Raw genomic sequence first — 72,089 nt, 5'->3', positions numbered from 1 at the left:
CATAATATCTTTTTACAAATCTTTGTCTCCTAGTTCTTAGATTTAGTTTTGAATGACCTTACTTTTCTGGGCTATGATGCTATATCCCTGTTTCTTCTCATGTCTGGTGGTGCATAGTGTATGCATTAAATTGTGGACAAGAGATCGTGGGGAGTCTGAATTATGACTTCACCCTTTAGAGGGTGTTGGTTTGTGTTCTGTCAAGCAATCCAATTACTACGGGATGATATTTGGTTGTCTCAAAGTTACTCCTATGATCTGTTGTGGCAGATTTCTTTTGGGTTTGAATTTAGAACTGTAGTATGTTCTTTACCATAGATATGATAATATCCATAAAATATCCAAAATGTGGTCATTTGTGAGGTCTCCAACACTGACAGTTCTGGCTGCCTAGAGAGGCTTCTCCACTCTAACGGGGCTAGAATTCCAAAGTCTTCCAGAACTGGAGAACCTCTAATATCAGCTGACCTCTTTCAAGTCTCAGTCTTTGCAGGAAATCTCTGGTAGCCCTTGTAAATACTCCTCTGCATTGTGTGCAACTCAATCCTTGGCCAATTATATATGACGAACTCCCACATAGATGTCTGGGTTCTTCTCCCTCTGGTCAGCTACCCCTTCTCTAGTATGCTGACCCACAAACTTCAACTATTTAGGCAGCATGGAATTTTGATCCTCTGTTTCCTCAACCCAGAAATTTAGCCCATTCCTCTGCTTGGGCTCCATCTCTCTGTTGTACAATAGCAAGTGCCATAGGTGAAAATCCAGGGAAATCTTGGTAAATCACTGGGCTTATATTGTGTTTGCCCTTTCTCAAGGATCATAGTCCTACTTTGTCTTTTGTTCAATGTTTGAAAAAGTTGTATTGTATATTTTGTTCAATTTCATAGTGTTTTGTTTTGAGAAGGCAAATTACCTAGTGGCCAAAACCCAAAGTCACCTGGGTCTTTTTTTTCTTCATGATCGCTATCAGCCCTTGACATACTATAGTCTTTTATTTGATTTTCTTATTATAAGTCTTCTCCTATCCTACCTTGATTGAAATGTCCAAGAGAGCCAATATTTTGTTTGTTGTTTAATGCTCTAACTACCTCATCTAGACTAGTAACTAATATATATGAGCTTTTTAAAAATGTCATTCATTATTCAAATAATTAGTGAGCAATTTGTATAATCTCACTCCATGACTTCATGTCCATAATCTCACATACTCTCAGTAAGGTGGCTTTTTAAAACAATATTACAGGTTTTCATTTCATTTCTATAATTGTAAAACAAGGATCCCCAAACTGGTATAACTCAGCTAACAATTCTTACCAATATTTAATTGTCAGAGTAGCAGCAGTATCCTTGTAGGGTCTGTTTATATCCATCATTGTTTGCCACATTCCAAATTTATCCTTTTGTTATGAAATGTATCATACCTGTGAATATGGATGTGTGTATACTAGTGTACATAGTGTTTTGAATAGTTTCAGAAATAATAATTAAATAAAATATATGAGCCAACTACCCTAATTATGAAACTATCCATTACTATTAATTTTGAGGATCCTTGATTTTATCACTTTCCCTCTTCAACACTTTCCTTTTTATCATTTTATAGAACAATTGCGCATCCAACATTTGTGGTGCTTCTAGTTTTTTGGCTATACAAAAATCATTCTCAGGATGATCCCAGACATGTCTTCAGGTGTAACATTAAAGTTTCTGTAAGGAATATATACCTAAAAAGGAATTTTAGAGGTCTTTGGTATGGAAGTATTAAATTTAAAAGATAATTTTAAATAGTTTTCCAAAGGGGCTGTTCAAATATACACTCCAAATGCAGCTCATGAGAGTTCCCAATGCTCAGTATACTTATCAATTATTTAGTACGATCAGATTTATAAATTATAGCCATTCTGGTGGGTGAAATGTTATTTCACGATGCTTAATTTGCCTTTTCCTGTTTACAAATAAGGCTTAATATATTTTCATGTTTGCAGACCATGCGTATTTCCCCACTACAAAGTGTCTATACATACCTATTGCTCATTTTTTTCTTTTATGTTGCTTCCCTTTGTTGATTTATAGATATCTTTATATAGTATGGGTACTCATAATCTCTTTATTTTAATGTTTACCAAATAGCTTCTCCGCACTTGTGGCTTTTCTTTTTCTCTTTGAAATGATTGCTTTTGAAGGACAGAAGTTGTTAATGTGAATGTAATCATATTTGTCAGTCTGTACCCAGCTCTTTTGTGATAAGGATTATTTGTGTCTTGTTTAGAAATCTTCTTATATCCCGAGGATAAGCTCCTCCTCTCAAGTTCTTTTCTAAGATGTTTACAATTTCACCTTTCTTGTGGAAATCCTTGTCCCAACAGGATCTGGTTTTTGTATACATGAGGTAGAGATTCATATTCATTTTTTCATATGAATAAGCAGTTTTCCTAATGTCATTTCTGGAATGGTTCTTTCTGTACTCTCTGTCCTGCAACACCAATGTGTTTAATTATCAGATTCCCATATATCAGCATGAGTCAAACCATTTTTAAGCCCAATATTCTGTTCTATTTTACTTGAGCTAATGGATCTTTTTTGGGGGTGCTGCTGTAGGCATAGTGCTTCTACCTACATTTTTGTAGTCTCTTTACCTTTTTATATTTTTCTGGCTTTAACTCTCAGCTTTATATTCACAAGAAAGAGAACCTCATGGGTGCAAGTCAATCAACTATCTATCTACCCCAAGTTCTATAATATATGGTAGGGATCAGGATGTTCCCTAAGCACAGATAGGGCCGCTAGAGGCCCCACCTTTGCCTCCACAGAGGGTGACACGATTGTGGGAAAGGGAGCCAGCCCAGGGCTTTCTGCTCTGACAAATGTCAAAGCAGGATACTGTACCCATATGCAGTTACGAAAGAATTTGACTAAATTCTTTTTAGAAACTGCTCAAAAAATAGCCCCAAATAATTATAACAGTGAAATATCCTTTGTTTATCAATGAGACAAAGATTTATACAAATTATAATTGATAATATTCCAAAGGATGCAATGGAAGGAGCATGCCTTCATGAGGATAGGAACTGAATTCTATACAACTTTTCTACATAGCAAATTTGAAGTATTTGTCAAACACTTTAAAAAGGTATGTATCCCATAAATGAATAATTCTAAGACAGAATCTTATGAGAATAATCATAGGTTTATGAAAGATGTCTTAGGTCAAGTTCTTCATAAGCAGAGCACAAGGCAAAGAATTTTTTCCAAGTGATTTATTAGAAGAAGTGCTCCTAGGGGAAAGCAGTAAGCAAGCAGAAGAAGCAGGAGAGAGAGAAGAGAGGAAGCATAGCAAGGGTGTAGTTGGAGGTAAAGGTTCAGCCAAGCTGCAGCCAATCCCCCAGGGAAACTTTGAAGTTGAAGTCATGCCTCAGAGTTGTCCTACCAGAGGCAAAGTTCCTGTGCAGTCATATCCGGGCACCTGCTAGGCATTATTTAAACACTGAATTTCCCAGGCACGTAATGACAGTGTCACAACAGTTATATTATTTGCAGTTAATTATAATGGCAAAACAAAACAAATTAAAAGAGCCACAATTATATAATAGTAGAAAATGGTAAAAAAAATAATAATGTCATTAAATATCTAGTTTTTTAATAAAATGGCATTATATAGGTGAGATAAAGAAATAGGAATACATATGCAGAAATAGATATATTTCTACCCTATACTCTATATTTTCACTATTATTTACTATTATAAGTTCACAGTACAGTTTTGGAGAAAGTGAAAGCAAGTGAGAAAGCAAAAGAGAGAAAGAGAGTTCTCACATTAATGTATATAAATGTAAATGTGCAAATTGCATCAAGCTTAATGCCAGTCCCTCCTGGACTTGGAAACTATGTGGGAAATGCCTCTCCCACCTCAACTCCACTTCATCCATTCAGCATCTGGCTACTTGTTCCCTGTTGCACAGAGCAAAGGTTATCCTACAGCCTTTGATGTGGACACCCTGATGATTCTAAATTCTGTGTGTGTGTGTGTGTGTGTGTGTGTGTGTGTGTGTGTGTGTGCGCGCGTGTGTGTGTACATGCTTTGATTTCCACAGGATAAATCAACAAAACTGTCCTGTGTGGTACATTGGAAATTGTAACTGAGAACCATTGTCATAGATGAAACTGAAAAATATTGAGCAAACTTTAGAAAGCCCTGAGTGAGCTACAGGGGAAAGAAGTGAGCTGCTTCTGCTTCGGGTGACTGCCTCAGGAAGGAGGTCTGAGCTGCCATCTCTCCAGGATGGTGTCTCACAGTTGCCGGTGCACATCCCCACAGGAGACACACTGGGGAGTCCCCTACCGCAGCTCCACGCGTAAGCCAATGTCCATCCCCGTGATCAAGGCATTTCTTTCAAAAGGCTACACAGTTGTTCTTTTGAATTCAAGTGATTTCAAGTCCAGTAAAAGCATTACTTAAATGAAAGGCCAAACCGTTTTGAATGATCGAAATCTTAAAATTCATTTGTTTCAAAATCTTCCTCTACATAAAAAATGCCCTTTCACATTTGGATATCTCCATATTGGCCCAGTGAATTTTTTGTGTAACCTCACAATATGTGGCTCAAATTAAGATGAAGCATGAGACATTTCAGCAAATGGGACTTAAAAAAATAGAAAGAGAAGGAAAAGGAAATAGGAGTTTTAAATAAAAATGACTTTTCCATCCATAAATATAGGGTTGCCACTTTCACATTATTGTACAATCCATTTAATGTCCTTGGGTAACATAAAAGAACTTTATCATTCATTGCTTATATCTATTTCAAGCAACATTCTTCTGATTTCTAATTTTTAAGTGAATTCTAGATTGGACCAGAATATGCAATAACATACGCATACACAAAACCACCTCACATTCCTTACATTGGGTTATATTTTACTGTAGTTAGAATCCTTATAGTAACGTAGCATCTAAAAATGTATTTGAAACTATAAATTAGTATTAAAAATTACATTTTGTTTTATTTCTTCCAACTAAAACAATATGCTTCATTTTAAAGTTAAAGATGATCATTCCAAACATAGGTACCAAGAGCATTATCCTAACTATTAGTAAGAGATTTACTTTGAAAGATAAACTTCTACTCTTCATCACTGTATCAGTGTTCCAGGGGTACCATAACAAAATAATCACAGGCTGTGAGGTATACACAACAGAAAGGTAGTTTCTTACAATTCTAGAGGCTGGAAGTCAGAGATCAATGTGTTGGCAGGGTTGGTTTCTTTTGAGGCCTCTCCTCTTGCCTTGTAGATGGCCATCTTCCTTTTTTGTCTTCAATCATATTCCCTCTGTTCCTGTCTGTGGCAAAATTTCCTCTTCTTATAAGGACACAAGTCATATTGGATTAAGACCCACCCAAATGATCTCATTTTACCTTAGTCACCTATTTATAGACCCTGTTTCCAAATAGAGTCAACATTCTGAAGTATTGAGGGTAACCACTTCAATATGAATTGGGGGTAGATAAAGAAGTAATTCAGTCCAGTCACCTACTAGCACATGATATTTCTCAAAGAAAAGTAAGTGGACCTTTAGCTGGCTTGTGGCTGTTGACTGCAGAAGGGTTAAACCATAGGATCCTGATTATCTCACAGGACAGAACATAGTGATGCCTCTGTAGAGCTGTAAGAAACATGAACACTCAACCAACCTATCTGTCTATGTCTTCTCAACTAGCACCCAATACTTCACCTCTGAGGAAGAGTGTGCCTTTGTAACAGAGCAGGCTCAGTATGAGGGAGGCATGATGTTGGCCCATAGAATGAATGCAGCCTACACAGAGATCAAAACAAAGACACTGGTTTCATCAGCTCCCCTAACCACCACAAATAAACAAGTTAAAAATTTGGGAGTTTTGGGGTGGTGGGTGGGGAATTTACCAATAAATTCTATCCTGTTTCACTAAGGTAGTTTAAGTTCCCAATCAGGGTTAAATTTTATGTAAGCTTACCGTTATGTTTATTTATCCTAAAAAAAAGTTTGCTTTAATTTTTTTAAATTTTCACACATTATTTCCCTCTTGTGAAATAGATTCTATTCTTCCTTCATGTTCTCCAATTCTACTTATTTTCTAAGACCTAATTCCAACCCCACCTCTGGTGATTCCTCTTCAAATATTTTAGCTTAGATTTCTCTCTCATCTCTTTGCTTAACAGGCAGTGTAACATATTTTGTTTTTGAATATTTTTGTTTAATTTATGCCTTATGAGTTGTGTTGCTCCCAGCCAGACAATAAAATTGGAAAGAGTAGAGATTATAGTTTCCAGTCCTCTGTATACAGCTGAGGGGATATAGTAGGTTTGGGTATATATACATTGACTAGTGCACTGGAATATGTCCATCATGACCATTGTTCACAAGATGATATCTGTCTCTTAACAATCACTTATCGTCTAGTAGGATAAATTCTCAATGAAATGAGCAATAGCAATATGTTTGATATGTATTTTTAGGGTAAAGCATGAGCAGTGAAAATGTGGAACCACTGAAAGGTGTTATCTACAAGAGAGATGTGATTAAGTTTCATTTTTAAAACTCACTGTGGGCACTGTGGCTTGATATGTGGAGGCTACAGCAATAACCTGGCAAGAAATTTTAGGGGCCAGACTTGGCTAATGGCAGGAATAGAAAGAGAAAAGTACAGTGGCTAAACATTTCGGAGGTGCAAGCAGTAGCCACATCTGTGGAGCATAAGAAAAAAATCTTAAGTGGCGTGCACATTTTAGGCTTAAACACCTGAGTGGGTAGATACAATATTTATCAAAAAAAACAAAAACAAGAAAAATGGATATGAGCGGAAGATGATGGCTTCATGTCTGGTCTTGTTGAGCCTGAAGTAGTAAATATCCAAGTAGAAATGTGGATAAATTATGCTAATCTGACTCATGACCTAATGGCCTCCCAAAAAGCCATCTTCTAATACTATCACATTGGGGGTTAGTATTTCAGTAGATGAGTTTAGAGGGACACACATATTCAGTCTCTCACAGTGACCTAAATTATTGTTATAAAATAGTAGAAGAGCCAAATTACTGTTGGAAGAGTGAATGAAAGGTAATAAAGTAGACATTGAAGTAGAGATCATCTTTTAATTGACATCTATACTTTTTCTTCACTGTCTATACCATAGATTCTATTACAGAGTTACTTGTTTCTTTAAGACAATGTAAAACCCAATCAAAGTTAGTAAATAGTAAATGCAGATTTACTATTATTTTTAGTTACCAAAAATATGATTAGAAAAAAATATTTTTAAAAAATCTTTAAGGTGAGTTACAAAGACCTCTTTGCTTTGTCCCTTGTGTGGCTGAATGCCTTTATCTTTAGTTATTCTCACCAGCATCTCATCATATTTTTATCTATTTGCACCCAAATACCAGAACATCTCACATGTCCATATTTTTACATACAGTGCTTTCCTCTCTACTCCTTGCCCTTCACAGCCTCTACAACTGGCAAACTCCTCTGCATTCTTCTCTGCAAAGCCTCTCCTGACACCCTTCTTCTCCAGTCTTTAATACCCACACCATGCTTTATATCTGTCTCTTTTATGGCAACTAAATAGTCTTAATTCAAATACCCTACGTATTTGGTCCTTAAGTGACCTTACTACATTTTCTTTCAATAGTGACAAATTTCTCAGAAAACCATAGTTAACAAAACCTTATTTCTTCATAATTCTCATAGTATCTCTGCAAAATAAAAAACCACTGAAATCCTATATTTTCTGGAGTAAAGAGAAGTCTCATATAGGCATTTTATGTTATAACATCTAAAAACAATTTGTAGGTTATTCCTCATATTAAGCAGAGAAGACTTAATAATGCTATCAGTATTTGAAGTGAACTGTAGAACTCACTTTCTTAATGGAAATAGTTCTCTTGATCAACTGAATCACCTACATAGAGTTTTTCCCATGCCTCCCAAATGCTATCAGCTTTCAGGTAGTAGTGTGTTATCCCCACATGAAATTTAGAAGCATTATGAGCTAGCATGTTGGAAATGTGGAGTTGAGGAAAAAGAAGCCCTATAAGAAAAAGTGTTGGAGCATACAACTTATTTATAGAGTTAAGCAACTCTACTAATGATACTTAACTTTGCAAGAGACATGGGGAATTGAAGAATCAAAACAGATAAACATAGATGAAAGGAACAAAAATAAAATAAGATAAAAACAGAGAGGGAGGCAAACCATAAGAGACAAAGACAGAACAAACTGAGGGTTGCTGGAGTGGAAGGGGTTGGGGAATGGGGTAAATGGATGATGGGCATTAAGGAAGACATTTGTTGGGATGAGCATCTAACTGATGAATCACTAAATTCTACTCCTGAACCAATACCACACTATATGTTAACTAACTTGAATTTAAATAATAAAATAAAAAGTGAAAAAAAAAACATTGGATGAGATTAAAAACAAAAGTAATAATCTCTCAAACTATCAGCTTTTATGGAATGGAAAATAAAAGCAAAAATAAATAAGACAAGTTATATAATCCCCAAATTCAGCTAAATAAAGTATTGACAAACTAAAATGAAGGGATCAACACTAAAAATATATTGTTAATAAAAATTTATGAAAAGGAAATTGTCCTGAATAAATTATAGACACTGAGCCAGATCCAGAATTACAGAGAGAATTATATAAAATATAAAGCCCTGGAAGAGAGCAGCATGATCAAGTTTGTTAAAACCTATTCAGACTTATTTGCAGATTGTTATAAAGTAGAAAAGTTGATTAAATATGTGACACCGTCTCAAAATCCAGTGTTCGAAGCATTAAGCCTAAGAAATATTTGTTTCTTTTTTAAATACATTGAACACAATTAGATTTGGAGAATAATAAGCAGAAGAAAATAAATAATGTATCATATTTAGTTAATAATTTTTCTATTTTATCTCTGAACTGAAATCCCTCTCAGGCATGGAAGCAAATTGCTTCAGAGACTCTGAGAAAGGAAATCAAGTTAGTAATATGGAATTGGACCAAACATAGACTATGATGTCAGAAGGATTTCTTTTTTCATAATCAATAGGTGATGAAAGACTTATAAAAATCATCCAGAGATTTATTTGATCAAAACCATATGCTACCCAACCAAAGCAGCTTTGTAGTGAAACTAGTCAAATTTTGTATGGTCAGTGCTCAAAGCATGCCTTTTTCACCACAGAGGTAATTGCCTTTCAGTTCCCAAAATATGGCATGTTAATGCTATTTTTTAAATATTTGAATTGGTAATACAGTCACATTATTCAATATAAAAGCAGTATAGTGGAAAGTATTACCCTCACCATCCCTCACCCAGGTACAACTTTCATGAGCATCTGGTATATTCTTTCAGAATATCTTCACAGAGATAAAAGTGAATATGAATATATAATCTTGCTTTCTACTATTTTACACACAAAAAGTTATTATATATTTTCCAGTTGCATACCTTATTTCCATTATTAAACACATGTCTTGGTAAGTATTATTTATCAACAGAATTTTCATATATATTTGGAATAGATTTGGAAGGAAAAAGTAGTCTAATGAATTTTCTAATTTCTATAATTTCTCCTTTATTTCTTTCCTTGTGTTTTATATTTGTGCTTTCCCCTTCTTTTTACTTCTTAGTAAAGTTAGATTGTGGTTTATATGATTTGTGATTTGTTGAAATAAATATATGTGTGTATATGTATATATGTATGTATACACATGTGTTGTATGTGTAGTTTCAATGGGAATTGCACTCTAAAATAATTTTTAAAAAATGACTCTAGGGGTGCCTGGGTGGCTCAGTCGGTTAAGCCTCCGACTTCGGCTCAGGTCAGATCTCACGTTCATGGGTTTGAGCCCCATGTCAGGCTCTGTGCTGACAGCTAGCTCAGAGCCTGGAGCCTGCTTCTGGTTCTGTGTCTCCTTCTCTCTCTGCCCCTCCCCTTCCCATGCTCTGTCTCTCTCTGTATCAAAAATAAATAAAACATTAAAAAAATAAAATTAAAAAAAATTAAAAATGACTCTAATTTCAGTCTTCTTATCCAAGAATAAAGTCCCTATCTTTAAATTTGCCAAATCTTTTTATCTCTTAGTAAAGTTTGTTTCATGAATTTTCTTATTTAATCAAAAAAACTGTTTTTCTCTAAATCTTTGAATAGAAGTATAAAAGTTGAATGAATATTCCTTTTTTAAGATTCACAATGATCCAAACCACCATTTTTTCCCCTTTGTTTTTGCAAAACTTAGGTGTTCAGTGAAAGTGTTTTGGGATCTGCCAGTTTGCCTTTAGAGCTATACTTTACCTTTTGCTAGCTGTTTGACTTAGAACAAGATCTTCAATTTCTGTGGGCTTCATTTTCCTTATTTGTCATATGAGAATGATTCTCTTTCATTTTTTTAATGAGAGAGAGAGAGACAGAGCATGAGCAGAGGAGGGGCAGACAGAGAGAGATACAGAATCCAAAGCAGGCTCCAGGTTTCGAGCTATCAGCACAGAGTTCAACGCAGAGCTTGAGCTCATGAACCATGAGATCATGACCTGAGGTGAAGTTGGACGCTTAACCGGCTGAGCCACCCAGGAGCACCTGTTATATGAGAATGATTGTAACAGCAGTACCTACATCATAGTGTTGTTGTGATAATTAACTGAGTAATAGATATAATGGGCTAGTATGGTTGTCTGGGGTAATAAACACACAAAAATGATGATGATGATGATGATGATGATGATGATGACAATGACTAGGAAGATGACAATGATGATGATGCAGCAGCAGCAGTAGATCATTTACTTGAAATTGATAACCCTGGCAAGTGCAAGGTGCTTGTGTTTGTGTGTGTTTCAGTAAACAACTGCTTACATAAATATAATTTGTTTCCCTATAGTTGTCATGAAACTTGCTTTAGATTAGTTATCCCATTGCTCAGGCCAAAGATGAAAAATGCAAACCTGATTCCTCTTTCTCACGTAACCTACAACTCACCAGCAAGTCCTGCAGTTCTTCCTTTAAAATAAAACCCAAATCATGGGACACCTGAATGGCTCAGTATGACTCTTGATATTGATTCAGGTCATGATCTCACAGTTCATGAGTTCAAGTCCCACATCAGGCTTTAGGCTGACAGCACAGAGGCTGCTTGGGATTTTCTGTCTCCTTCTCTCTCTGCACCTACCCCATGTGCGCTCTCTCTCTCTTTCTCTCTTCTCTCAGATAAATAAGTAAACATTTTAAAATAATAAAATAAAATAAAATAGAACCTATTCAAACCTCTGTGCACCATCACCACTACTAACACCATGTTCCAAACCATCATCTCTGGCATGGTCTGTTTCATGCGTTCACCACAAACCATTCCTGCTTCATCTCTTGTCCTTCCATGGTCTGTTAATATAGCAGCCAAAGTGGTCTCTTAAACTTAAATTATATCGCATGGTTCCACAACCAAAACTTTCTAATGACTTTCCATCAAATAAAATCCAAATTATTTACAATGTCTTAAGGACCCCATGATATTCCAAGACAGATTGCCATTTCTCCTCCCTCAACCCAATCCAGCCATGTTGGCTCCCTGCTATTTCTTGAGCAGTCACATTCATCCCTATGGCAAGACTTTACACTTGCTATTTTTTTAATCTTGAAATCTATCTCTCTAGATCCCATATATGTAGATAGTTTTCTCACTATTCAGATCTTGCCAGATTAGGAAATAAAAATGCAAGATACCCAGTTAAATTTAAATTTCAGATTTTATAATAATAAATTTTATACCAAAATTATGTCTAAATTATTTCATGGGACATATTTATACTGAGAGATTATTTGTCATTTATCAACAATTTAAATTTTGTTGATCATCTCATTCAACCACAAATATTTGTTGAGCTCCTAATATGTTTTAGGAGCTGTAAGCAATCAGTCAAGCAAATATATCAAGTTTCTGTTTTAGGGGAGCTTATACCATGGTGGGGAGAAAATAGGTAGTAAACTGCACAAACTTCATGGCTTTGGGAAAATTATTTTATATTTCTGAGACTCAATCTCTCTATGTATAAAATTAGAATGTTGACCTCTAATATCTGTAAGTTAATATTCTGCTTTAGATTTCAATTTCTTTTTATTTATCTAGCAAAGAGTCTGGATGTTGCATAAAAGTAACATAAAAGTGGAAATAAATGACCTCTTCTTGTGGTTTGAGAAGGTATCTTGAGGAGAAGAATCTCACATTGATATTAAATTGTCTGAGACTGTGATGGAAATAGCGTTGTATTTCCCTAGGAATATTCTATGTTTACAAAAATGCAAGAAAGAAATATTTTATGTTTACTTAAAAAAGAACCACATGTCCTTCTTTTAACCATTCAATACATACATTTTAGCATTTGTTATGTGCTGGGCATTGGCAATAAGGTATAATAAAAGACAAATCTTCTGTTGAATGATGAGTCAATGAACTGAAATCTGGCTCCTATGACTTCCAGCCAAGTGGTCTTCCCATAAGATATAGAATATTGTTTTATTTAACTATCAGGGGCATTCACTGAATTATAGCAATTCTTTTATTAAAAAAAAAAAACTAGGGGCACCTGGGTGGCTCAGTCAGTTAAGCATCCAACTTTGGCTCAGGTCATGATCTCACAGTTCATGAGTTCGAGCCCCGCGTCAGGCTCTGTGCTGACAGCTCAGAGTCTGGAGCCTGCTTCTGATTCTGTGTCTTCCTCTCTCTCTGCTCCTCCCCCATTTATGCTTTGTCTCTCTGTGTTTCTCAAAAACAAAATTAAAAAAAAAATTTTTTAAACTAAAGGAAAAACTCTACTTACCATATTATAAATATAAACCAGTTGTCAACCTTTAATTAAGTTACAACATTCACATATAAAAAGAAAACCCTATCTTTGGAAAGTGTTAATTGACTCAAACCTTACAAAATGATACATGAGAAATTTAAAGTTTTAAATTTTCATTAATTTGTATGAGTAGATTTATGAAATAGAGTATTCTAAATTATCCATGCTGAAGAGTTTCCTTGGAGCATATCAAATAATAACCTATCTGTTTGATTTCAGTGGTCATAAAACTTGTTCTCTCTGCCTTGTTGAAAGAACAACTACATTACAAAAGGATTCAATAATAGAAAAGGATTTTATGAAAGAAAAACAGAGCAAATATTATATCTTCAAAGATAAGCCATGGGTCCAGAAGTATAAGTTAAAGGATTTCTGAGTGGACTGCAGACATGTAGGTGACAGAGGAGCATGGACAAAGTGGTTTACCTAAATGCCTATCAGGCCTGACAGATAAATGAATAAAACAGGAAACCAGTAGACTGTATGTTCTATTTAAAATGGACGGTCTCCACTCACCAAGAAAACACATGGCCATAGTATGACCAGATTTTTCTTTCTTCTTTTTTTTCAAAGAGGCCAGAATCACTGATTTTTTAAAAATGTGAAAGCTGGTATTTTGTAAATATCATAGAAGCCAAACCAAATGAAGGCAGACTCATTATGAATGTCAGAGATAAAATCAATAGAAAAAGAAATTGGAAATTACAGATAACAGAGAGGGAAATAATCACTTTAAAAATTTAATTGACATTAGTGGAAAGATTAGAAAAGTTTTACATCCATAATAAATAACAAAGTGCTATTAATTTTTTGAAACATGAAAGAACATTTAAAATGAGGGGCATCTTGGTGGCTCAGTCAGTTAAGTGTCATAGTCTTGATTTTTAACTCAAGTCATGATCTCACAGTGAGATTCAGCCCTGGGTTGGGAGCCTGATTGGGATTCTCTCTCCCTTCTTTCTACCCCTTCCCTTCTCTCTCTCTCTCTCTCTCTCTCTCTCTCTCTCTCTCTCTTTCAAAATAAAATTAACATTTAAAAAATAAAAATAAAATGAGAAATAGTAAAAAATACAAATTAATGATATGGAAAAATCAAATAAATGGAAGATAAAGGGAAAATAATCTTTCAGATCATTATCATTGTGATATTTCAGAAGACAAGAAATAAAGAGACAATCCCAAGACCTTCAAGTGAACTTCAGTAGTACTTTAATGCAGAACCACTGGTTATAAATGGTGAAATAGGTATCAGAATGATATCAGGTTTTTCAGCTGTAATCCCAGATGCTAAAATGCCTTCAATCCTTTAAAATTCTGAGGGACGCTGATTTTCAGTCTATAATTCTAAACCAAGTCAAAATAGCATGGTGTTAAGATCGTCATTTTCTCACAAAGTTTTAAAAAATTACTTTTTACACTGCTTTAAATCAAGAAAGAGAAATATTTATGAGCCAAGAAACAGGAGATACAAGAAGAAAGCAAGTAGAATTACCAAGACCATACATGTCTTAGAGAGCAATCATGTCAGATGGCAGAGGAGAAGAAAAGTTATGGGAAGTGGAAGGTCTAAGGTATGGATATGAAGAATGCAGAAAGTTTAGGTTTTACTAAGGTTAATTTCTACTAGGGTAGAGCCTTTGTTTTTCAGGACAGCTAAAGAGAAAGTGAGGGAAGGCAAGAGAGAGAGAAGAATTCAGGCTTGGGGCTAATTACAAGGAAGTTATGATAATTATGAACCATGGAAAGATGCTAAGAAGAGACTGCAGTGAAGACCAGAAATTGGCATAGAAGAGCAAATTTTTAAATTTTGCATATAGAATCCTTAACTCTCTCCTAGAATTCATATTGATTCTCTCTCATCCCATTAGCATATCTGCTTGGGTACTCTGCAGTTACCTTAAACAGCATTTCCAAAAAAGAAAACATTTCCCCATTCTTCTCTTATAATCCTTCTTTCCAAAAATGGTTTCAAGGTATTGCCTTAGTTAAGGTTTTCACCAATTATTTACTGATCTCTTACAATAGCCTTTGTCCCTTACTCCTAATTTCTCACCCTTTCAATATAAACTCTACATTGATTTTACTATTCCCCAATAAAAACCATTTGGTAGTTTTTTTCTTCCCAAGGAATAATATTCATCCTATTTAGCAGGGTGTTTAAACAATTTCAATTTATCTTTGAAGCTTCATCTCCTATTGTTCCAGTCACCCTAAAAGAATTGACATATCTTAATATATTCTTTCTCAGCACCATTTCTAACAAAAATATCCCAAAACTGAATGGGATTGAGAAAATACTTTGCAAAAGGATTCGTCCACTCTTAGCTACAAAGGGCCAGTTCTCATGATTCATGTATTAAATGATTGATCTAGAGATTATTTAAACAGTGTCAGCATATACATCCTTCACAGCAACTCTGGATTTGGAGATGATTATTATTTTACAGATGAAGAAAATTACCCTCATGAAAGTTAACCAGTTTATCAGGATAAAGCAATAAATGATACAGAGGCCATGTTAACTAAATTCCTATGTAAATTAAAAGCTCACGTTTCACAGATGGCATCATCTTATATACAGAAAATCCTAAGGTATCTACTAACAAAGGAGCTCAGTAATGTTGCAGTATAAGTCAAATCCAAATATCAATGGTATTTCTATACACTAACAATAAACAATTCACAAATAAAATTCAGAAAACAATTCCATTTAAAGTGGTATCAAAAAGAATAAAATATCTAGGAATAAGTTTAACAGAAAATGTACAAAATTTATACACTAAAATCTAAAAAACATTACTGAAATAAATAAGACCTAAATAAATGGGAAGATCCCATATTCATGAGAAGACGACATTATTAAAATGGCAATACTCATCAAGTTTGTCTACAGATTCAGTGTAATCCCTATCAAATACTCAGCTGCTTTATTTGCAGAAACTGAAAAGGTTAGAGTAAAATCCATATGGAAATGCAATGACTCTTAAAAGCCAAAAAAATGTTTGAAAAAGAACAAAGTTGAAAGACTCACACTTCAAGTTTCAAAACTTACTACAAAATTGTCATAATGAAAGCAATGTAGTACTGGTATAAAGCCAAATATAGATCAGGGAAATAGAATTGAGTATCCAAATAAATTGTCACATTTATAGTCAGTTGATTTTCAACAAGGATGCCTAGACTATTCAATGGGGGAAATAATAGTCTTTTCAATAAATGGAACTGGTACACTGTCACATGCAAAAGAATGAATAACTCCCACCTCACATATGTACACAAATTAACTCAAAATGCAACAAAGAGTAAACATAGGAGCTGAAACTATAAAAATCTCAGAATAAAGCATGCATAATCATTATAGTTTCTTAGTATAACACCAAAAACACAAACAACAGAAGAAATTTAAATTGGGTTTCATCAAAATTAAAATCTTTTGTAGTTCAGAGGATACTAGTGAAAAAGTAAAAAGATAATTCACAGAATTCAAGAGAATATTTGCAAACCATATATCTAATTATAGATGTGTATTCAGAATATATAAATAACTCTTACCACTCAATAACAAAAAGACAGATAAATCAATTTAAAAATTAGCAAAAGATTTGAATAGACATTTTCCAAAGATTTATAAATGGCCAATAAGCACATAAAGAGATGTTCAGTGTCATTAATCATTAGAAAAATACAAATAAAAACCATAATGAAGTACCATTTCACATCTGCTAAGATGGCAATAATTTAAAAATAAAGATAGAAAATAACAGGTTTCCATTGGATGTGAAGAAACTGGAACCTGCATATGTTGGTGGGAACGTAAAATAGGATGGTTGCCTTGGAAAAATCGTTTTACAATTCCTCAGAAAGTTAACCATAGTGTGACCATATGGCCCAGCAATTCCACTCCAAGGTATATACCCAATAGAATCAAAAATATATTCACATGAAAACTTGTACATGATGTTTATGGCAACATTTTTCATATGGCAAAAAGATAAAAACAACCCAAATGTCCATCAATAAGTGAATTAATACACAGAATGAGGTATTCTCAAATAGTTGAATTTTATTTGCTCATTAAAGGGAAAAAATATTGATGATGCTACAAATTGGATGACTCATGAAAACATTATGCTAAGTGAAAGAAGTCAGACACACAAAGGCCACCTAAAATATCCAGAATAGCAAATCCATAGAAATAAAAAGAGATTAGTGGCTGCCAGAGGCTTTGAAGATGGGTGATGAAGAATGCAGAATGATTTGCAATGTGAAGGAACTTCCTTTTTAGGGTAATAAAAATGTTCTGGAATTAGATAACGATAATAGTTGCAAATATATGTGAATATACTAAAAATCAGTGAATTTTTCTTTCAATAGAGTTGAATTTTATTATATATAAATTACATCTCAGATTGGAAACATAACTCATTTGCTTTAGGGTATAAACATCATCTTTGTTCTACCAATGAGCCACATAAACTAAGAGTTGTTGGAGATTTTTAAGGGGGTATGAATCTGGAAAAATAAAATAGTTTTTAGCATCTGACTTTAATAAAAACAAACAAAAAACTGACCTCTTCTTTCAGAGCTCAAAAGTACACCCTGTATATCCAGAATGGGGCAGTAGGAAATAGGATAGGTGTTTTTTATAGATGAGCTATTAGATATGTATGGGAAGTGGTAGACAGTGCTTGGGAAAGTACAGACAAGTGAATGAAAGATTAAAGGGTCTTTCATGAAAGGAGGAAGCAATTTAGACTTTTTTTTTAAAGAGAGAGGAAGAGAGAGAGAGAAAGAGTGGGGAGAGAGGCAGAGGGAGAAAGAGAATCTTTTTTTTTTTTAACATTTTATTATTGAGAGACAGAGAGAGACAGAGCATGAGCATGGTAGGAGCAGAGAGAGACACACACAGAATCCAAAGCAGGCTTTAGGTTCTGACCTGTCAGCACAGAGCCGACATGGGGCTTGAACCCATGGACCCTGAGATCATGACCTGAGCCAAAGTCAGATGCTTAAAACGACTGAGCCACCCAGAGGTCCCCTTTCTCCTCTTTTAGAAACACACTACTGACTACCAATCAGCCAGATTGCCTCCCTGCACACGGCCTCCAACCTCACGTCTTCAGCTGGATCCTCCGATACCAGGGGAGATTGGATCATTCCTTCACCATGTCACTAATCTTTACTTGTCTCTGAACATATCATTATAAAACTTCATTCGTTCATTCATTTATTAAATGTGTCTGAAAGTGACTTCTCTGACACCATTGCCACATCTTCCACATTTGTTTTGCTTTCAGGCACGGTTCCTGTTGACCTCAAAAACAACTCACCTGGGTGGCTCAATTATTTAAGCATCAGACTTGATCTCAGTTCAGGGTCCAGTGTGAAGCCTACTTAAAAAGGAAAAAAAAAAAGGGCTCTCCCCTTGAATGAGGGAGGGGTTGACAGTGAAGAGGCAGCATTAGTTGGTTCTTGGATATCTCGGTGGCATTGGCTTTTCCCAGGAGACGAATGTTCCTTCTGATAGTAGCCCCGTCTAACATGGCAAAGTTCTATTTCAGAACATTCCCCAGTTAAGTTCAATTTTTAAGGAGAGTTTTGCAGTAGGTATTCAAAAGTAGTATCTCCTATTGCTGCATATCTTGAGAGTTGGAAGAAAGAAAGGAAGAGAAGAACATTGTGAAGGCAGGCTTGGTATTTAGAGCATGTTTTTGAAAACGTCGCTCCTAGGTCACCTGCATTAGAATCATCAAGGATACTTGTTGAAAATCGCAGATTCACAAAGTTCTAACCTAGACCCTCCATAAAATCTGTTAGCAACAAAATCAGGTGATTCTTATGCAATTGGAAGGTAACTTAGATGTCTGGGAAACTCTGAAGCTAGATTTTGTCATAGTGAGGTACTAAATCATGAGACTCCATATCAGATTGCTAGAGATTGTTCAGTCACACTGATGCTCCCCCTTAACCTCAGCACAACCTTCAGGGCAGAGGAAACGATGCATGTAGGAGGAAGGTGCTGAAGTGGTCCCCCGTTGCCACATGGCCTTCAGAGTCACCAGGTCCCACTTTGAAGCAAAAGACCTCTAACTTGCACTTTCTCACTCTCCTGGTTTCCCTGCACTGGTTTGGCCATATAAGCTTTTCAAACCAGGAGGCTCCATTCAAGTCAATATTATTTCAAGAGTTGACAGAAAAGCAAAAAATAAAAACAAACAATAACCAAAAAAATGGTTTCAGTGGCATAGAGATGAAAGAAAGAACTGTTTGTAAATCCTCCTCCTTGTTCCATTTCAATCCTTGTTACTTACCCAGGACTGAATACAAAAATGAAAGCAAGGAAGAGAAGCAGCTATGAAAACTCAACAATTCTGGTAGTTATGTAACATGGAAATGCCCTCTTCTGTCTTTCCCCAACTGCCAATATTATGCTGATCTCCTTATGTTCTTCTAAATCAGTTTCTTTGGTCCTCTCTCAGACTTAATCTCCTGCTTACTTCCAGTTGCCTTCATATCTTGCTCAACTCTAGAACCACCTGCAATCTCCATTTAAATAACACATCTCAATAAGTACAATTTCCTACAAAGTTAACCCCTAGTTCCTCCAATGCATAGCTGTCTCTGAGTCCTCCTTCTTGACTCTTCTGCAACAGTTAAGGAGGGAATGAAAGGGACATCTTGTAAGGAGAATAGTGCTGATCAGGGGCAAGCAAGATGGAAGAGAGTGCTCACTTTTCTCTAACTTGCTTTAATGGAGCTGCTCCAGAGCTGCATATATTACAGTCACAAGCTTTTTAATAGCAACCAAATAAAAAATAGTTAACTTCTGGGGCACCAGTATAGCCCAGTGGGTTAAGCCATCAGACTCTTGATTTTGGCTCAGGTCATGATCTCACCATTCATGGGATCAAGCCCCACATCAGGCGCCATGCTGATAGTGCGGAGCCTGCTTGGAATTCTCTCTCTCCCTCTCTTTCTGTCCTTTTGCGTGCTCTCTGTCGCTCTCTCTCTCTCTCTCAAAATAAATAAGCTTTTGAAAAAAATAGTTAACTTCTGTATGTTCACTGTGCAGCCAGTATGTAATTGACTGCTCTAAATGCAGTATGCCATTTAATCCTCTCAACAATCCTATGAGTTGGACTTCATTATTATCCCCATTTTAGAGATAAGAAAACTGAGGGTCAGAAGATTTAAGAATGATCTGTAAAGGTGATACAGATATTAATCGATAAAGCATCAATTCAAATTCAGTACTGTTTGATTCCATAGTAAATACACATTAATATAATCAGGTCTATAGCTTTGCCTGCAAATAACAAAAAAACCTTAGATGAGATAACTATTTCAAATAACAAGATGACTGAAGTTACATATTTCCATGGTTAGTTAAGTCATGAGTCCTCCGATGTCAGGGCTCTGGGTTATATTCTCTGAGATATTTTCACCTTTTTCTTCATGAACATAGAATGGCTGCCATGGTGCCAAACAGCATCATCTCTTCATTTGACAACATGCAAAGGCAGAAAGGTATCTCATCCTACTTGTCTGTTTTTATCAGAAAGAAAAATCTTTCCCAGAATTTCCCAGCAAACACTTTCTTCTAAATCATGAGTCAGAACTGGGTCATATGCCCCATTCCCACTCCTTAATCAAGCATGGGCAAAGGACTACCCTGAGTCTAACCATGACTCAGCCCATGGAGCCCAAGAAGGATTCCACCTACCCTGAGCACATTGCCACTCACATGAATTACTGAACAAAATCAGAATCTGTTAATAGGAAAGGGCAGGATAAATGGCTATTGTTTAGATAACCAACAGTGTTTTCTATGCATTACCTTTCAATTTTGTGCTTTATCACTCCTGGATTTGTCAGAGGTTCCTTCACAGGTCCAGGTTGCTACTCTCTGATGCCAATATGAAAATACCCCACAGATTCTGCAATTTTGTAACCAATAAGGAGAAAAAAGTATGAAAAATTTAGTGTATATTAATCAGGTACAAAATATGTGACTCAAGTGATAAACATATAACTATTATTCTCAAATAATTATGATGCAGGGCTAAAAACAAGTCAAATTACCTTCCAATTTATAATATTTTCACTCTATTTCACACCACCCTCTTCTACTGCTCTTTAAAGATGTATCATAGATCTTTATTTTCTCTTAAAAACTTCTTCTCCAAATTTCTTCATGGTCCATCTATTTTTATGTCACAATAGTTATTTATGGATGAGAGAGGTTCCAACTTTTTCCCTGTATTTTCTACTGTTCAAATACTTCCACACACAAAAAAATATGCTATTTTTCTGTTATTTCCCAAATTGGTCAAATATTGTCACAAAATGTAAATCTATCTGCATAATTGGGAGTTGATATAATTGGGTAATTCATCGCATCGAGGCATTCTGATTCTAAAAGTTGGAAAATTGGAACCTTCACAATAAGAAGGCATTTTTTATGGATGTGTATTTCTTTCCTCTTTTGTTTTTGTTTTGTGTGTAACAAATCTCTTGGCTCTGTTGGAAACATTTGGGTACAGAGAAGCCCATCTCTCATTTCTCACAGTCCTGGCCCATACATGTCACTACAGCCACATCGATTTTCTTGCTGCTCCTGGAATTTGGTTATTTCTTAACCCCAAGTTAGGTTGTTCTGACTCCACTAATCCCTTTTCCTCTTTTACTTTAAGGGATAAATTGACATTTATTGTTTATAGAAATTTACCTTTTTTTTTTTTGGCTAGAAATGCTATACTTTATTGATCATACGTAACAAGGTAGAGCTCTCCAAGCCCCTCCCCTCCCCTTCTTCAAGGTGTCTGGGGTGGAAACTGTGGAGGTTAGGAGACTCTCAGGGGGGTGGAGGCTGAGCTACGGTAAGGACTCCCTCGAAGATGAGCGCCTCTCTCTTTCTCTTGCTCTCGGTCTCCAGCTGGTCCAGGGGTCTCGGACTCCTTGGAGGCACTGTTAGCCCATAAGGTCCACAACCTAGTTTCTAGGTATATTCATTGTTATACCAGGAAATGAGCTTTACAAAGTGACCATTGAGAGCAGTGCCAACCCCAGCATCAAAATGGAAGAGTAGGTGTCACTGTTAAAGTCATGGGAGACAAACTAGTTTACACTGTAGCCCAGGATGCCCTTAAGGGGCCCCTCCAATGCCTATTTTACCACCTTCTTGACGTCATCATAATTAGCAGCTTTCTTCAGGCAGTAAGTCAGATCCATGACTGACAGGTTAGAAGTAGGGACACAGAAGACCACGTCAGTGAGCTTCCTATTTAGCTCAGGGATGGCCTTGCCTATAGCCTTGGAGGGACCAGTAGAAGCCAGGATGATGTTCTAGCAGCCCCTTGGCCATCACACCACAGCTTCCCAAAGAGGGCTCCTTGGTCTTCTTAGTGTCAGTGATAGCATGGACTATGGTCATGAGTTTTTCCATGACACCAAAGTTGTCATAAATGACCTTGGCTAAAGGAGCCAAGCAGTTGGTATGCAGAGGCATTACGGACAATCTTGAGGGAGTTGTCATACTTCTCATGGTTTACACCCATCACAAACATGGAGGCAGCAGCAGAAGGTGGAGAAATGATGACCCTCTTGGGTCACCTTTCAGGTGAGCCCCTATCTTCTCCATGGTAGTAACTCCACAACATACTCAGCACCAGCATCACCCCATCTGATGTTGACAGCATCTTGCTCCTGGAAGATGGAGATGGGGTTTCCATTGATGACAAGTCTCCCAATCTCACCCTTGACCGAGCCATGGAATTTGTTGTGGATAAAATCATACTGCAGCACATGACCATGTAGTTGAGGTCAATGAAGGGGTCATTGATGGCAACAATATCCATTTTTCCAGAGTTAAAACCCGACTTGGTAACCATGTGCCCAATATGGCCAAATCCTCTACACCATCATGTCTTAGGGATGTGGCTGACACTGCACCAGAAGATGCAGATGTCTGTTGAGCAAGAAGGAAAAAGGACCAGAAACTTACCTACTTTTTGAAAAGTATCTCTCATTCCAAAGCATTCTTTCTACCTCATGATCCATCAAATCACATTTTCAGGTTAAAAAGAATAGTAGAAATGACCTTGCCAACCTCTTCCATTTTATATACTAGGCAGTTTGGACCTGGGTGGAATAAGGCTGTTTGTTCATGATCATGAAACTCCTTATTGCTTTGAGAGGGATTCTGCTCCCCCAAACCAGATGAGAATGAGGATAGGAAAAGGGCATGGAAAGTTACTGGGGGCAACCATGAGAAAGCGGAGTAACGACCTTAACTAGAGAGTCTGGCAGTGCCAGAATGGGTATCTGGAGTGAAGAGAATTTCTATCTAGGGACTGATGAAATTTGGGTAGCATGTTTACTTTCCCTTGAGTATGGACCATCTCAGCAACCTGTGGATAATTTGCCTCCAGACAGCACTTAGTACTTTAAACCACCACCATCGCAATTCAGTGCTGCTGGGTAATCCATTACTGAACCCTGCAGGGTAAGCAATTTTGTGTCCTGCCAGACTCATCTCAAGAAAAATAAAGCTATGTAGAAGATTCCATTACTTGTATCTCTTTTGGCAGCAAGTGACTGAAACTCCTATTTCAGTTGTACGTTAAGCAGTCAGTTTCAGGTAACAAAAGACGCTGCCAGGATTCTCACTCACCATCTTTTATCTGTTCCCTGCACATCAACTTCATTATCTCATGTTGATGAACTTGGTAAGAACCTCACTGCTTCACCCGCAGAGGAGAACTGATCTATACTTTCTCTAGTTCCTTCTTCAAAAATCCCCAGGCATAGTATTAATCAGATGCACAATTTTCAATGGAAAAAAAAATCCAAAAGAACCCAGGGAGAACCTGAAATATGCCAGACCTCAGCAGCTGCCATTCTGCTTCTGGAGACCATCTCAGTAAGTATAGCAGGTGTGGTGGTGCTGAGCAAATGAAAAGTGAATTGTCCACAACAGGCTTGCATTCGGGAGACAATGAGGACAGGGTCCTATTCAGTAACTATTTCTTTAATCTTATTATGATAGTTTTTCAGGGCCTTAAAAATACATAAGTAGATATTGGATTACATTAATCAAATAACTGATAAATTTGATATAGAGAATCAAATATAACAAATGTAAAATTAGAGCAATAAAGATCAGTTACTTAAAAGGATCTTTTAGGTAAACATATTGTTTTGATTAAAGTTGTTACAGTTAGTGCAAAATGAACTTTGGATTCTTATAGCATGTCAAAAGTAACTTAAATACATTTATATAATTGTTTTTATATTAGTTGCATATAGATACATTTGACATAATCTTCCAATATTTTGAATATGGATATAGATTCAACAATTTATCATTATAAATTTATAGAATTTATTTTTGCAAGTATTAGAAAGCCCAACTCAAAAGAAAATTTAATCATAAATCACAATGAGTTCTTAAAGGTAGTGGCAGCTCCAGCCTTGAGTGGTTTGAAATTTTCCTGACTGGTTTGGACTCTGCTTGATACAGAAATAAATTTCCCTCCCTCTTGCACTCCATGCTGATCCCTATATTTGCCATTTGTTTAATGTTTACTTAGACATATCCAAAATTTTATGTATCTTTATACTGAAATTTAAAATTAAACAGAAATGTCTATTTCTTTTTACAGTAATAGATCATACACTATTGGCTAAGGTTCTCCGTAACTGAAAAGAGTATCAAATATAGCTGGTTTAAGTAGAAAGGGATTTATTAGAGAACATTAAGTACCATACAGAGTTTCTGGCAAAGCCACAGAGACAAATACATATTATAGGCTGTCCAAAATAAAAGGAGCCAGAAGAAAGGCTCATCTACACCACAGCCTGTTCTAGCAGAAAACCTACTCCTGAGACTATACAACAAGACAGCCAGAACGCTGGGTCTCAACACCTAATACTACACCAGAGCTGCCCTAGAAGAGCCAAATGTCCCAGCACCACTTATTAGAGAACTGACCTTTCCACATACAACTGTGCCTCTCCTTGCTCTCACTGTGTCAGCCCAGGAGAACCTTGGCCCCAACGGGAACCCAAGATTCATGTGATCTTGAGAAATACAGTTTCTGCCTTCAGTCTCATAAGTACACAGAGTCATGCTAAAAACAAAACAAAACAAAAGTTAAAGTAGACCTTGAACAAACCAACCCTAAGTATCTGTCTCAAATTCTGTACACTTTGTTGACAATTTTCTCTTTCTACATAACAGCCTCATGTTTTTCTAAGTCAGTCCACATGGAACTATGTTATGGTTAATTTTAGGTGTCAACTTGGATAGGCTATAATACCCAGCTGTTTAATCAAACACTAAACAGGGTGTTGCTGTGAAGGTATTTTGTAGATGTGTTAACATCAACAATCAGTTGACTTTAAGGAAATGCAATTACTCTTGATATTGTGGGTAGGGCTCATCAAATCAGTTGAAGACTTTAGACCAGAAATGACAAAACATCTATCATAACAAATAAAGCTCAGATGCATAACACAATAAATGTTTATTTCTTGAGGACGTAGATCTGGCATGGATGGGGCAGTCTTCCTCCGTAATGTAACTATGCCATCTGGGACACCAGGCCCACATAGCAGAGGAACAGAAAGACGGGAGAAGTCACACCTCTCCCAACCGCATCCACATATCTTTTCTTTTGCTTATATTCATACGCCAGAAATAGTCATGTGGTCTAAGCTACTTGCAGGATGTTCGGGAAATGCAGAGAAGGCTATGAATATTTGAGAACACTAATGAGTTCTGCCATAAAACCTTCTACCGCAGAAGGACATTTAACTAAACCATGTTAAATGCATGTTTCTTTAAAAAACTATATTGTTGAGGTGCCTGGGTTGCTCAGTCGGCTAAGCATCCTACTTTGGCTCAGGTCATGATCTCACGATTCGATTCGTGGGTTCTAGCCCTGAATCAGGCTCTATGCTGATACGTCAGAGCCTAGAGCCTGCTTTGGATTCTGTGTCTCCCTCTTTCTCTGGCCGTCCTCCACTCACAGTCTGTCTGTCTGTCTGTCTCTCTCTCCAAAGACAAATAAACATTTAAAATTTTTTTTAAATATTGTTAACAAGGAAGGGATTAAGGGGAGAGGGGAGGAAGGAAGGAAGGAAAGAAAGGATACTCTATATATTTCTAAATGAAATAATGGGACAAGCTATATTCACATTTTAATTGATACTTAAAAAATAATTTTTGAAAATATGTGACAGATTCACTCCTACCAACAGTAGGAAAGCACTTGTTTTTGCATACCCTCATCATCACTAGATGTTTCTAATATTTTAAAAGTTTTCCATCCTGATGATATTTTCAAGGTATAAATTTTTCTATTAGGTTTAACATGCCTTCATATACTTATTGTTTATTTTTTGTTTATATTTCCCTTTCTGTAATTGCCTGTACATACAATGTGCCTATTTCTCTATTTGATGGTATGATTGTTTCTTACTTTTTGAAAATAGCGTTATTTATTTTATAGGATTTGATCCTCTGCGTATTATTTTGTTGCAGAAGCATTCTTACTATTACGTGCCTTTGTTTCATTTGTTATCTCTTGCAATCTAGACTTTGTTTTTATCTGCTCAAATCCATTACATTTTCCCTTTATGACATATCCTATTTTGTTTAGGAAATGCAATAAACCCAAAGTTAAAACCCATAGTTTTTTTACAGATACATTCCATTTCATTTTTCTAATTAGTTTTTTTATTTACCTTAAATTTAGCTTTAAATTATTTGAGTTAAAAATCAACTTCTTTTTCTTCAAAATTAATTGTCAAATAGCTAAAATCTTTTAGTGAGTAGCCATTTTTCCTCTACATAATGGAATAGAATCTCTCTCTAATGCATATTTAATTCCCATATGTACTTAAGCTTATTTGGGGTCCTCTATTCAACTCTGTTGCTTTGCTTGCTTATTATTTTTCTTAATCCACAGACTTATTTCAAATTTTAAGATCTGAGATGAAACAAGTCCCCTTCTATTACATATAGTTTTCAATGTTTTCTTAGCAATGTTATACTTGAATTCTTTCATATGGTTGTAAACATCTATGTTTGTCTCTCCAGTCCCACTTGCCTCTCCACTACCCTGTTCTATATTTTAGAAGGCTGGCATCTTTGGCCTGCTATATTCTGAATCTCCTGTCTGCTGCCATTCAGGTTTGGTCAAGGAGAGGCATCCACAGGAGACTGAAGGACAGAGGTGGCATTTGTTCACTCAGCTCTTTCCCAGCAGGACTACCAGCCCTCCCAGTCCTCAGTGGTTTCCATCCAGTGGAAGGTGGTCCCTTTCTACAGCTAGAGTTGGAACTCTCTGGTCACCACTCCCTCCCCTTTCCCATTTGTTTAGGACTGATGATTGTAATGTGAGTCCAGGGCTTTACCATCTCCTGCAGATTCCATATCACCTTACCCAAACTTTTGTAAACCATCCCTTTATTAAACTTTCCTCAATTCTCCCATTGTAATTTGGATGTGCCATCTACTTTCTGTCACAAAGTTATTGATATATAAAGAAACTGTGAATGGAACACAAGAGACACCACTGGGACTATTACTGGAACTATGTTACATGCATACACTAATTGGGAAGGATTTGTATATTAGGAAATCTTCCCCATCAGAAACATCATCACTTTTCATTTCACTTGTCATTCAATAAATGTTTTTCTTTAAACAGCTTTTTTTTTAACATTCCTGTTCACATATTCGTACTAAGATTAGAATGTTTTTAAATTTCCATTCTAACAAGTTTTTGTTACTACAAAGGAAAGTCATTAAACTGTATATTTATCCTGTATCCAGGTAACACACCATATCCTTTTATTTATAATGATTCTTTTTCTGACTCTGGAATTATCTTGGTATACTTACAAATCATATGAAAATCATGAAAATTTTATTTATTTTTTCAGAAATGCTTTTATTTATTGTGAGAGAGAGAGAATACAAGCAAAGAAGGGGCAGAGAGACAGGGAGACACAGAATCTGAAGCAGGCTCCAGGCTCTGAGCTGTCAGCACAGAGCCCTATACAGGGCTTGAACCCACGAACTGCGAGATCATGACCTGAGCCGAAGTTGGACTCTTAACCAACTGAGGCACCCAGATGCCTCATGATAATTTCTGGTTTTCAAGTGGTGATACAACTTACTTTATTTTTTGTTATGTTGCATGAACCAGAAATACAAAATAAATTAAAATAATGATTTATAAGGACCATCCTTCTGTTTTATTTGATTTTAACATCAATGACTTTTACTATTTCATCATTTATTAGGATTTTTCTTCTTTTTTTTTCTTGGAAAACAATTTTTACCATTTTTATTCCCAATTTTTTCTTTACTTTAAATTATTTCACAGACTCTTTTGCTATTGAGAAGTTTTTTCCTATAATTTAATATTACAAGTTGCATGGCTAGATCTTAGCTTTAAGACATTCTTGTAGCCCTGTAATAGACTATTTGTGACAGTATATTATTATTATTATTATTATTATTATTATTATTATTTTAAAACACTGCTGTGATTGCATTTGCCAAGATCACAGTTGGGATATTTCTGTCTATATTCACAAGTGACCCAAACTAAATTTTGTGCTACACTTTCAAATTTTTGTGCGAGGTGTTATGTTCACCTTATAAAATGAATTTCTAAAACTTTTTTCCATGCTCTGGGAGTCTGAATACATAGAAAATACCTGTTTTTTGAAGGCTCATTAGAACCTAAGTATACAATTAGCCAAGCCTTATGCGTTTCAGTGGTAGGTTTTTAGTAATATTTTACATACACACAACACAAAAATGCATACAGCTATTGGTGTGTTCAAATACTTTATCTCTTCTTGAGTAAATTTTTTATTTTATAGATTGCTAAAAATCATACATTTCTTCCCCTGCTTTTGCTCTCATTTAGTGTTCCATTCTACTCTTCATTTTGTTGTTTGTTTTGCTTTATAAATTTTATTATTTTATTTGATTCCTTTTACTTTTCTCTTTCCTTAAGTAGAACACTTAACTATGCATGTTCTCTCTCTTTTGCTAAAACATAAGCTTCTAGATTATGCATTTTTAAAATTTAAGCCATATCCCATAGATTTCGATAGTGCTCTTACTCTTGTCAACTTCTAGTGATTTTTAATTTCACTTTTGTATCTCTCATTGATCTGGAAATTACTTTTAAAACATTCCTAATTTAAATTGAAGTTCTTTTAAGACTTGACTAAACTTATTTTAGTTATCTCATTCTTGAAGTGTTATTCTTATTTTTGTTTATCTATTGCTTTGCAGCCAAATAAGACTAATGTGGCTATTTTAGCCACATTTTGAAATTTTTTTTTGGTCAAGTACATGATGTTTTTGTTGTAATTCTTACATGTTCTATGTGAAGTCCTTTTAACAGCATTTTTTTTCAATATAATCTATCAAATTCTGGAAGAGGGATATTGAAGTCTCTCTGTTCTCCTTGAATATTCTGCCCTTACCAAGTTCTTGTCTCTCAGTTCCAAATGTACCCTTCATTGCCCTACTTGTAAAACTGGAGCTGGATGCTATAAACATTTCTCCTTTGACACCTCACACAAGTATTAATTAGCCTTTGTCAGCAGAAGTGGTGGAGGAACACTGCAGGAGTAAGGAACTTCTCATTCTAGTTCCAGCGAGCTTCCCTTTCTACCTTCTCACACACCCCATCCCCCCCGCCCCCCTGCCCCCGCTGGCCAGCGCTACTGGGTTCCATGTAAGTTTTCACAGGCACCTTCTAAGCAATTCAACTGTGCCCCATAGGCCACCTCCGGCAACTTTTGTGGCTATTCCAACAGGCGGTGTTGCCAGCTGCAATCTGTACATGCTGATGAACTTCACCCTCCAAGGACTTTAGTCCCATCCATTCCAATGATCTCTAAATTTTAGGCTAGAGTAAAGGGTGAAGGGAGGGAGGTAGCTCTTCCAAACTTGTACCTTCCTTAGGTGCTCAGTCTCAGTCCTTGGGGTGGTGACTGTTCATTCCCTTTATCTCCCCTCCCTGTATTCTTTACAGCTCACTTTATTTCTTAGTAGCTAATCTCCTGTTACTAGCAAAACCTTCCTTATATTAAACTTTCCCTGTTCAAATTGCAATGTGATTATTATCTCCTGCCTGAACCTTTTCTGATACATATGCCAGGGAGTTTTGCAGCTTTTTAAAAATTCATTTATACATATCTCTCTGATACATTTGCTGTTTTATTTTTATGCAGCATTCCTTATTTTTTTATATCATTATGACCATCCCTTTTTCTTTGCCTTTACTGTTAATGTCATTGGCTCCTTTTATTTTCAACCCTTGAGCGTGTTTTTTAATTTCATTTACATATCTTATTAAAAGCAGACAGCTGCACTTTGTTTTTTAATTGGAGAATTCAACCTATTTACATTTACTGTGAAAAGTGATTTGTTTGTTCTCATTCCCATGTAATGTTATGTTAATTTCTTTATTATACTCTTTCTTATGCTTTTCTACTTCCACTTGCTTGAGCAACTTGTATCTGTATCCCTTATTTATTTTTTGTATTCCAGTTTACCCTAACAATAATTTGGAAATAGTAATGTTTCTCTATTTGCTAGTTCATTAGCATGTACTTTAAACAGTCATATTAAAACCGATATTTCTCTGCAGTTTTATTAAAATTAATAGTACTTTTACCATTCCCCATAATGATGGGACCTTAAGAATATTTTACTTTCATCCATTCACACCACTTTCACATCCTAGATTTTCTGAACTCCTTCAGAAATGTAATTCCATGTTATTCTGCACTTTTCCCTTGGAGTGTGGCTTTTCTCAGTACACTCATTCAACAGTGATATGACAATTTGCAATCATTTTATTCTCATCCACATAGTTTACTAAATTCAATGCTCACTGATCTTTCTCGTATTCTTTATTTTCCACTTGCTTTGGATCTCTATTCAAATTTACTATCATGTATGCTGGAGTACATCCTTGAGTAATTTTGAATAAGAATATGAGTAGAATATTTTGAGTTCCTACAGATCCAAAGAATTCCCTCTTCTGTCACGTGAATGGTAACTTTTCTGAGAGTAGGATTTTATACAACACGTTTCTCTCTCAAAAGTTTATAAACATATTCCACTGGTGTCTAGTGTGGCATATGAGAAGTCAAAGTCAAACATTCTTTTTCCATTATATTCAAACTTTTTTTATCTGTCTGAAAATGTATATTTTTTTCTCTTTCCACAGAGGCCAGAAATTTCACAAAGATATGTCTAGATGTGTGTGGAGGGTTTTTTTTTTTTTCATCACTTCTGCCTGACATTTAGTAAACTCTTTTGATCTTCAGATCAGGGAGTTGAAGATTATTGCTTTGATTACTGATTCCATTTCCATCTGCTCCTTTTTCTCCTATGGATGCTGATTATTTGCATATTACTTCTCCCAGGAGGGTCATCCATATCTCTTATATTTTCAATCATGATTTACATTTCTTAGTATCTCTCTTTTGTGTTGAAATACAGTTTCTCCCCTTACCCTTCTGATCACAAACTTGGCTTTCAGCAGTATCCATTCTGTTTTTCACTTTTAATGATACAATTTCCCCAATGAAAGCCACCTGTTTCCACTTTTCAGCTTTGTCTCTGTCCTGAGCTTTGTTTGGGTACTCCTGTCAAAAAGTGAGAGTCTCTTCTGTGAACTTTCACCCCAGCTCTTCAACAGAAGTGGGTTATCAGGCAATCAAAGATACGGTGAGATTTTTCTCCACCAGAAGGCAGGAAGTGACAGAGCTAAATCAAGTCCTCTCCACTGAGGTGTAGGCGGGAGTCTCTTCCAGTGGAGAGAACCATCACCTCTCAGCTATATGGAATAGAAGTAATTCTATCCTTTCCCGACATTTTTCTCAGACAATTAGTATCAGCAGGAAAGGTATTTCTTCTGGGGAATGCATGGCATAGGAAGATAGGTCCATCCTCTCTGTGTTAGTTCAAGTGCTCCACCTCAGTTGGCTATGAGGCAGAGATTCTCACTATGGGCTTTGCCACAGATGTAGAGCCACACTGAAATGACTGGGTCCTTGGTCATCTCAGTATTGACAACAGTGGTGCCCTGAACTTGCATCTAGTCATCAGTGAATCTCAGCCTCAGATGTCACAGTTGGGATCTCTTCTACCTTTTCCAGTTCTAGTCAAGGCTTAGCTTAGTAATTCAGTGCCCCAACAGAAGGGAAGTTATGGTGATACATGCTCAGGGTATTTCCTCACGTTGATGTTAACATTTCTTGCTTAGGGAAGGGTTTATTCTTGCTACAAGAAACTTATTCGTTTTGTACAAAAGTCAAACATTTGAGAAAAGTGCAGTGCACTAAGGGAAAATTGTTATAATCTCAGATCCTGTTCCATTCCACCCCACCCCAGCCCCAACTCACTGTGACCAATTGAGTATGATTTTTCTTCAGGTTCTTTTTTCTGTGTTTATATGAGTATGGTAAGTATACAGTTGATAGTTAAAATGCTAAGCAAATTTTTTTCATTTTTATAATCCATTCATACCTGGTTCTGAAATCTCATTTACCTAAGGTGACCATATTACTCAGATCAATTTCAGGATTTCTCACATCCAATACAGTGATTTCTTGATGGTTCAGGTTTATGGATCCATTACACCCTAGCTTCGTCTTCATTTCCAGAATTTTCTCTACATCTACCTGTTCTCTGACTTGTCAACATTCTTAGGGTCTCCTGCCCAATAGGGTTAGTAAGTAGTCAGGGTTCTCTAGCAAAACAAAGCCAGTTGAATATATATAGATATATATATATAGGAGGATATTTATTATAGGAATGCACTCATGCCATTATGGAGGCAAAGAAGGTGCATGATCTGACATGTGCAAGCTAGAGAACCTGAAAAACTGGTAGTGTAATTTGGTCCATGTCTGAAGGCCTAAGAAGGCCAGGTCTGATGGTGGAAGTCCTAGGCTGTGTCAAAAGCCTAAGAAGTAGGAGAGCTGGTGTCTAAGGGCAGGAGAAGATGGATGTCTCAGCTCAACCGAGAGAGTAAATTTGCCTTTCCTTCGTCTTTTTGTTCTATTCAGGCCCCCAACAGATTGAATGACGACCACCCACACTGGGGAGGACCATCTGCTTTACTTAGTTCACCAACTGAAACATTACTCTCTTCCAGAAACATCTTCACAGACACACTCAGAAATAATGTTTTACCAGCTACTTGGCCATCCTGTAGCCCATGAAGCTGACACAGAAAATTAACCATCCTAAGAAAAAAGGGATAATTTTTTGGCCTTCGGCCATTGTTAGGACTCTATAGATATGCCCCTTCAATCCATGCCCACACTTGCTAGAGCCTCCTCAAGCTTTCAGCCCACTGTACTTCCTAGAGTATGGCTTCTTGGAGATATCTACCACATGTGCCAACTATCTATGACCTGGGATGTCTTCTCCTCCCCACCACTATGTGGTTGTAATTTCCCCCTCACCTTACATTTCTTCAAATATATGCAGTCTCTTGGCCCTCCCCCCACCCCCCGCTACTTCTCCATTCCCTTTTGTGGAGAAATAGGTTCTACTTACATAACTGAGTTAGAGGAAAGCTTAAAGCAGAAAACTGCCACCACGGGGCAAAAACGCCTGGGTTACCTAGCGAGATGTTGTAATGGGATCACAAGTAGCTTGTTATATCACCTGCAGAAGCTACTTTCCATCTGACACCAATATACTATCATACTTTGGTCCTGAACTCCACTTGCCCCCCAGACCCTTTGCTTCTTACACACACAAGTTAATGATTACTATCTGAGTGTTTTCTCCACGTTCAGGTGTGGAGGATCTTGTTTTCTTCACATTCACCACGTGGGTAATATCTTGTGAGCTCTATAAATACGAAGGCGAAGGCCCTGTTTCGGGCTCTTGTCTCTTCCCGGCCCTTAGCCTCTTTATATCCAATTCTGTGTCTGTCTTCTTGTTGGCCGGGAGAGAACTCCAGACTCAAAGTCTGTGACACATTTGACTATAGATTCCTTTTAGAAGCCAGAGGAAATGTTCTCTTATCTCCTACTTCTCCTGTCTCCACGTGCCACACAGTCATTTCTTCTGCTCTTTCATGCCTTTTGGTCTGGAGTACTTCAACTAACTTCCCACCCAAAGAATTATACAGCTTTTCCTAATCTTAGATCTTCAAGTCTTCTCAAGCAACAAGGGAAAATCTGGTTTTCTTCTCTCTTTCCTTCTATTGTATATATGGCGGGGGGTTAGGGGGTGTTGAAAGGCAGAAAAAAGAAACCCACTTACTTCATTTTATCCCAATTTTTACTCCTTTTCCTGCCAAATTCAGCAAAGCTTTGCAAATGTCTTCACTTTCACACTAGGAAAGAAGAACAAAACTAGCAGTTGTCCTAACAAATTATTGTTATCACAGTATTAGCCTACCACAAATTAAAACCTTACATAGCAATAAACAGCTCCATATCAGCATTTTATTGTTGAACACCCAGATGTGCTAGCCAATATCCCGGGGATATTAGCTTTTTCCTCCTCTCACCTTAAACTAAACCATGCAGGGGACATACTTATACTGAAAATTTGTTCATCATTTATCTGAAATTCAAATTCACCTGAGTGTCCCGTATTTTATCTTGCATTTCTACATCAATCCCTTTCAAGTCAGCCTCTTGGCCTGTCTGCCTTCTCAATAATCATGTTACTCCATAACCTAAAATGTCTCTGAATATCCAATTTTCTTCCCTATGCCGCTGCCCTCCTCAGGATTCTGGTTTAGTAATTCACAGTAGTTTGTTAGTTTATCAGTACCTTAAAGAAGATTTTTAAAGTTGGCTGTATCTGTGGCTTGGCTGAGTTCAGTGACAGAGTCGACATGAATTGCCTACCATATCTGAAAACAAAAGTCCCCATGTCTGTTTCTGAACCTATCAACTATCATGGTCCCCAAGATCTTAAAGGGTTTAGTTTCTACTCAGGTGATATCAGGAGATTTGCAACTTACCTAAACGACCAACCTGGAAGCAATGTAAGGTAGTGGGCCCCACCCAAAGGCCCTGTGCTGGCTATTAAGCCCTTTTCATTGAGGGGAGTTGCCTCCTAGGACCTAGTTTGCAATCTCAAAGGGATGATTGCCTCTGGACTGCTTCCAGCAACTCAAGTGAGCACTGAAGCTTCAAAGACCTAGCATAGAACACAGTTTTGATGCCCAGAGTAACTTATAAAACCTCCCTCTCTCCTCCTCCTACAATGTTTCACTAACAATTTGGGGACTCCTCCATTTCTGGCAAAGTACGAATTTTTCCAGTAAGGCTCTGACCTGCTCTAGCCAGAACTAAATCTCCAAGCTCCACCCATATACTTTGTCAAATGGCTCCATACAGAGTCCTGTTGACATATGATATAGTTAGTGGGCAGTCTCCCACCTTCTATATCCTTCAACAAAGGTTAAGCATTTAGCTGCAGAAACAAAGGAACATGGTGTTATAAAGCCATGTTCAATTTTCAAAGCTGCACCCTGCAAACTTCTATCTGATGCCTACAAACTGGTAACCTTCCAGGGGTATGTTCTAACCGCAGCTTATTTACAACATGGAGATCATATTATACACACTGCATTGCATTTGATTTAATATCTCTGTGAAATTCCTTTGTGCAAGCATTTGTAGTAATATCTTCTTTTAATATGTGTAGTGTTCAATTGCATTGATATGCCATGGTTTATTTGACATTGTTTTAAAATTCAAAATTAACAGAGCTTTGTTTATAGTCTTAGGAGGGAAATAGCCTCACTGCATATGTTTAATTTAATAGAGTAATGTAAGGGAGAGAGTAGAGCTTTTTTTAGCCCCATCCTCCCAAAATTAATATCTGGGTAGATTTAAGTATTGGCAGTCCAGAGGTGGCTTCATCAACATTCATTCTAAAATTACATCCTGGTCATATAGCAAATCTAAACTGGCTTCATGGGTCTAGGAACTTGACAATTGCTCATTATTCTTACTTTCTGCCTCATCATCCGCCTACACATTCCCCATGGCAGCTAAGATGTTATAATCCCTTTTAAGCTTGCTTTCCCAGCTCTTCACCGTAAGTCAGAATATTGCTGTGTGCTCCACTGAGAAAATGGAGGTATCTGAGCAGAATCTTTCTTCCTTACCTACTGCAACCTCTGACTGACCTAAAACATCCTCATCTTTTCTCCTAACTTCTCATCTCACAAAAGATATTTCTCTTCTCCACCTAGACTCCAGGAGATGGTCAGATGTCATGTGAGTGCCCAAATAAGAATACATTTGGTACCCAGGAGATTACACCCCATGAAAGTTTAACATGTGTGCCTGACCTCCAAGTCATGAAATAGAGGGAAAGTGTGCATTGAAAGGAGAAGGGGGGAGTGTGCAATATATTAATAATACACAATGAAAATACTGAGCTTCATGACATTGCAGATTGACAAAGTTACAGAATAATATTTTGAGTGGAAATTCAATCATCGCTCCCTCAGTGTCTATTCCTAGTTAACATTTCTGACAATGTTGTGGGATATTAGCAGCGAGTTTACAAGATGGAGAAAATAGGGGACTTCACAGACTGCAGAAAACCCGTTTTCATTCTCAAGCCTGAGTCAGATTAATAAACATAGATTTTATATTATTGAAGATTAAAATAATTGTTATAGGATTAAAGAAAATAGGCACGAGATAGAAGGAAAAACGTGGAATCATAAACTTGAAGGAATAGTATTCATTCTTTTCAAGGATATCGAAACACGTCTTTTATTTGTGTGTTACTCCTTTCTATTATAAATCACTTTTCTGGTATGATCGTAATCGTTTCATGTTCCCTTTTTGCATTAGTCACTCACTAATGACTGTTAATCATCATCATTATTATTCTGTTAGAGAAAAAATTATCTCCTTTTTATAATCACTTGTTTCAACTTATTAAAGAGTACTTTTCCTTTCAATTTAGGACATTTATGATGTAGAACATTTTTAAATGATACTGATTTTCCAAATAAGACACAGGTGAACTTTTTGCAAATCTTAATCAGACATTGAAAGATCATGCATATTTTTAAGCATACAGACTATATATTTCTATATTTACCTACTTAAGGACTGGATTCCACTGAAGTACTAGGTATTTAAGGACTGGAAAACTTCTTTTGAATGGGTAAAGTTAGGAGTTATAAACAATTTGAGCAAAGGGTATTCTTGGGTATTCTTTATAAAAGGTTTACATTTATTCAGTGACTGCCTAGACAAAAAGTAGCCATTCAGGGGCACCTGGGTGGCTCAGTTGGTTGAGCACCTGGCTTCAGCTCAGGTCATGATCTCACGGTCCGTGGGTTTCAGCCCCGTGTCTGGCTCTGTGTGGATATCTAGCTCAGAGCCTGAAGCCTGCTTTGGATTCTGTGTCTCCCTCCCTGACCCTCCTCTGCTCGTGCTGTCTCTCTATGTCTCTCAAAAATAAATAAAACACAAAACAAAACAAAATTAAAAATTAAATTAAATTTAATTTAAAAAATTCAAAACAAATAGTCATTCATTCATGTCATGAACTGTTCCTAAAGAAATCTTTTTGCAAATGTTTAAGGAACCTGTTTGAGGAGTCTTTTGGGCTTAGTGGTCAAGAAACAGACCTTTTGAAGACCACTTGCACACTGTATAACCTTCTATAGATTATCCAAATTACTTAAATTACTTCCCCAAGCCTCAATTTTCCCATCCATACACAGTAATGAGAATACCCACAATACTGCTGTTCGGATTAAATGAGCACATGTAAACCTCACCAGTGTAGCATAGAATTCCTTCAATAAATGATAGTTACTATGATTAGTATAATAAATTACTTACACTGATGTCATTTGCATATAAAGTACATAAATTATTACTTAAACTGGTTCACATTTTCTCCAAAAGTTTGTTTAAAATTAAAAGCATTTCTTGACCGGCTCAGTTAGTGGAGCAGCTTTGGCTCAGAACCTGCTCCCAGGGCTGGGGAGTTCTAGCCTCATGTTGCTTCAGGCTCTGTGCTGACAGCTCAGAGCCTGGAGCCTGCTTCGGATTTTGTCTCCCTCTTTCTGCCCCTCCCCCCTCCCCCCCTCAAAAATAAGCAAACATTAAAAACATTTTTAAATAAATAAACATTGAAAAATGTAAAGGCAGTTCTTGAAATATGCTGAAATTTGCTACATTTACTAAATACATACTTTAACGAGTCTCACTTGGATAGTGCAAATTTAAAAGTTCATTTTTATAAATTTGGCATTGTTATGGAAAAAATACTGCACTACAAAAGCAGAGAGTTCAGAAGGCTCTTTAGTTAGAGATATAGGGAGCTGAGAGAGAAGAATAGCAGTTCAGAATAGTTCAAGCCATGGTGATGCTGAGGGTACATTCATTTGGAGCAAATTATGTTTCCTCTCCTTTTGTTTTACTTTTTTCATGCTGCTATCCCCAGAAGGATAAAGAGCTAATAAGGCTTTTTAAATAGCTTGTGCTTGTAAGTAGTCAAATATTTAGGGGCCAAGGGTCTTTAATCACCTAAGTGCTTTTCAATGAATACTGATGTGACAAAGGTTCATATTTAATTGATTCCAAAGTGACTTTATGCTAAGTAATGGTTCGCTGAAGAATTTGAAACTGTAGCTACTCCCAATTAAAAAGTATCCATCTTCTTCTATGTCAGAGTTGTTACCAGACCTGTCAGAGCAAGTCACCAGGTCACTGAGACTCTGCGGACAAAAGTATTATATATATAAGCATGTCTACGAGCACTTGTATAGCCATGGAAGGAAAGTATTTCGAATTTGTCTTATAAATAGAAGTGAATTTCCCTTGAAGGTCTCTTAAGACACAGCTCGTAGAACTAATCAAATGATAATATTTTGAGGAATGAATACGAAAACACCAGAGTAATCTAAGTTAGCCAATCACCAGTACTAGAAATACATGTTTTGTGGGAGCAAAACGAATCCCAACAAGGCTTGTGTAGATCTCTAATTTTGCTAGAGGGCACATCTATATTTCAGATATTCGTAAGTATTTCTTCTACCATTAGAACTTGTTTTATTACTGCAAAAGTTAATGTAAAGCTAAGAAGCTCAATGAGCATTAATGTATAAAATTACTATCCTCTCACATGGACTTATCACTGCCATCATTATTCTAACTAGAAGTATGCTAGAACAGTTTGAAAGCCAAAAGAGAATAATCAGTGATTTAAATCACTGGTCTTATTACCTATTAACAGAAACCACCAACAGAAGTTGATTTTTTGGAGAATCAGAACAGCTGGAAAGAAAGATAAGGGAGAAGAAACGTGTTAAAATCCTATTTTCACTGAGCCCTTCTGTGAAGTTTAATGAAAAGGATGTTGTACCCTGTAAAGGCATTTTAATTTCACTTTCATAAAGGAGGAAGAAAGCACTTACGATGCCATTTCTTTCACAAACACTGTATTTATGACAAATATTAAATTCAGCCAGTGTTGCCAGGAAATCATTCATACAGGTGATGCATTGCTGTTGCATTAAGCACAGTTAAGAGATTTTAATTGTCTTGGCTAATAATGGATCTGAATTATCTTGAATCACATACCTGTTGCATATTTCCCAGTTAATTATTGCTTTGATAATTACAGTAGGGTCTCCCCTCACATCCCCACACACATGTAAACAAAACAGACATAAGAATATAAACATACACACCAGAAGCACACTACTATAGCTAAAAAGTTTGGTTTTGCTGTTTACAGATGAGCCCAGAAGCTTTTGGAATGCATTCTTGTTAAAAAGACAAGTATTCAAACTACCCAACTGGCAATCATATTGTGAGGACTACCTATCAAGAAAGTGGTCACCTTGTTTAGTCTCCCTAAATTTTCTAACTATTAAGAAAAAAAGCTAGGTAAGTGCGGTTTGGCTAGTTGACACTGATGAAATCAGCATCTTTTGTCAAGAAAAATGGCTGTTGTTTTTTGAAGTTTATTTACTTATTTTGAGAGACAGAACAAACAGAGGAGGGGTAGAGAATAGGAAGAGAGAACCCCAAGCAGGTCCCGTACCATCAGCACAGAGCCTAGTGCGGGGCTGTATCCCAGGAACTGTGAGATCATGATCTGAGCTGAAATCAAGAGTGAAATGCTTAACCAACTGAACCACCCAGGTGCCCCAAGAGAAATGTTTTTATTTTACTGTATGTAACTATGAGTTTCATAGACTTAAAATATACTTGACAATATTTTTAGCATGGCTGAACGTACTAAAGATCCCAGCCCTGAATGGCCTTATACCTGTTGAGAAGAAAAAAAAATAATGCAATATTTGAAGCACAATAAAAATCATAATATTCAGGTACAAAAATGATTGCAAATATCTCACAACTGGAAACAAGAAAGGTTACCATTGAGTAAAACTGACTATTTAAAAGTCTGTAAGGAGAAAGCTGTGTTTAAAGAATTCCTGAAGATTCAGGATTAGAAAGTTATAAAGAAAGGATGACCTACTTCCTTCCTTCAGAATTACTATGTTTACAGAATATTTTCCATTTTCCCACCAAACTTATTTCACAATATTAGTATAAATCTGAATCAGTGTACTCTTGACATCTGAAAAAGATGTACTGGAGGACTTTCAATCCTTGGTTCACAAATGCTGCACTATCCTTAAAATTTCCCCATAAAATAAGGTATAATTGATTAAATATTTTAAGTTGCCCTTTCTGACTCTTAAAAAGATTTACTATATAGAGAAGAAAACTCTGGGAGATACTGCTGGATGTAAAAGAGGGACTAAATCCTCTTTTTAGCTCAAAGAGAATGGAACTATTCACACAGTGACCTCAGTGAGATAGCAAATGGCCTTTGGGAGTACTTGAGAATTCAGGAAATCTCTAAGTCCTGAGGGTTTACTGTATAACCCCAAGTGAGGAGACTTCTGGGCACACCTGAGTCATGTCTAGAGTACTTTAAAAAGATCAGTGCTGGGGCGCCTGGGTGGCTCAGTCGGTTAAGCATCCAACTTTGGCTCAGGTCATGATCTCACAGCTTGTGGTTTAAGCCCTGTGTTGGGTTCTGTGCTGACAGCTCAGAGACTGGAGCCTGCTTTGGATTCTGTGTCTGCCTCTCTCTTTGCCCCTCCCCTGTTTGCACTCTGTCTCTCTCTTTGGAAATGATAAACATTTAAAAAAATGTTTTTAAATAAAAAGACAAATGCTTTTACTCCCTTCTGGACATTTTGGGGAAGACCAAGCCATCTGCATTTCTTAAAGTTTCTTATAGGCTTTTTGATGTTCACCTCCTGGAACCACCTCCTACTACAAAAAGTTACCTGACCAAAACGTTTCAGTAAGTCATATTAAAAACCTGTGTGTAATTAACTCCAGTCTAACATGTCAGAATTTCCTCCTATATCTATTTCTGACCATGAAAAAAATTTTAATGTCTGCATGGGAATAGTTACTTGGTTATCAAATAAGAACAGTAAAATATCAAACGCTTACCAAAGAAGATGAGTGTGAATAAAATGCCAGAAACTTCAGAATTATAATGTCTTTGTGAAAAACATTATTTCAGTCTTTAAGAACTATTTTGGGTATACTCTAATGCAGTGTTGTAGAAATTGTACTTTAGAGAGATAATGCAGCTTTATATTTCCATTTATTCATCATCTGTAATCATATAATGAACAAAATCTCACAGAAAAGCCTTTCAAAAGAATGAGATAACTTGGGGGAAATTGTAAGTTTATCCCTTTATGCTAACCTCTTTTAAAGAACCAAATTGTTGCTCCTTATATAATATTATAAAGTTGACCGGTTAGGCCCAACTCCTGCCAATCTTAATGACACTCATATTCCCTCTGTGTTTATCTACAGTGGCTTTATAAAACACATGATGCCGATTCTCTGAAAAATAAAAATTTCTTTCATTGGAAATATCAGTGTAAGAAATTTCTCAAAAAGGTACAAAATTTTAATAAAAGTAAAAGCTTTCTTGGAAGGAAATATTGAATATTTAAATATGTCAATTCTTCAAATATTAATGGAGGACATTAATAAAAATTCAGAAACATCTCATGAACTTTTTTTATTAAATTGATATATTAGTTCCCTATGGCTGCTGTAATGAATGCCCACAAACTTGATGGTTTAAAAGAACGTATATTGATTCTCACCCAGTTGGAGAGGTAGAAGTCCAAAATCAGCTTCACTGGGCTGAAATCAAGGTGTTGGCAAGCCCATGCCCCTTTGAGAGGCTCAAGGAGAGAGTTGCTATTTCCAGCTTCTTCAGCTATGTTCCTTGCATTCCTTGGCTCATGGCCCCTTGGTTCATCTTCAGAGCCAGTAGTGGAATATCCTCAACTTTCTCTCTGTTCTACCATCACATGGCTTTCTACTCTATAGTCAAATCTCCCTCTGCCTCCCAGTTAAGCTCTTGTGATGACGTCTAGAGCCTACCTAGATAATCAGAAGGACCCTTCTCAAGGTCCTTGATTGAATTACATCTGCAAGGACCCTTTTTCCATTTAAGGTAGCATTCACTGATTACAAGTCTTAGGGCCTGGATATCTTTGAGGACTTCATCCAGCTAACCAGAGTAGACCAGATGGCTCTTTATCTGGAAGCATGAACAAGTAATAATAGGTGAAAATATTCTGAGGAAGGAAAGGTGGGAAAATTGTCCTACTAGCTATTTAAAATGATTGAAACCTGAAGTAACTAAAGAAAAAAGGCACCAGTGTAAGTTTCCACCTGGCCATCTTGCATACATGAGAAGAGAATGTGTGGTAAGGCATCATAAACCACTGAGGAGGAATAGATTATTTGGAAAATGCAGAGTTATTTTTTTATTTTTAAAAAAGACAAATTAGAACATATCATGTGACACCATACCTCAGGATATATTTTAGAATACCTAAAGAGATAAATTACAAGTGGAAAAAAAGTAAAATATGTCCAGGAAAAGTGATAGATATTTAACTGATACAGTCATTTGTAAGGACCTTCTAAATACATAGGAAATGAGAAGCCCATAAAAAAAAGTATAGACAATTTGAGTGTACAAAAATTCTAAAGGCCTATCCATCAAAAGTATAAACAAATTCAGGGGCACCTGGGTGGCTCAGTAGGTTAAGAGTCTGAGTCTTGACTTCAGCTCAGGTCATGATCTCACAGTTTGTGAGTTCAAACCCCACATCAGGTTCTGCCCCTACCCCCACTGTCTGTCTGTCTCTCTCTGTCTCTCTCTTTCTCAAAAAAAAAAAAAAAAAAAACTTTAAAAAAATATAAACAAATGTAAAAAGCAATAAATTGGAAAAATATTTGTGATAATGTAGACAACTGGCTAATATTCTTAATATAAAATTGGCTTTACATATTCATAAGAAAAACATAAAACCAAAATGAGAAAGTGAATAAAAGCCTGATAGAAGAAATACAAATATCTAATAAACATAAAAATATTATTACTTTTGATTAAACAAATTAATGCAAGTTATAATAAGGAATGCTATCTGTTGCCTATAAAATGGCATTATTTATGAAGAATAAAGTTCGTTGTTCTTCACCATATGTAAGACAGGTGTTTTCAAAATCTGTCACAAGAATATAAATTGCTATAATTTCTCCAGAAAGCAATTTGGTAGTCAGTCTTTAATCCTGTAATTCCACTTTCCCATGGTGCATCCTAAAAAAAATCAAAGATGTAAATGGAGACATCTGTACAAACATACTCAAAGCAATGTTTCTGAATATAGTTTTTAAAACATGGAAGGAAGATACATAGTAAAAGTGTTAAGTAATTAAATAAGTGATCCATGTGACTAACTAATATACAAACATTAAAAGCTAGGTCATAACCACATTTTTAATGGCCTGAAAAATGTCTACAGTAAAATACTAGCTTATTAAAGCAAAATTCTAAATTGGATATACATATATTCAAACACATATGCACACTATATGCAGTTCTCAGAATATTTCTGGGCAAATCTTATGTGGACAAGCAGATCACATTCAGTAAATAATAAACTTTTAATGACAAACTGCAAGATTGGCTATGAAGGAACAGAGACCAGCAACAGAAGGTAACTGGGACATGAAGGTAGTCTCCTTAGATGAGGTAGTCTCGGAAGGACTCTGTGAGGTGGTGCCTTTTAACCTGAGACGTGAAGGAAGGAAGGACCCAGCAAGGAGCCTATTTGACAACTTGCTGGGCAGAAGAACCAGTGTCTGGGAAGGCTCTGTGGAGGGGAAAGAGCTTAGTAGGTTCAAAAGTTGGAAAGAGACTAATGGGGTTGGAAGATAGGGGGTAAGAAGCCCAGTGGCTTGAGATGTGGTTGGTAGAGATAAAAGAAGCATTCAGATGGTGCAGCCCTTGAAGTCACAGTGGTATTACACCTAATACTAATATCTTCAGGTATTTATGTAATATGCTATTGTAAAGATCCATATTCTTCACCTAAAATCAAGATTGGGCAATACACTTAATATTAAAAAAAAGAAAACTCACTTGATTTTTATTATTTCCCCTTTTATAAGCGAGGAAGCCAGGGCTCCGGCAGTACCATATGCAGTTGTACGTGGCAGAGGGGGATCTGACCGGGGCCATGGCAGCTCCAAGCCTGTGTGTTAGCCATTCTTTGCTACTGCTTTTCTGGAACGTTACTCATTAACACATAACTTAGAAATTGTGAATTTATGAAAAAGGATAAATACTAAACTTCAGTTGTGTGATGAGTGAGTACTAGGGATGTGATGTACAACACAATCACTACGGTTAGCTCCACCATGTGATAGGACAGTTGTTAAAAGATTGACTCCTGAGTTCTCATCACAAGGAGATATTTTTTTCTGTTTTTTTTTTTCCTTCTTATTGTATCTGTATGAGAAGGTGAATGCTGGTTGAACCTATCATGGTGATTATTTCAGAATGGATGTGAATCAAACAACCATGCTACATGCCTTCAGCTTACATAGTGATGTATGTTGGTATTCCCCAGTAAATCTGGAAAACAGTAAAACAAAAGTACTTTAAAAGGTGAGGGTAGGGGTGAGTACTGGTCTTCACATGGCCATTTACTAGTAATAATCTTAAACTATGTATCTCTATGCCTCACTTTTCTCATCTTTAAAATAGGTCTGATCACACAGTCCTTTCTACTATACAAACCACTACTGTCAGACAATATATGCAGTTGTTCTTTGTAAATTGTGTGTGTAGGACACCATATATATATATATATACCTCTGATATACCTCTGAAAGAAACTAAATCTACTCAGCATCTGGTCACTATACAAGAAAGCTCATAGATGAAATAGCATGCATGAAGTAAGATAAAAATTCAAGAAGTTTACAATAATAATTCTAAAGACGTGCTTCAAAGTACAGAGCTCCATTAAGTCAATTGTAACACTTCTGTTATTACCACATTATATAACCATAATGAACATAATAAATACCTGGCATTTATAGAGTTTCTTTCATCTAAATATTCCCATAGAGCTCAATCAACTTTATGTGCAAATTGATTATGAGCAATATACAGGTGATACAGAGCAGGCAGCATAAATCACGCTAACAACAATGCAGATCTCTCTCCTTTACACCAATTCCTTTTATTCAAGCTTACTAATTGGTGCAAGAACAAGAGCCAAATATTTTTTCACATAATGAAAATGGAAGATAATTCTAAGAAGCTGCTCATCCATGACCTGGTCTAGCAAAAGGACTTGGAAAATAGAGTGAATCATTTGATAATACAGTTATCCTCATTTGCATTTTATGCTTCAGGCAGGGATATCCTTTTAGAAGAGAGGTCATCCGTGTATGAGAGAAAACATGGTAACTTTTTTTCATGGCCAGTTATGACAATGTCAGTCTGTGTATGTCTCCTGGCACTTTCCCAGACTAGGAAAATCAGATGCCCATTCTCTCATGCCTTTGTAGTTTTATTTTCCAAAGGGCAGTGTCTAGTTCTTACCTCTTAATCTCAATAAAACAGGACATAAACCCCAACTGCGATCAATAACTGCTTAATAATATTAGCGTTGGCAAATATGTGGGCACTGTCCAATACAACAGCCACTGACCACATGTGGCCGCCAAGCACTTGAATATGGCTTTTGATTGAGAGACTGAATTGTTTATTGCATTTTAGTTAACATAAATTTAAATTTTAAAACTTTTCAGATGTTACTGGGTTTAAAACAACCTGGATATGTGGATCTACTTAGCAGTAAATTAAATGAAATCTCAGTAGAGGTCAAGTATTTCTGATAAAAATTTAGCATCCAAGTTGAGATGTATGAAAGTGGATAATACACACATGATTTGAAAGACTTGGTAGGAAAAGTAATGTAAATTCCCTCATTAATAAGTTTTATACTGATTAGGAGCTGAGTTGATAATGTTTTAGATATATTGGGCTAAATAAAATATACTATTAAGACTTCTTCCTTCTTTATTATGGATATTAAAAAATTTTTAAGTACTTACAAGATAGATCTGCATTATATTTCTGTTTCAGCGTTTGAATTTCTACTTCCACCGTTTTGCACTTTCTCTTGATGGTAGCAGTCACTGAGATAATTCAGGAAGCTCTTAACCCAGCTGAAGAAGTACAACATAGATTTCTAATGTTGGTTTGAACCATGGAATGCAGTCCTTCCATCTTTTCATTGCTGTCCCATTCTGACCATAACTGAGCCCATTCTTCAGCCATCCAACCCTTTACCTTCTCCCATTTTTTGGCCCTTTCCTGGCCACCATCCACTCCTTCAGCTCTCCTGACTAGCATTTTCCACCCCCAGCTCTTGCTCATGAATCCCAGTAACCCACCCAGAAGCACTTCATTGAATGCCCTGCAGGAACAGTTGAAAACCTTATTAGTTTTTTCTAAGTTCTTAAACTTTTACCCACATCAATGGTTGTAGAAAATTTAAGGCCAGTGGATCTCTTAGCTCCCTTCCTTTCAGCTTCAAAGATTTTCTGAATGATCCTTTTCTGTTCCTTCTTTTTGATCTGCCTCGTACTAAATCAATGATTCTCTTTATTCATGTGTGGAACTGGATCTCCTTCCTCAACTTAAGTTGCCTTAGCCTCTCATACCTTCCACTCCGCCCATCTGCTGTTTACCTTTCCCCAGCTCTTCAGATAGAGAAGTCTTAGTAATTCCTGGACTCTGAGTTAGAGGAGGGAGAGTTAAGCAGTAGGCCCTTCTGGCCTCTGTAAGCCAGATTCCCCTCTCCAGGCTGCCAGGAGAGTCACACATCCCCATTCTCTAGTTCAAGGCTGACTCCAGTCAGTAATGTTGACTAGTAAAATAGTGAGCTAATAAATAGTGATTCCTAATTTAGTATGCATTTTGACTAAAATCAGAATGAGGTGACAGGACTGTAATACCTGGATAATGTCAGAATACCAGCTTGGGGTCATGTGCTTCTGCTAAACTCCAAACCTTTCCTTCCTTTGTTCTCTTTCTTTACTCTCTCCAGGCTCCTGCTGGAACTATATCAGGCCACACTTCCTGTCATTATCATGTCATCAGAGTATGGGGAGTGGCTGGTGCCCAGGCCCACTTGTTTAGCCTCTCCTTGGTCTTGCCTTGAAGATAATCCTGTTGCTAGTTGGTTTCCCTCCAAGTGTGTGCAAACCATATGTGACCCAAACTGCTGTGATCAAAACTACTTAAGGAGCCTAATATCCTTTTCCGGCAGAGCTCTCTGATACCCGTTGATGTTGAATCAACCTATCTGTTTTCTACCATTCTTATCCTTTGGGTCTGTTTTTTGCCAGAGGTCTAGTTTCATTGGCTTATATTGGCTTCTTTCTACAGCATGATTATTATTCATTTAATGTGTAGTTTATTCTCTGTGATGATTCTTTCATTCCTTCTCCTTCACCTACCAACTCATTCAAAATGTATCCCAAGAATCAGCCCTTTCCTTCTTCGTCCTCAAGCTCCTTTCCCATTTCTCCCCTTTTATTAACCCCTCAGCCTCATGCAACCTAAGTTCCACCCTCTATTTCCTACAGGGAAATTATTTTTCTAGGTCATTCATATCTGCCTGATTTGCAACTTCAAGTCTTTACATTCTCCATCTACTCATTCTGTCTGCTGTTCATAACTCTTTCTCTTGATCTTCTTGGTAGAGTATTCTCTTGACTCATCATGGACTTAGTCTTTTCTTCAGCCAGATTCTCTAAAGGTATCTGTAAGGGTTCTAGTCTCTCTCTTTGCCCTTCCCTCTCCATGACTGAATTGCCACTGTAGTAATGATTCTCAAACATGCTCCTCACTCCTGATTCAGACCATGCATCTTTAATCACCCATGGGACATCATTTCATAGATAATTTATAGGCATTTGAAATTTACTATGTGCACCACCAAACACACCATCTTCTTCCACTAGTTATTCCTCTTTACCCCATATTTCCTGTTATATTCTGTTATATTTATCTCAATAAATAGAATCACCATCCCCCAGTACATTAAGCTCAAAACTTTGGAGACATCTTCAAGAACTTTATCTTTGTAGTAAAGATATACTCCCATGCAAGTGGTATCAAATCCTGTCAGTTGGTTCCTGAGGTATCTCTCACCCCCAGTCCTTCAATCTGGTCTCCTTGCCATTGTCCTAGGTCTAGTCATCATTAGGCTGTTCAGGAGCATTCCAGTGGTTTCCTGAGTGTTCTTTCTTCTGTCTTGTCACCAAAAGTTAGCTCCAAACCCAAGCCTGATAGTACAACCATCTACCTTCTGAAAACATTTAATGGCCCTCAACTGCCCATAAAACAGAATCAAATACCCTGTATGAACTTTCGATGTTACCTCTCCTATGCCACTCCCATTGTAACTGATGCTGTGGTCACACATGTGATTCACTCATCACAAACATTTCCTACAGTCTCCTGACTCTGCCTTTCCCATGCTGTGCCCTGAGCCTTCAATACTCTGACTCACTTCCCCCTATTGAATTTCTGCACTGTCTTTAGGCAATCCTTCTTCTGTCCGGTCTGCTAGGGATTCCCTTCAGACAAAACTAATCTCTCCATCCTCTATTTATTATTGCACTTTCTACTTCCACTCTAATTCTTGCCACCGGCAGGCTGCAGTGTTTCTTCTCTTTGTGATGGTCTTTCCACTAAACTGAGTTTTCAGATGCAAAACCATGTCTCATTCAATTTCATTTCTCTTGTACTCCTCAGAGTAAGTAGAAACACAGTAAACATTTGCTGTGTTGCTGAAATGGAAGAAACTATATTATAACCATAGGCAACCTTTCCTTAGAAATTGTAAAATTCTCAGAAGAGCTCTAGTATTTGCCAGACTGGCCAGGGTAGGGAATTAAAGTCCTCCTTTAAAGCTAAACAGATACTCAGGAGTCCTGAGTATGGCATAGCTCTTAGATATTAGAATTGCTTTCTATTGAAGAAACCTATTCCGTTTTTCCTCTACTCATCTCCCACTCTTCTTATTCTTCTAAGTAAAAAATGAAATTGTACAAACTTTCGAAAAGTCAGATTAAAGCATGAAAGTCAGTGTGTGTCCTACAGCAGAACTCTAAGGGCTGTCCTTCAGATAACATCACAGCTTCTTTTCAGTTTTGTCCTTTTACATCCTCATTCAGCCAACACATATCTACCAAGGGCACAATAGGAACCTAGCGCTTTGCTCAACATTTTGATGATTGAAAGAAAACAATTGCAGACTCAGGTGAGAGTTACTAAGAAAGCTTCCACGAAACTGAGTTTTAGAAGGGGGCTCTCCCCTGGGCTGATGTGTGGTAGGTAAATAGGGAAAATGGAAAGAGCTCTCCAAGTTGGAAGAAGGAAAGAGAAACAATAAGCAGACACGCAAATAAACTGCAACGCGTGTACTATTGGGGGAGGCAGACAATACGATGAGCTGTCTGATGAGAAAAGATGGTCAGTCCTAGAATCATCATTTTCAAATGTATTAGTCACTGACTCCTTTCAATCAAATCAGAAGAAGGAGCTCAATATGTAAAACAAAAGCACATCCATCAAAGGTCAGGAGTGTAAGATTGGAGGCCTGCCTGCTGAGGTGTATATGCCCCTTCCCACAGGCCCAGAATTCCCTCTCTGCATCTCCCCTCAGCTAATTTGGAAGATCACCAACCAAGTGAATAACAGAAAATAAGAAATAAGCAGGATGGAAGCCAAATCATGGAGCACTGCGTTACCTGCATACTCGTCATTGAGGCTTCCTTACAACAGGGTACTAGCCCACTGCTCATGCAGGGCCTTTATAATTTGTAAGCCGAAGAAATTGTTTTTATGTCCACGTGGCTCATTCCATAGTTTGCACATGGCTGGCACCCAAGATATTTTTAGAAATTTTGACATGAATGGACAAATGGATAGCTGAATGAAGGCCAGCCTCCACTGAAATAAACAGGGTCTCTCTGAAGTCTTTGTTGGGGTGCCTGGGTGGCTTAGTTAGTTGAGCATCTGACTTCAGCCCAGGTCAGGATTTCACACTGTGTGAATCTGAGCCCCACATCAGGCTCACTGTTGTCAGTACAGAGCCCGCTTCAGATCCTCTGGGCCCCACCCCGGCTCATGCTGTCTTTCTCAAAAATAAATTTAAAAAAATTTTTTAAGTTTTTGTTAATAGTTCTCTGTGCTCTAGTTTATCCCTACCCCCTTCTAGCCTGGAATTAAGCTATGAATGTGAATGTACAGCCTCAGCCTAAGCAAGCCTGAGCACGGGACTTCACTGAGACCCTACCTTTATCAGTTAAGGATGCACATCTAACGGCTTTCTGATGAGTTCTGGGGGAAGAGGGGAGAGCATCCCAAAGCACGCTTCTTTCTCATTGCCTTAGTTAATAATTCACAAACTTCCTCAAGGGACAGAAACCACATGGGATTCTTTGCAGATCTTTGAGGAAATGGCATATCCTTTACTTAGAGTGAGAAATACTCTTAAAGGCACAATGTGGTCAGAGGTTTAGCCAGTTCTCAGCACATGCAAATAACCTTAGTGCGTGGAAGAGACATCTGGGAATGGACTTGAAAGGATGGCAACCGGCTGTTTTTTATTATGTCCTTGTAACCTGTTGGGCCATAGCATACATATACTTGTGTTCTTTATCTTGGGGGAAATACAAGGAGAGAGGTGGCATGATTAAGGGAGGATTGCACATGAACAGGCTGATTAAAAACCACACATTCTGTATTTCATCCAAATAGAAAAACTAAGGGAAAAAAACACCTCCTAGATTTATAGGGGAAATAAGAGCAGCAGTTTGACTTTTAATGAAGATATTAAATAAAGTTTGAAAAACTACCATTATTTTTCAGATGCCCCAAATTTCCCCTAGGTACCTTTAGCTCCCTAAATGTTCCTTAAGTGTGAGAAGAAAAAGAAAGAACTGTGCATAAAAAATGATAGTTTGCTTTTCCTTCCCTCTTTTTCTCTTGCCTTACATCCAATTGCCAATTAGATTTCTCTGGCTATGTGGTCCCTTGGCCCCTAGATTTCACTTCCTAACTGATAAATCTTGTTTTCAGCTAGCACAAAGCATTCATTTAACACATTTTTACCAGGCATCTACTTAGTGCCACACCATGTGTTGCTGATTATTTAAAATAAATGAATAACTAAGTAAATAAGCAAGCAAAAGTTCAAACCCCTCCTCTAACTTAGAATCTAGCATGAAAGACAGACATCAATTGAATAATCATAAAACAAATGGAATGTTACAACTTTCACATGAGATCAAGGATAATAGAACTCACCTCTGTGGTGAGCTCAGGGGAACCTTTCCTGAGATGTGACAACCATTCTTAGAGTGCACAGGGTGAGTAAATAAAAGAAGCAAAGGGAGTTGGGGGAAATGGAGGGTGGTAGGGAGGAAAATCATACTTAGCAGGATGGAACGTCATAGACCATGCTTTCATGGCTCTCAGTAGTGCGGTTAGTGCAGAGTGTAGGGGTATGGCTCCAGATGCCACTGAAGAAGGAGAGAAAAGCCACAGAGAACACTGTAGGCCATGACAAAAAATATGGTTCTACCTTAAGCACAATGCAAATCTATTGAGAAGTTTTCAGGAGGTTTTGAGGATGATGTTACATGATTAGATTTTTTGAAGAGTGCTGTGGTTGCAAGATTTAGGATGTAAGAGAGCTTGGGCTGCCTGCATGGCTCAATCAGTTAAGCATCTGACCACAGCTCAGGTCATGATCTCATGGTTCCTGGGTTTAACCCCCACATAGGCCTTTCTGCTGTCAGCACAGAGCCTGCTTCAAACCCTCTGTCCCCCTGTCTCTGCCCCTCCCTTGTGGTCTCTCTCTCTCAAAAATAAATAAACATTTTTTAAAAATTTTAAAGGAGGCAAGAGAGCCTGGAGGTAATTTAGAAGTAATGATAGATGGAACCAGGGTAGCATCTATGAAGATGACGAGTTGATAAAATGGAAAGCTATGTAAAAGAAAAAACTACAGAAAAGACTGATGATAGATGCTAAGGAAGAGAAAGGTATCAAAGAAGGCTGAAGATTCTGCTTTGTAAAAGAAGATGGGTGTCAATAATGAGATACCACTACATCCCTGCTAAAATGACTAAGGTCTAAAGCACTGAGAACACCAAATACTGGAAAGAATATGGAGCAAGAGGACATTCATTGCTGGCACAAATGCAAAATGATATAACCACTTTGGAATTCACCTGGGTAGTTTCTTACAAAGCTAAATGCAGCTGGACACATGATCTGTAATTATGCTCATAGGTATTTATCCCAATGAGCTGAAGAATTATGTCCACACAGAAACCTGCACACTGATGTTAAGAGCAGCTTTTTCATAACTGCCCAAAATTGGAGGCAATCAAATATCCTTCAAAAAATAAGTGACTAAACAAATTAAGGTGCTTCTATTTACTGGACTATTATTTAACAATAAAATGAAATGATCAATCATGCTTAAAAAAGGACATGGAGGAGACTTAACTGCATTTTGCTAAGTGAAAGAAACTAACATGCTGTGTGATTTCGAGTATATGACATTCTGGAAAAGGTAAAGCTATAGAGACAGTGAACAGATCAGATCAGTAGTTGTGGGAGAGGGGTGGCGGGAAGAGTCCTGTGAGTTTGAGTAGGTAGAGCAATGGGGTTGTTTAGAGCAGTGGGAGCATCTTGTAGGATACTCTAGGTGTGCACACATTCTGTTAGGCATGTGGCAGAACCCATGGGGCCACACAGTACAAAGTATGAATCTTAATGCAACTGATGTAATTTAGTTAATAAGATATCAATATTCATCATGGTAGCAAATATACCACATCAGTGCAAAATATTAACAATAGGGTAAACTGAGGGCAGGAAGAGAGAAAGAATATGGGAACTTTTTGTCCTGTGTATTCAATTATTCTTTCAACCAAAGACTGTTCTATGAAATTAAGTCTATTGATGTAAAAAACTTCAAATATATATATATATATATTTAAAAAGGAAATGGACAGTAATGATATTTATTTAAATATGAATGACTGGAGAAAAGATTAGGGAAAAGAACATTATTTCCTTTTCAGATATCTGGATTTTAAAGTACTTTTGGGAGGAGGGGGGTGCCTGCATGGCTCAGTTGGTTAAGCAGCTGACTTTGGTTCAGGTCATGATCTCACAGTCCATGGGTTTGAGTCCTGCATCGGGCTCTGTGCTGACAGCTTGGAGCCTGAAGCCTACTTCAGATTTTGTCTCCCTCTTTCTGTCCCTCCCCCTCTTGCACTCTGTGTCTCTCTCTTTGGAAATAATAAACATTAATAATAATAATAATAGATATAAAGTACTTTGGGGATACATAAAGTGCCTTGAGATACATCAAGAATAGGTTAAATATACAACTCTGGAATTCAAAGCAAAAGTGTAAGCTGGAAATATAAATGTTAATCATCTGCAATAGTGATAACTTACATTAAAAGCATTGATGGCATCCTCCAGGTGAAACTATACGGATCACGCTTAGGCACTGGCTACTAAAAACATATGGACAAGAAAGAAAATAAAGGAGGAATTGGCTGCATTTTGTATTTTGTTTTTTTGTTTTGTTTTACTTGATTCTGTAAACAGTGGTTGTTGCAGAAATTTTGGAGGCAAGCAACTCAGAGAACTGGCAGAGAAAGAGAAAGAGATGATACTGGGCATCAGGAACATTTTTCTCAGGTAAAGTAAAATTCGCAGAAGAGAGAGGAACAAGGTAGTAAGGGTCAGTAAAAGACACAGTTGATAAGATTAAAGAGAATAATGGTAATTTATTCGAAACTAAAATGAGCAAGCATTGTTACCTGTGGACTCTTGGAATGGGAAGAACAAAAGGTGAAGTGAGAGTTCTATAGACCAGTGGGGGATTAGAGCCAGTGACAGTAGAAAGAGAAACATGAAGGTTAGCTGCAGTAGAGTTCAGTGGATATTCCTATGCTGAGACTTACATATGAACTAACCCTGAAATAATTATGCTCTGAAAATATAGTCAGTTTGATTTCCATAAGGAGCAGAAATTGGTGCATAAAGGGTTTTTTAGAAATTTGGGAAGACAGGCAGCCTGGAAACAGAAACAAGTTGCACCTCATAGTTTGACATACCAGTTCAGGATGATTTACATAACCATTTCAAGGTAAAGTAAGTAGAGTTTGCATAAAGTTTCAGATTTCCAGGATCTTTTAAATATCTAGATGTAGCCTGTACAACTGATGTCCCACAACTAAGTTTTTTTTCTATGCAAATAAAGCTTTTCAATATAATTCTTGGTAATAAGTGTCTGCCGAGTATTTCACATCTCCCTAGAAGCAATAATAAGGGTACTATGACACTCTTGGAATAACCCATAAAACAAATTAGCTGGGGAAAAAAAATATATATATATACATATTCATTGAGACAGCAACATCTGGTAATGGCAGACTAGGTAATTCAAACCAACATTCCCTCTTGGAATAATTGGAAAAAGACATCAAAGAGCTAATGAGATAATGAACTATATAAGAGCTTGACATGGGAGTGCTGATTTCAAGAAGCTAAAACTTCTTTTCTTTAGAAACATTTATTGGTTTCAGAGAGTTTGGCTAAGAAGGCAAGAAGCACTGTAGGCCACCTTGTGCGGCTAAAGGGATGAAGATCGGAAGTCATAGCCCACTAATGGAGGCCCCAGTTATTCCTCCTTCCTTTGGGTTGGAGTCACAAATGGGTGACAACTAAAAGTAAGACTGAACTGGAAGGAGGAGGTAGTCGACTCTTCACAGGGACTATAGCTCAGTTTCAAATCATTTTCATCTATAAAGTTGGATTAAAGAGTTTCTAAATTGGCAGTATCCTCAGGTACCTTGCAGAACCAAACTGTGCATCCTTCTCTGGAGGTAGATGACATCATCCGAGGTCACACAATTTTTCTGGAAACAATTTTGCAAATATAATGTCTGGCATAGAATCGTAAACAACAGGCATGTGAGGATGAGGACACAGGACAACAAGAATGAAAACAACAGAAACGGTGACAACAGAAGACTCGTAAGGGCCCAATATCCTCAACTCATCAACATACTTCTAAAAAACTATGCTTACTGTGCTTAAGAAATGAGACTAGATTAAAACACTTTAACCTAACATTAGCAACTATTGAAAGAACACCAAATATAAATTCTAGAACTGAAAAATAAAATAACCAAAAATAAGAAATCAATGGAGTAAAAAGGAGAAAAAAAAAAGAAATCAATGGATAGGTTTAATGGCAGACTAGACATAGCTGAAGAGATCATTGTCAAACTAAAAGATAAATCCGAAGGAAAAAAAATGCTTCCAAGGAAAAACAGAGACCAGAGTGCTTAAAAAATAAGAGAAAGAAATAGACATGGACCATATGGTCATAGGGTCTAATAGATATATATTTGGAGATACAGGGAAGACAGTATGGGACAGAAGGAACAGTGAAGAGATAGCTGAAAATTTTCCAAAATGAATGAAAAACATCAAGCCAAGGGGTCAAGAAAGGTTGGAGAGCTTCAAGAAAGATAAATATAATAAAATAACAAAATAAAATAAAAGTACCCATAGGCTCATCATATCTAAATACTGAACACCAAGAAAACAAATTGTTAGAACAGCTTGAAAGGGGGAGGGAGAAGGAAGAGAGAGATAAAGGGAAGGAGGGAAGAGGAGAGAGACAGAGAGAGACTATCTTTTAAGGAGCAACAATTAGAATAACCGCTGATTGACTCCTCAACAAGAACTATGCAATTCAGAAGACATGGAATACCTTCACAATGCTAGGGAAAAAACTCAGGTAATAAAAATTCTATTCCAAGTGAAAGCACCTTTCAAATAATTAGGTAAACATAAGTAGATTTTCAGATAATCAAAGATGAATTTATTGCCATCAGACCTACACTGAAATAAATACTAAAGGTATTTTATAGGCAGAAAGAGATGATCACAAATAGAAGATCAGAGATGAACAGGAAAAAAAGCATTGAAAGAAACAAGTTTCCAGGAAAATAAAAGCTAATATTGACTGAATCAGTCAATATTAACAATGCCTTGAAATTCAAATATACAATGAAATAAAATGTAAGACAACAATAGCATGTAGATTGGAAGATCACTGCCTTGTCTGGGCAAAAGTGCCAATTAATATGAGCCATTGACAAATTAAGAATTAATGCGCTATACTCCAGGTAACACTGAGAAGTTGTACATCCTCTGAGCACATAGAAGAAAAAAATAATAGAATATACACATTTAACAAAGAAGAGAAAAAGAAACACAGAACACTAAGATTGCAATTTAAACCAAAATACATCAGTAATTACATTAAAGCAAATGAACTAAATAAATGTTCCAATTCAAAGACATACATTGTCAGGTTGCATTTTAAAATAATCTTATATGTAGTTCATAAAGCAAAAAGGATACAGTAATCTTAGGGAGCAAAAAATGGAAGAAGGCCATGAAAACACTAACCTAAAGAGGCTGGGGTCACTACATTAATATCAAAATCATTTTCAAGGTTACTTGGGAGAAGGAAGCACACATGTTAGATAAAACATTTAATTTACCAGGAAAGTACAAAATTACTAAAATTTTTTGCACCAAATATAAAATAGCTTTAAATCTTTAAAGCAAAATATTCATGGGGTAAAATTAAATAAATAAAAAAATAAACAATTCCACAATCATATTGGAAGATTTTGAACAAATCCCTCTGAGTACTTCATCTAACAAGCAGACAAAAATTTAGCAAGGATGTAGAATATTTGAATAACACAATTCATCAATTTTACCTATTAAATATATAGAGAACAATTTACCCAACTTCAGAATAAACATTTTTTTAAAAATACACAAAACATTTATAAAAATTAACCATAGCCTGAGTAATAAACAAGTATCAGCAAATTTCAAAAATTAAGATCATAAAATCATGTATGGTTTCTGACAAGGACATTTGGCAAGAAATTAATAAGAAGATAACTACTAAATCATCATATTTTGAAAGTAAGGAATACAGTTTCAAATAACCCATGGATCAAAAACTACCAGTATTAAAATCAGTAAAGTGTTTTGAACTGAATGATAAACACAAATACAGTACACATCAAAACCTGTGTAATACAAATAACAGATAACACAGAGTAATAATTTAGAACTTTAACTGCATATATGAAATGAACTAAAATTATAGATAAATTTCTCTCAAAATATGGATGGGAAAATCCTAAACAAGCTATATACAAACCAAAGTTAGTAATCTTTTAGAAAGGAAATAACACACCAGACAAAAGTGCTTTATTTTAGAAACTCAACCGAACTCAACATTCAACATGCAATTAATGTAATTCAAACATCAATGGAATCAAGAAGAGAAATTGCAAAACTGTCTCATTAGTTGCCGAAAATGGTTTGATAAAATTCACTATCCATTTGTGTACGGCAAATTAGGTAGGAAAAGGAACATCCTAAATCTCCTAAATCACGATTAAAACACCTTCGGCAAGGATCATACTTAATCATGAAATGTTAAGAAGCTTTTCCACTGAGCCTGCTAATACAACTTCTATTAAAATTCTAGAGGGGTTTTGTGTCATTCGGATATTCCGATTCCTGATGGGAAACAGAGTACATGAAAGCAGCTTAATTGGAAAGGAATGGTGGAGCATCAGATATAAAAAAGTGAGGCCTCATTACCACTGCTGGACTAGAATAGCAAAGGGAGCCAATGATAATGGGGTAAGTTTCATATCTGTAGTTTTGGCAATCTTCCATTTCTTGGACTCTGGTGGTTCCAGGGATGGCTGTTTTGTGACACAATCATTGACTGTGTTTGCTCTCTGCACAATAAGAAGGTTAAACATTAAAATAGGAACATTGCTGATGCAAATATTACATCTACATGTCAATGAAAGTAAATGGATGTCACATGCAGAAACAAAGAATTAGAATAAAGGTAATGATGTATTTACAAACAGATTCCTTAAAGCAATTATAAGGTGGGGCATGAAAGCAATTTCCTAGGACTTCTAAGGAACCTGCCAAATTACAAAGAAGCAAAAGTAAGAAAGTAAACACAAAAAGGAGTTCTGATTTATTATTCACAGCTTCCCTTCTTTCCTCTCCCTTATGAGTGTTTAAGAGCACTTACTGAATCCTAAGGATTTTTTTTCCTCTGAATTGTTTATTTTTTTTAATAGTTTATTGTCAAATTGGTTTCCACACAACACCCAGTGCTCTTCCCCACAAGTGCCCTCCTCCATCACCACCACCTCTTTTCCCTCCTCCCCCTTCCCTTTCAACCCTCAGTTCGTTTTCAGTATTCCATAGTCTCTCAAGTTTTGTGTCCCTCCCTCTCCCCAACTCTCTTTCCCTCTTCCCCTCCCCCTGGTCCTCCATTAGGTTTCTCCTGTTCTCCTGTTAGACCTATGAGTGCAAACATATGGTATCTGTCCTTCTCTGCCTGACTTATTTCGCTTAGCATGACACCCTCAAAATCCATCCACTTTCCTACAAATGGCCATATTTCATTATTTCTCATTGCCATGTAGTACTCCATTGTGTATATATACCACATCTTCTTGATCCATTCATCAGTTGATGGACATTTAGGCTCTTTCCATGTTTTGGCTATCGTTGACAGTGCTGCTATGAACATTGGAGTACATGTGCTCCTATGCATCAGCACTTCTGTATCTCTTGGATAAATCCCTAGCAGTGCTATTGCTGGGTCATAAGGGAGTTCTATGGATAGTTTTTTGAGGAATCTCCACACTGTTTTCCAGAGCTGCCGCACCAGTTTACATTGCCACCAAGAGTGTAGGAGGGTGCCGGTCTCTCCACACCCTCGCCAGCATCTATAGTTTCTTGATTTGTTCATTTTAGCCACCCTGACTGGTGTGAGATGGTATCTCAGTGCGGTTTTTATTTGTGTTTCCCTGATGATGAGAGATGGTGAGCATCAAAGTTTCATGTGCCTGTAGGCAATCTGGATGTCCTCTTTGGAGAAGTATCTGTTTATGTCTTCTGCCCATTTCTTCACTGGGTTATTTGTTTTTTGGATGTGGAGTTTGGTGAGTTCCTTGTAGATTTTGGATACTAGCCCTTTATCTGATATGTCATTTGCAACTATCTTTTCCCATTCTGTCAGTTGCCTATTAGTTTTCTTGATTGTTTCCTTTGCAGTGCAGAAGCTTTTTATCTTAATGAGGTCCCAAGAGTTCAGTTTTGCTGAATCCTAAGGATTTTGTGGCCAACTCTCAAAGACTAGGACAGGATCTAAGAGAAAGATTCAGTGGTCAGTGTCCAAGGATGACCCACTACCTAACTTCAAGCAGAGTAGTTCTGCTTTCATCTGTCCAAATAGATGAGGTTGCTCTGTGAGACTAGATTTGAAGAAAGGCATTATTTAAAAAACAAAAAAGCTCCAATTTTGCAAATAAGTAAACCAAGTACCAAATGGTGGCATGACTAACCCTAAGTCATCATACATAAATATTAACATTCTCATTTGGCTAAACCAGGTCTTTTGAATCCCCAGCTCATGCATTTTCTACCGTAACACAGGTCACTCAATCATAATGTTCTCTCAGGTTCAAAATAAAATAAGGAAACCAACAAAGGCAACAAAAAGCCATTCTGTTAATTACTATGACATGTGCCTATTTTAATATGTTATACTTTATGTCAGGAAGCTCTCTAAACTTTACCTTGTCAAGCCTATAATAGTAATTGCCTGTGCTCCCTGAACTTGATCCCTTCCCTCCCTAAACCTGACAAGAGCTTCCCGAAGCCCAGCTAGCCAGCAATGAACTTTTGGTGATCACACCTCTGTGACTCAGATACTAGAAAAGAGGAACGAAATACTATTCTATTCAATGAAGTTTGGAGAAGTTGGTCCTCATAATTGAATGGCTGAATACCATCTAATTAAATTGTTAAAAAGCATTTGGAGGTATTTACAATTTAAAAGGTAAAAAGCATCTATGAACTAAATAACAAACTATAAAAAGTGTAACTTACAAAGAGTAGCTAAATCTATTGTAATTCTATTATTTTCTGGTTGCAGATAGTTTACTTAAAAACACTATAATGTAATGGTCCAAAAAGGCCAGCCTAATATATGTTTCAGTTTAGTTGAAAAGGAAGGTCAATGATATCTTAACTCCAAATGCTAATAGATAATGAGAACTCATTGCCTAAGGCATAACTAGATCTAACAAAATGAAATCAAACTCACAGAAATCAATATTTAAATGAAGTTACTAACACATCCCATCCACTTATTTTTTTCTGGCAGATCTGTGCAGACATATTTGTTATCATTTACATTTTAAGTTTTATCGATAGAATGTTAGAGAGTTGGCCTTAGGAGCTTACTTCTAAGTAAAAAGTAATAAAAACCACAGTCTCTTAAGAAAACAATTTCAAGAATGTCATTCTTTTTTGAAAAAAGTTTATTTATTTACTTAGAGAGCAAGCAAGCATGAGCACAGGAGGGACAGAGAAAGAGGGAGAGAGAGAGAGAATCCCAAGCAGCCTTTGCACTGTCAGTACAGCACCTGATACAGGGCTTGAACTCACAAACCATGAGATCATGACCTGAGCTGAAATCAAGAGTCAAATGCTCAACCTACTGGGCCACCCAAGAGTCCCAAGAATGTCATTCTTGAAGATGAGGTTTTATAGACACAACAGCTCTTGTTTACTATCAGGTAGTTAAAACATTATTTTACACAAATTCTATAGAAGCTATCATTGACACTGTTAGCTTGTAAATCAGTATTTGTTTCCTTCTTGCTTAAGCCCTTTTGTTGAAGGCAGGCATGTGACTAGATCCATGTGAGTCTGGCATTCCCAGCCTCTGTAGGAGGAAGACAGGGTGACTCATTCTAAAAGGGAGCATGAGCAACTATATGTTGGTATGGCCTCCGGGAAGGCATATGGGCACCCTGTTAAAAGGGAATATATACTTATAATGAGATTCTTTCCCCTTCTTACAGCAGTTAAAAGCATGCAATTGCTAGAATTGGAGATATAACCACAAAACTGAGAAAAGAATTCTCCATTTGCCTGCCTCTAAACCACTTGTTAATATAAAAAAAAAAACGAAAACAAAAAACAGATTCAAGATGTTAAGCCTCTGTAAGTTGAATAGGCCATTATTTACAGGTGAAAGGATTTGTAAATAATAGGCTTTTTATAATTTTATTTCTATTTGATAGCAATCTTTCTAAAATATCACATTTCTTCCCTTACTAAAAATAAGAGATTGGATTATTTTACGTTTGTTTCTTAATGACTCCGCTTCATGTTAAGATGTGAAGTTAGGTTATTTTCTAAATGATACCAGCCAGAAAATAACATTTCTATTGTAACATTCTGGGCTGGGATTAGGGTAAGGCATGTAAGACACTCGCCCAGAGGGCAGAATTTAAAAGGGATTCAAAAAGCTCAGTAATCCAGATAAGTATTTTAATAAAAGATCTTTTTAAAACTGAAAATTAATTTAAAAATTCATGATGAACAAAAGTCATCAAAGTATTTAAAATTTCAAGAGAAGTATTACTGATTTTTCCTTTTGTCTTGGGCTCCAATAGGGCCCAGCAGAGCTTTCATTACTCCCTCACTAGAACCATTTATTTCATAATAGAACAAATCTCTTCTTGAAGGAGAATTAAAGATGGAGAGAAGTTAATGACAAAGCTCTCCTGCACGTAGGGTTTGTGACCATTTCTTTCCCTTCCTGTTGTTTAGAAGCCTTAGATCAATTACATGTGGAACTCTGGTTGTGCTTCCAAATGGTTATAGTCTCCAGAATGTTCTATTCTATATCAATGGGATGTTATAGTAATTCAATAATGTCCTAATCAGACCCCAAATTCACGAAGTTATCTAAATACAAACATATCTGTGAAACCCATAACTATATGCAAACATTCTTAGAATGACAATTGCTTAAGATTTTGATTTGGTCAGTAAACATTTACTGAGCACTTTATAGTTGTCAGGAGCTGTAGGCTGTGAGGATGCAAAAATGAGGGGGGGAAAGATTCGTATGTTGTTTGCAATATTTTTAAACACTCATTTTTCAATTGCCTGTGGGACTGAAATATAACACTGGTTTATGATTAAATATCAGGGAACTGATGATAGAATAGCTAATATTTCAATAACAAAGAGACTGCCTTTGGAGTAAATGTGAAATTATACCATGTTTGTCTAAATCTTCTAACTGTCCCAGGGGGGTGGCAACTGAGAGCAGGTGCAAATGTGGAATGAACGTCTGGAAGGATAATAATGGAGCATGGTGTATTCTCAAGTCCACCAGGAATAAAATTGACTGGATTAGAGCCCTTGTGGGAGGGAGGGTCAAAGAACAAAGGCCTTCTCCTTTCTGTCCCTTGGCAAGCCCATCCAGTTCAGAAAGGACAGAGTCAAGCTCTATGTGTCAGATGTATGCCTTTTCATACCACCATTCAGTGAGATGAGAGGCTCTTTATGTTCCCTATAGGATATCAGTGGAATTAGTAATGAGAGGCAACATGCATCAGTGAAAACTCATTATGACTCATCCCTTTTCAATTATCTAAGAATCTCCCTCTGTGATAAAGGAATCATCAAAGAACTGGGACTTAAGTGATTTAAAATGTTTTTTAAAAAGTCATAAAGAATGGTAGATTATACAAAATTGAATCACATCAGAGATAAGTTAGTTGTCTGCATTAGAAAACAAGCTTCCTCTCCCCTCCCTTACCCCCATCCGCTCCCCTACCCACCACCCCCCTCAGTCAATAGGATCAGAGAACCATGCTTATCTGGCTCTAAAATGGTACCTTCAACATCTACCTCTCTAAACACAAGCAAAACGTCAGTCATCACTACGTGAATTTCAAGCGCCAGTAAATACTGTATTGGAATCCCCAAGCAGGGCTCACCTAATGTTCTGCAGATTGGGAAGAGCTGTGCAATTGTTAATTTAATTTAGAAGCAGCCTGATACCATGGAAAAGCATGGACATTGGTGTCTAGAAGACCTGTGGGTTTTTTTACTATTGTTTGAGATTTTCTCATCCCTCACCCCCCAGCCCTGCTGCACTTCCTATCTTCCTGCTTACTTTCCTGCCATTGGTTCTTTCTCCCCAAAGACCAAGGAACCTACAGTCTGTATCCTTGTAGCTCCAGGTACACTGTAGGGATCATGTCCATGGTATACACAGCACTTCTTTCATCTTCATCTATTATGTTAGATTTTCCAATCCATTCATTTTTAACACCCATTGTGAAGCTCACGTATCTGTTTTTGATAGTGCTTCAATCCTTGAATTAACCATGATTCCCTAATGTTTATAGTTTCTTAGGATTATATCAAGATTCTATCAATGTACACTACAGTAATGAGAGCCCATAAGGAAGCTGCTGACCATGGTCCATGCCCATCCACAAACTTGTGTATGTTTAGTCCATACTGTGTTTTGGCCAAAATAGAATAATTTACCAACCTTTTTTTTTTTTTAAGTCAGGGAATTAATAAAAATCTAAATTTTTATCTTCTTAAGAAGTTAAACAGGGGTGCCTGGGTGGCTCAGTTGGTTAAGCAGCCGGCTTTGGCTCAGGTCATGATATTGCAGTTTGTGGGTTCGAGCCCCCTGTCAGGCTCTGTGCTGACAGCTAGCTCAAAGCCTGGAGCCTGCTTCAGATTCTGTATCTCCCTTTCTCTCTGACCCTCCCCTGCTTGCACTGTCTCTCTCTGTCTTTCAAAAATAAAGACATTTAAAAAATTTAAAAAAAAAAGAAGTTAAGCAGTGTGGCAGTGCTAGGACTGTATTTCTGTATGGCAACATTGCCAGGGGCTGAGTAGGATCGCTTGGTTTTAGAAGTGTGAGCTATTCAATGTGCCACAATTGCCCCTTGCACGTTATATTCATTTGTTGACACCTTTAGACATTGGACTTTGTAACATCTGATGAATCCTTGGGACTACTGCAAGATGGCACTGGGAGCTGATACATTTGTAATCTCCAAACCACCGAGAGGGGTAATAATAAGAACAGTAATTATACTAAATGGCAGCGTGTTTACTATGGCAATATGATTACTAAATGTTTTACATAAATTAACTCATTGAATCTTTGCACAACTCATTAAGGAAAGTATTACTATGACCCCCATTTTACAGATAAGGAGACCTTGGTACAGGGGGGTTGAATGACTTGCCTGCTCACTTTGCTAAGAAGTAGCTTTGCTGGAAGAAAGTGAGATAATTGTGAAGCTGCCCTAAAAAAAATTAAATGCTATGCAAATCTGAAATGTATTCTAATTGTTACTATTGGTGTTGTAGCATATCCATTCCAACAATTTCTCCAGTAAGAAGGCACAGTTCCTGTTATATGAAAAAAATGCAAATTGCCAGATAATGTGCTTATTATTAAATTTCTTCCTATGAATGAATAAAAGAATATATACAAACAGAAAAAATGAAAATTACACAAAAAGGAATAATTTTGGGACTAAGTAAATATATAATTATAACAAATTAAAATTTTTAGATTGTTGACTTTACCCTGAAACTTAAAAGTATCACATTAATTAATTACAATTTTCAATTTAGTTTTAGTTCTGTTTTTAAAATAAAGCCGAACATTTTATGAAACCTGAGTATATTTCTTTCCATTCTACTCTGATGCTGTTTGACAGTAAATTAATACCAATACATCCATCCATGTGCTTATCTCAATGCCTTTCCCCAGGTCTTAAAATCCTTTTATTCCTATAATAGTGTATGGCCATTTTTCAACAACAACAGAAAAGTTAAAAAAGCAATTGCACACCTTTTTTGAGTAAAACCTCCTTTCCAATTTACATTCCATGTGTACTGACTTTATATGATGTCCCAAAAGCCACATAGTAAAAGCAGAATCTAGATGTAATATTTCACTGTCTACATGTTATTAATGAGTGACTGTATTTCACTTTACAGTGAATTTCTTTCACATTTTCTCTTTTAATCTTCACAATAACCCTATAAGATATTAATGCGTGGGTGATTGTTAACCTCTCAACAATATAAATGTTACTTATCCTGACATAGAATATTATGGGCATATAAAAATAAAGGGCATTAGCTGTGAATTTCTGAATTATTTAGATTGTTATTATGATTTCACTACTTGGATTCAAAAGGGATTTTATGGATCCTCCAGACTAACTACTTTATTTGCCAGAAAAGAAACCAATTCTCAGTGAGTTAGTGGCAGAACCAGGGCAAGAAACATAGTGTCCTGATTCCCATTTCAGATTTCTTTCCACTCTAACATACCTTATTTTCTGGAAATAAAAAGGTAAAAGAATATGCCCTTTCCCTCTGTTTGCAAAATTAGGTCCTGTTTACAGAAGCAAGCTATAAGGGAGAAGTTTTAAACAACCATGAAACATTATTAGAACACCAAATGGGTGAAGAGCAGATTTTTTTCTTCGGTTGGAAAAGATGGGGATCAGGAGTAGGTAATAACTCTCATTACACAGACTATAGTTTTCAATGAAGAATTTCACTTCTGAAATGAAAGTCACACTAAATATCCATTTCATAGGTTACCACGCAGATTTTTAATTGTCACAGTTTATTAACATTGCTCGTTCAGCTATCCAGTCATGTTCTCCTTGATAGCAGAAGGGTAATTCCCTGGATAGTCTCCATGTTCAATGTCATTAACCCTCACTCACTGGAATTTACCCTGTGCTTAGCAGTTTCGTATATATGCAGATCCAGAATAAGTAGTGTCTCTGCCACCAGTCACGCTAGCTTCCCAGCCTCTTAACAACTTTAGAGCTGCAACTATGGATGGATTGTTTGTGCTCCCAGGAGCAACACTCCACCTGTGCTGGGGTCTCATAGCCTCTCGTGTATGCCTCCGCAATGCTGCAGCTTTCATCAACCTACAAACCCACTACAGCTTCTTCCATCTTGAACATTAAAACATTCCTTTGATCCTACCTTTTTCCCCAACCGTCACTATATTACTCTGGTCTACCCGATAGAAAAACTAGAAAAACGTGTTGATGCTTATCTTCTCTATTTCTGTTCCTCCATCCTCTAATTAAACCATGGCCAACCAGGCAGCTCTGTCATGGTCACTAAGTGCCACCCCATCCAGTGGTCAATTCTCAATCTTCATTTTTTAATTTTTTATTCTTTGACTCCTCAGCAATATTTGATTCAAGTGATCATTTCTCCATCTTGAAACACATTCTTCACATGGCTTCCATGATATCATACTTTTGGTTGTCTTTCTTTTTTCCTCTGGTCTCTTTTCCTCAGTTTCTGCTGGATCCTTTGCATATCCCCACCTTTTAGAAATGCCCCTGCTTATAGTCATCTGAGTGTTTCATGTCTCTATCCTCTCTTCCTTAATGATCACCTTCATTTTTGTAGTTTTGTGTACCATCTATACAACTCCCAAATTTATATCCCTAGCCCAGATTTCTGAATGTCTCTATGAAATCCATAATCTGATATCCAACAGTTAGCTGATAATCATTAGGTATCTGATTAATATCTCCAAATTACTTGGTCAAAATTCTCAGACCCAACAAAACTGTACAACTCCCACACATACTCCTCCCCATCTCTCAAAATGATTACTCAGTCCTTTTGGAAATGATGGCCCCTCATTGGGTCCTAAACACCCTTTAAGGCAGTCATACCCCTTGCCATGACAATATCTATTCTTCGTAAATGCCTAATTTTTTTTTCTAGGCACCTATCACTACCTGATATATGGACACGAGAATGTAAACTCCATGAGGGAAGCAACTTCTCCTGTTTTGCCTACTACCACATCCTGAAAGCCAGGAACTCTCTTGGTCTTATGGCAGGGACATAAATGTCTGCTCAGTGAGAACTATCATTTAGGAATAAACATCCCTTAGCACAGTTCTATGTAAATAGGAATCCACCATAATTTCTTTAACTCTTCATATCCTTTTGAGTCCTTCATTTTCTCTTTACAGCTTCTACTCCAGCTATTCATACCAATGGCCACAACTTGAAGTATGTCATCACTCAGAGAGATGTACCAGCTCAGAAACCTCCAGCATCCTGTCCTCTGTCCATAATCTTTTCCTACTGAGTTGTCGTGATTCCATCTCCTTTATAACAACCCCCCAGACTCAGGGAACTTCAGTTCTTCCTTCCTGAAATTATTTCCTGATTCGGGCTGGGCTGCTTGACTGTGTCCCTGAACAGTTTAGTCTCCATGCATTATTGAAATTTCTGGTCATGTTTGGTCTCTAATAGCCCAAATCTCTTATTTAAAACAATATACTTCCAAACCTAAACAGCCATCCAGAAACTTAGTCTCTAAGTCAGACAGCCTGGGTCAAAAAAAAAAAGTGATAAATAGATATGGGCAAATCTCTTAGCCTCAAAGCCTTCATTTTCTCATTGAAATAATGCACTTCTTTCAGAGGCTACCTATGAAGACTAAATGAGCTAATCTAAGTAAAGTACTTATCACAGTTAGTTACCATTACCATTATTACACCCAAACTGTTGAGCACAGCAAAAGAATATCATAAAACCACCATCCATATTAGTGCCCCTACAGTGTGTGGGCCCTCCAGACCTGCTCAGCAATGTATTTTTTTTTGATCCTTAGTTATCTGCCCCTCTCATTATGTTGACCCCTTTTGCAAATCTTCAGCCTCGAATCAAGCATATAATGTCTAAGAGTAGCTATGTATCCACACCTATTTTCCTCTTGCTTCCAGTCTCAAGGCTGAAAAATCATCATTTTATTCAAGGACAACTTGTGTATGTTGCTCTTGGTACCTGGCACTCTGATCAATTCCTCCTCATGACTGATCCTCAGTGTCTTCTTCACTCCTGGCCTTATTCCTCAGCTTATTAAAATAATCATGCTGATCCTACACATTTTTTTTTAAGTTCCCTTTACTCTGTGATCTCATTTACATACTGTCTTCATGATCTCACATTCTTTTCAGCCATGCTTTTGGGAAGAGTAGTGCCATCTTACATTATCCATTCTTGACTTCCAACTAAATTCTCAATTCTTTAATCTTGTATTTTTAGCATCTTCCATAACTAATAGTATGATCATAACACATGACATAAAAATTGTGTAATAACCTCCAAATTTCCACATTGTTTTGAGATTACAATTTCATACAACAGAAATGTTTTTGCAGTGTAATAAACTAGTAATTATTGCTCTTGCTAAGGATAGTGAAATCAGTGATTATAGTCTTTGTAGCCCCGTTTTGATGAATTCTTTTCACTTAAAAAGTTTTGCTTTTACTTTAAATTTTATTTTCAATGAAATAAGGCCAGGTATTTTCTTTTGCATTTTGGTCACAATTTAAATCCTATTCTCTTTAGTTATTTATTGAATATTTATTAAACAAATAAATTAGCAATATGTCCTAGTTAGGAAAATTTATGAGTAGACTCAAATATTGTGAAGATTGATAATATATTATATTTTTTGTTTATTTGCAGTGTTGCTTTATGGGACCGAACCATATTAAATAAAAGAAATCTGTGACAATCATCACAAAGGTTCTTGGGGCAGCTATGGAGTATTTAGCCTGTCAGTCAATTTAGCCAAGTAAACCTCATCAAGTAGCTAATCAGTCGGCACGATGGGGGGAAAATGATTGACTTTCCACCTTGTCAATAAGTTAATTTTACTTTGTGAAATAACCTTTTGAAGAGAGCTTTCTGAAGCTTTGGACTTTGGCTTCAGACTGGTCATCATTCAACAACCTTCTAAGCTAGAAGTGGAGACTGCAAAAGACTCATTTGGCAGGAAGGGATATTACTTGGAGGACTCCACAGTGTGCCAGTCAATTTGTCAGGTGCTTTCTCATTAAGGACTTAAGAGATAAGGGTCAGCCTTTGAGCTAGGAGCAGATTCTAAACACACACTTTCCTATTAAACAGTTTCACAGAAAGCCAAATTCCAAACCATTTGGAACTTTGAAGATAAGGATACGCACATTGTCAAGTTCCTATCAACTGAGCTGCCATTGTTATTAATTATTGTAATAATGGCTCACACTCAATAGGTATTACCCGACATGCATTGACTCAGTGCATTATCAGCAACAAATAGAGAGACCACAATAATAACAGTTGTAGGGAAAATGTAGCAGTCTCTTTCCATCAAATGACTTTTGTATGAATAATTAAAATTTTATTTTTAACTTAATCCAATTGATCTTGGTTTCAAGTTTTTCCCTTAATCAAAAATGACTGTCCAACATTGGTAAAATTTATTAGCCCAACCTTCTGTAAATATCTATGAAGAGAGCCATGGGAAATGCAAAGATGCACAAATCAAGACCCTGCTCTCAAAGTACTTAATACCATAATACAAAGTAGTATATGATTGACATGAGAAGTACAGAGCAACTATGTGGATTAGGAGAGAATGGGATCTCCTCATCTAGGGAAATCAAGGAGAGCCAAAGAACTCTTGTTGGGATGGTTAGAACTTTGGGATGGATGGTTAGACCTGTGAGAGAAAAATACATTTACATGAGGGGAACAATTTTGAGTATATGAGCCTTGTGGTATTTATCAGGTGGTAAGTAGATCAGTTTTCCTGGAAGACAGGTTTGTTTAAATGAGTGGGAGATGAGAATGGAAAGGTAATTTTGGAATATATAAGGTAAAAAAAAAAAAGACTAGAAATAGGGCAATGGTGGTAAAAGTCAAGAGAGGAGGTTTTATTTTCACATGTATGAAAGGTAATTCCCAAACCTGTAGAATGTCCCCAAGCAGATATAACATCAAAGTGTTCATAGTCATTCCACAATTCTGTAGGTGCTTTTATCCTGATATTTTTGTCTTCCTTTGCCTTTGTCATGTTACTATCACAATCACTTCTGAAATATTTTATGAGCTAAATTCAGGTTTTATTTACATCTACCCTCTTTGTTTGTTTGTTTTATTTTAGAATAGTTTTAGATTTGCAAAAAAAGTTGTGAATATAGTACAAAAAGTTCCCATGTACCCAGAACCCAGTTTCCTCTGTTGTTAAGATTTTATATTAGTATGGTACTTTTGTCACAATGAATGCAATAACTAATACTGATAGATTATTACTAACTAAAGTCTATATTTCCTTTCAGATTTATTTAGTTTTTACCTAATATTATTTTTCTGTTCCAGAATCTCATTCAGAACACCATATTGTATTTGGTGGTCTTGTCTCCTCAGGCTTCCCTACCCTGTGACAGTTTCTCAGATTCTTCCTATTTTTTATGAGTTTGAGGATTCGTGGTCAGGTGTTTTACTGAATGTCCCTCAAGTTAGGTTTGACTGATATTTTTCTTTTTTTTTTAATTTTTATTATTTATTAAATTTACATCCAAGTTAGTTAGCATACAGTGCAACAATGATTTCAGGAGTAATTCCTTAATGCCTCTTACCCATTTAGCCCATCCCCTCTCACACAATCCCTCCAGCAGCCCTCTGCTTATCTATGTTTGTCTCTTATGTTTGTCCCTCTCCTGTTTTTATATTACTTTTGCTTCTCTTCCCTTCTGTTCATCTGTTTTGTATCTTAAAGTCCTCATATGAGTGAAGTCATAAGATATTTGTCTTTTTCTGACTGACTAATTTCACTTAGTATAATACCCTCTAGTTCCATCCACAAAGTTGCAAATAGCAAGATTTCATTCTTTTTGACTGCCGAGTAATACTCCATTGTATATTTTTACCACATCTTCTTTATCCATTCACAGGTTTTCCTGATATCTTTCTTATCGTTAGATAGGGTTTATAAGTTACAAAAGTGCCATATTTATCACATCATATCAAAAGGGCACATACTATCAGTTATTGATGTTAAGCTTGATCACACGGCTGAGGTAGTGTTCCTCAGGTTTCCATACTATAAAGTTATTCATCTCTTCTCCACCTACCCTCTTTTACATACTGAACTCTTTGGAAGGAAATCACCACATTTAGCCCACACTTAAGGAATCGGGGAGGGATCAGAATTATGTTCCATCTTCATGAGAGTGAAGAGAAATATCTACATAAATTGTTTGGAATTCTACACAGGATATTTGTCTATTCCCCCTCAGTAATTAACTTATTCAACCAAATACTTATGTTAGAATGGACTCGTGAATATTTGTTTTGTACCTTGGATTATAATCCAATACTATGTTATTTATTTTGTCACTCAATTGTTCCCACTTTAGCTATTAGGAGCTCCCTCAGTTGGTTCTTGCATCTCTTTGAAATACTCCATTGGATATTTTTTTCTAGAGCACTTTCTTAGTTTTTAGTCCTACAGTATGGTCCAAGCTTATCTTGTGTATTCCCTGCTCCTGCATCTGGTTCCTTTTATTGGAGAATGGTATTAGAAACCAAGATATGGATGTTGGGTGTGCTCATTGCTCTAGGCCTTCACAGCAAACACAACTTGGAAATATATGTCTGTATACTAACCAATATACAAACACATATCTGTAATTGTTTCTATATTTAGCTTCTGTATCTATATAAAACTAAACATGAGTTCATATCAATGTATCTCACCATAATCCAGTACTAAATGATTTTTTTCTGGCCTTCCTCCTTTATGTATCTTCAGCCTTCTCCTCCATCAGTAGCTCCCACCATCCAG

At 36.7% G+C, this 72,089-nt stretch overlaps 1 pseudogene; it reads right to left on the bottom strand.

Moving 5' to 3' along the window:
• Nucleotides 1-21,865: 21,865 nt before the first annotated feature.
• Nucleotides 21,866-63,708, bottom strand: LOC115290727 (annotated as a pseudogene).
• Between the last annotated feature and the right edge of the window lie 8,381 nt (nucleotides 63,709-72,089).

Source organism: Suricata suricatta, chromosome 4 (genome assembly GCF_006229205.1).
Source record: "Suricata suricatta isolate VVHF042 chromosome 4, meerkat_22Aug2017_6uvM2_HiC, whole genome shotgun sequence".
Lineage (NCBI taxonomy): Eukaryota > Metazoa > Chordata > Mammalia > Carnivora > Herpestidae > Suricata > Suricata suricatta.
The sequence above is the reverse complement of the archived record's forward strand: the minus strand, read 5'-3'. Positions and strand labels throughout refer to the sequence as shown.